The 60,948-nt window shown below is 50.3% G+C and overlaps 1 protein-coding gene across 1 annotated transcript; it reads left to right on the top strand.

Annotated features, from left to right (window-relative positions):
- Positions 1 to 604: 604 nt before the first annotated feature.
- Positions 605 to 55,557, top strand: CCDC180 (coiled-coil domain containing 180; the record flags this gene model as incomplete). Its single annotated transcript, XM_082842330.1, has 37 exons — positions 605 to 673; positions 2,054 to 2,244; positions 5,016 to 5,104; positions 6,154 to 6,263; positions 7,239 to 7,367; positions 7,466 to 7,576; positions 7,696 to 7,791; positions 9,696 to 9,859; positions 11,214 to 11,333; positions 14,881 to 14,960; positions 17,501 to 17,589; positions 19,311 to 19,433; positions 20,553 to 20,726; positions 21,575 to 21,690; positions 22,740 to 22,866; positions 24,504 to 24,543; positions 24,672 to 25,090; positions 26,804 to 27,030; positions 30,120 to 30,295; positions 31,803 to 31,983; positions 32,749 to 32,895; positions 33,566 to 33,710; positions 33,902 to 34,018; positions 35,298 to 35,396; positions 37,405 to 37,497; positions 39,392 to 39,564; positions 39,818 to 39,873; positions 39,984 to 40,062; positions 41,059 to 41,136; positions 43,978 to 44,044; positions 44,817 to 44,958; positions 48,029 to 48,189; positions 48,764 to 48,901; positions 49,396 to 49,507; positions 52,029 to 52,134; positions 54,091 to 54,226; positions 55,426 to 55,557. The coding sequence occupies 37 exons, from the start codon at positions 605 to 607 to the stop codon at positions 55,555 to 55,557; spliced, it is 4,812 nt and encodes a 1,603-aa protein (XP_082698456.1).
- Between the last annotated feature and the right edge of the window lie 5,391 nt (positions 55,558 to 60,948).

The following is a 60,948-nucleotide window of genomic DNA, read 5'->3' as shown; positions in this document are numbered from 1 at the left end:
TCAGCATACAGTAGGTGCCTAATGAGCGTGGCCAGAATCAGGCCGCTCCCTCCCTCCACGTCCTCCTACCCAGGTGTCCTTTGTTAGGGGGGGAGGGGTGCGGGGGAAGTCCTCGAACCGCGTTCTGCGCCAGTTGGGGGTTCAAGGCCGGGTTGAAATCCCAGCTGATACCTTGGGCACGTAGACTTTTCCCGGAAGAGCTTGAAAGAGGGAAGCGCAAGCAATAGCTATTATTCTTTGTCCCCAAAGTCAGCCTCGGATTTGCGCCTGGCGTGGCTGGGAGAGCCGATCTTCTCAGTGAGTTCGAGTTAGGTTCTTGCCTGAGATTTGTTTCCCTTTTGCTTCTTCGCACCCCTCCCCCTCTTCTTCTTTTAAAGTAAGAACCCTGAGGCCTGAGAGGGGCCCTGATGCTTTCTCCCAGGGTAGAGGAGTCTCAGCCCCCGTGGACCCGGCCAGCCTGTCTGCCTGGGGAGCCTTGTCCTCGGGGGAGGACTTGTCCTCGGAGGGGTAGGGGGAGGTTTGTCAGTATCCGTCCGGGTCTAATAGAGACCAAACCCCAGGCAACAGCTTGCTTCCCTGCAGGGGTGTCCAGCCAGAGGCCAAGATGTCCTCAGTGGCGAAGGTGACCCAAATTCCCAGCGGGAATGTCTACCAGCAGATCTTCGAGGCTGAGGTAAGCCTGTCCTTCTGTTCCCCCTTTTCCTGCCCCCCCTTCCCTCCGGCCCCCTGGAAACTTCCCTCCCTCTGAAGACTTCTTTGCCTGGAATCTAATGAAATAAGGGCTTTGAAATTGCTTAGATTAAAAATAATTCTTATTGGCTCCTGAAATGTAAGGATGCAAAATTAGAATGTCTGTTTCTGAAAATTAGAAAATTAAATTAAATTTAATTTAAATTACTCAGAAATAGCCAGAATTAGCCATTGGGTGTCCTGGAGCTTTTACCTAGCATGAAAGCATTTCTTATTTTTCTGTTTAAAAACTGGGTTTGATTCTATAGCAGTGTCTTAAAACCTACTTTTTCCCTGGTTAAATTATCCCAGAGACCTTTCCTTGTCACTGCACATTCACGAACTTCACGATGTTTAGTGGCTGCTTAGTTTTTGACCTAGGACTTCCCATAATTTATTAAGGTAATAATGCCCTCTTGACAGCCATATAGGTTGTTGGCATTGCCTTGTCATCTATAAAAAACTGCACAGATGAAACAATATCTTAAAAGAAACACACAGACTCAAACCCTTCTTTTGAAGTTGTGTACTGCTTATTTAAAAGGGATTTTTATTCCTACTTTGAGCCCTAAATAATGCTCTCTGTGGAAGGCTTGGAAATTATAATAGCATAAAGAAACAAAAGGAACGAATTACTCACATGATCCTGCGCCCTAGAAGCAACGATTCTTAACGTTTGGGTTATTTTCTCCTTGTCATTTCTCCATGCATTTAAAGTTTTGAGATTATAATGTATAATTTTGGTTATAATTTTAATTATACTTTTTTTTTTTTTTTTTTTGCCCTTCCACACTCCTTGTGGGATCTCAGTTCCCTGACCAGGGATTGAACCTGGGCCACGGCAGTGAAAGCCTGGAATCCTAACCACGGGGCCACCAGGGAACTCCCTTAATTTATGCTCTTAATTGATATATTTTATGGTATATCATATCCTGAGCATTTCCTCATGTCATAAAAAATCCTTTGTAAGTCTCATTTTTAATAAATTCCTAACATTCACCTGAAGGGTCATACTGGGTTTACTCAACCAATCTCCTATTGTTGGACAGTTCCATTTTTCCAATTCCTTGTGATTATAAAAATGCGGGGATGAGCATCTTGGTCCTCATTAAAATTTCTTAAAAGATGCCCTCCTAGAAATGGCTGAATGACTGATATGGGGAGGGGAGAGCCCACCTGCATGGAGTGTGCCCTGGGGTTGCAGGCCTTCCTCAAAGTGCCTTCCTGCTGGCCGGCTCCCACTTGACCTAAGACAGTGCAGTCAGCCTGGGTGCTGGGAAGTCTGCAGTTCTGATCCCCCTAACCTGGACCTTCCTGGATTTAGGTACAGCTGGTCCACTCCCTGGCATCCACCAGGAAGCGAACTATGGAGCGTTCCATGGCCCCAAAGGATGGCAGGAAGCTCTTGATGACGAAGATGGATATTCGTGAAGGGGAGATGATGTCTCCTCGGCAGCGGAAGTGGGCGCACAGCCTACCCAATGACTGGGTCACAGAAAACCCTGTTCTCTACAGGTAGGTCCTGCTGTCCAGGCCACATCCCACACACTAGGGGTGGTTAGAATTTTCAAAAACTCAAAAAGAGCTCACACAAGATGAGTACCAGATAGGAATGAAGTCCCAGGTACCTCCCCTGAGAGAGAGCGGTAATAACACCTACTTTGCAGGATTGTTTGCTTCTCCCTCTCTTCCGCCCTCTCCCTCGCCGGGGCACTGGGTATGCAGATCCCAAACTCCTGGAACTTGAGGCTTCAACAGTACATAAATAAGCAGGTCTCCCCAAAGCGGGGAAGGCTCTGACACCGAGGACAGGGTGGTGGGACAGGAGTCAGGAAAGCTGTCTGAGGAGGGGCCTCAGCTGAGATGAGAGGATGAGGAAAGGAAACACGGAGCAGGGCTCTGAGACAGTACCGGCTTATCTGTTCAGAAGGCTGAAGAAGTCAGCGGGCCTGCGGAGAGGGCTGGGAGATGAGGCCAGGAGAGATTTGCAGGCTACAGTCCGTATTTTGGACTGTACTGAAGTGAACAGCTGATTTGCATTTTTAAGGCCTTCAGGTTGTGCGGTGTGTAGAACATGGGGGGCTGTAAGGAAAGGCAGGGAGGCCAGGGAGGAGGCCACCACAGTCCACGCAAGCTCTGTGGGGCTGTGAGAGGGACACAGGGCATTTCAGGTTTATCTTGGAGGCAGAACCCTGAGACTAGGTGACAGATTGGGTGGGAGGAGAGGGCTCTTGAGAGTCCTAGGTCTCTGGCCCGAGTGCTTGGGTGGACAGCAGAGGTGCCATTCCCTGAGATGGGAGCAAGTGGGGTTGGGACAGGGAGATCAGGAGTTCCTTCTGAACCTCCGAGTTCAGAAGTTGAACTTGAATTCCTGAGCATATGCCGTTTCAGCTCCCTGAGCTTAGACTCCTCAAGCAGGGAGAAAGGAACAGAAAGGAAAAGGAAAAGTGCTTCCTCACGGGGCACTTTGGAGAATGTAGCAGGAACTGGGCTTCCCTTAGGCTCGTTAAGCTCTGCACCAGCCATAAACCTTCTCGAGTCTGGGACTCTGGGACAGGAAGCCAGTCCTGCTGTATCTGCCTTTGTGTTCCTTTTAACCCCCATTGGAGCAGGGATTGACCGGGTAAAAGTCTCTGTCCTGCCCTTTGAATTTTCCCAGGAAAAGGTCACCTGAGGCTTCTGACACTCAGCACCCTGAACAGCTGGGCAAACCCACTGGCCACCCAGGCACAGACTGGAGGTCAGCATTCTCCAGCCCTGTCCCTGATGCCCCATGCAGGGATCCAGAGGCACACACAGCTGGAACCTGACCACGCTCCCTCCCACCTCCTGGGAGGATAGTCTTGTGCAGCCTGGCTGTGACTCTGCCTCCTACAGGGGTCCCAGGCCCCTCTCAGCTGACCTGTTTTCTACCAGACTCAGGGACTCCTGACATCTCCCTGTGCTTCCCGAGGGTCCCCTCCTCCCCAGAGTTTAGCCTAGAACCACCTATCCTCCGCATAACTGGGTATAACATCAGTCAGGCACTCTTGGCACCCACAGGACACTGTTTGGGGAAAGGCACTTCTCATGGAGGGCGCTGGCGTTGTGCTGGCTTCCTGGCACAGACAGACAAGGACACAAGAAGGGAGATGTGCTTATAACCTACCAGGCCCTGCCACCCTCAAAGCGACTGGGATCACTGACTCAGCATCGGCACCTCTCTGGGGTGCCTTGTCCCCTCCTTGAAAATTTGGCCAGCCAAACCGGTCAACTTGTGCATTCATTCACACAGGACAGGACCTCTGGTGGGTGGAAGAGAAACTCGGGGTACGGGTCGATCACCACTAGTGTAAACCAAGCCCCCAAGTTCCTGGGACAAGTGGCCAAGAAGCCAGAGCTGTTAGCAGCTCCCATAGTTGGGGCACCCGGGCCCTAGTGGGGCCACCTTAGTCCAGGGGCATTTGGTTGACAAGGCTGAGAGACCCCCCTCTGGAGGGCCAGCCTGGGCCCCATCAGCTGCCACCCAGGCCCTACGGTCTTCCTTGGTGGTAGGTGTGCCATGAGGACTACATAAGAGAAAGTCTGGAAAGTGCTGCACATGTCAGGGCCCCGAGGAATGGCAGGCGTCACTGAGAACTGCTGCATTTCTGTGGCGCTTGCCCTGTGGGCAGCACATTAAGGGATTTTTATTCCAAAGCTGAGGTCGTGCTCACCCACCTGGTCCTCCCTGCTGAGAGAGTTTGTCCTGGGATCCCAGCTCTCTCCTCCCACACCCAGACCCCATGAACCATGGACCTTGGCATCACGTGCAGGGATCTGGGAATCCCAGCGCCATTTTGTCCAGTGACTTCCCTCCCTCATCCCCCATCCTGGACAACAGGGTCACCCTGGCTGCCTCATAGGATGGGTTGTTGAAGAAGCAGATGAGGAGCGTGCTGAATGCTTAGCCCCAGTCTGGCTTTCCCAGGTTGGCCAGGCCCCATGTGGCCCTCAGTTTCCACATGTGGAAAATGGCTCCTGCCCACCACTCACACTTGTTGTGCGGCCAGAATGGAGCAAGATCCCTGAGGGCAGACCCCAGCTTCTCACCTGAGAACTGTGGTGTCTGCTGGCAGCAGATGCCCAGGCAGTGTTTGTTGGGGGCACATCCTCAGGGCATTTTGGAATCAGTGGGCCCGGACTATTACCAATTCCCAGGGTGTCTCTGGAGACCCAGAGCTACCCTGGAGGGGAGCAGTGCGGGGTGGGGAGGGGTGTGTGTGGTAGGGGGTGTTGGTTATTGTTTTCCTCTGCTTGTGCCTCAGGGAAAAGGAAATAGCCAAGAAGGAGAAAGCTCAAGAGAGTGAGAACAGCACTGCTGCCAGAGAAGTGCGGGGCCTCCCAGACGCCCCCGGTGAGCTGATGTTCAGGCGTGAGGGCAGGCATGGCCTGGGCCAGAGAGCGCTCTGTGGGGAAGCGCTAACATAGAAGCATCTGAAGGTCCCGCTGTTCCTCTGTTCAGCATCATAGAGGGCCTTCCCTGGAGCCCACCTCTCCACCCCGCCCCTCTCCCCTGGGCCTTTGCCTCTGAAGCATTTCCCCTGAACCTTCTCCCCAGCGCAGGGAGCTGGGGGGGTGGGGGTGGGGGGAGGTGCTGCCTGCACAGTCAGCATTTCCTGATGAAACCATTTGGTAAAGGATGTAGCTCGCTCTTCTGTGATCTCACAGGAGGGTTTTTCAATCTGTATCACATTACCCTGGTTTGACTTTATCCAGATACGGAGGCTCTTTTTCTTTGTAATTAAAAAAGTAATATATGCTCACTATAGAAAAAGGAAGGAGATAAAGCAGAAGGTGAAAGCTCCACCTCCACAATAGCCCCTTTCTCCGCCCAAGAGTGCCCACCGCCCATGAAACCACATAGTGCCCCGGGTCCCACCTGTATTCAGAGGACAGCAGAGCGCAGGGTGGGACAGCACAGACCCTAGAGCAGAGGGCCCACATGCCAACCCCTGCTGAGCCTCTGACTGCCTTTGGTCTTGGACCCCCATGCCTGAGTGTCCTATTAAGTGGCTGGTAATAGAACCTGCCTCTTGGCTTCATCCTGAGGAGTAACTGATTTAGAACAATACCTCGTGAATGGTAAGTGCTGATAAGTGTTGGTAACTCTTATCTGTGTATGTGTTTTCTTCTATAAAACTTTTTTAAAAAACCCTAAATGTTCCTATTCTATACATACCATTTGGAACTTTTTTTGAGCATTTAACTGTATATGTAAGACTTAATTCCCTACAGCACTTAGGGATCACCTTCTTTTTCCTTAAGTCTCTGACACTGCCGGCCTGCTTTGGGGGGCCATCTCCTGAACCCAGGCACTTGCTGCCTTGCCATCGTTTCCTGGGTACTCTGACCTCACCTTGGAGCTCTGAGGGCAACCTCATCACCTCCGTTGTTCTCCCCCAGTTCCTGAGAGGTTCAGCACCATCACCCTTCAAGGGCGAGAGGATTACAAGAGGAGGAGCTATGAGAGTGCTCTGGCCAGCTTTAAGGAGGAGATCGATCAGATAGGGATGGTGAGAATTCTCCCTCTCGCTTGCCTTCTGTTCCTGGGCCATTCCAAGGGGAGGATGGACTCTGCACAGTGCCCGCCGCCCCACCTCCCAGGTCCTCAGTGGCTCACCAGGTGTAAACAGAATCGTAGTAGCCATGTTTGGATGGCTTGCTACAAGTTCTGATTATGAGCAGACCTCTATATGTCAGGTACTGTTATAACCTCCAGTTTACAGGTGAGGCCCAGAAAGTCCTGCCTGATATGGCACGTAAGGGCCAAGTGGGAACTGGACTCTGGATCTGATGCTAAAGCCCAGTCTTTGATCTCCCTGCTCAGTCCTACTAACAAGGGGCCAAACGGCCTGACCCTTAGGCACTACCCTCAATTGGCTCACTGTTCCTCTCCAGAGACCTCTAACCAGACTAATCCCTGGAATTTTGCCCTTTCGGGTCCTCTCTGGGCCCCGGATCACACTCACCACTTTCTCCCTGAGTTCCCTGGATTCCGGGAGCTGGTCACAGACCCAGAGCACCAAGAAGGTGCTCTCCCTGCCAGCTTATCACTTTCCTGATATATCCCAACTGGACTTGAGCTCTGCTGTCACCGTGAGCTCAGCAGCTTTGGTCACACAACCGAACTGAGCCTCAGTTTCCTCATCTGAAGTACTCTTGGAATTATTTCACTGGCCACTTCTTTAATGAATATTTGTTGAGCTCCAACCATGGGCCAGGCATAAGGTTAGCACGTACTTTGCAGGCTATGATGAGGACCAAGTGAGTCTGAGGACAAGGCCTCACACATGGCGTGTGTCCCGAATAGTGCTGCCCTTGTGCTCTGGCTGTGAACAGTTAGTAAATCTGAACTCTTCAGGTCTAGGTAAGAGTTACTGTTTTTGAGAGAGGACCGCAGCTGGCACTTCCCTACTATAGGGTTGGGGGGGTCCTTCCCGTCCCAGGGGTGTTGATACCATAGCCCTCGCCCTCCTGGCCTGTTTTAGGAAATGGAACCTCTCATCGTGGAGCCAGGAGCCCGTCTTTTAAAAAAGCTGGCTGAGTCTGACGAAGACATCAACAATCTCTTCGAAAAGGTGGAAAACGACAGCAACCTTGAAGACTACACCATCCAAGTAGGGGTCCCTTCGTGGCGGGACCCGCCCTACCTGTGTCCTGCTCCTTTCTTCCCTGCCACCTGTTCTCCCAGCCTGACCCAAACTTCTTGGCACAGACCCTGTTGGAGCTGCGGGATCAGGTGGCCGAGAAGTTCCTGCTCCAGAAGCAGGAGATCAAGGAGCTGGATAAGACGCTGCACTCTCTTGAGTTCTCCCGGGCAGATAAAGTGAGTTGGCCTCCAGATGTGCTCTTGGTGATTTTCACTTGTGGGATTTGTGAGTCATCACCTGTTTTTAGTTCTCCAGGAGAAGGGAGTCACTCACTGTGGTGCCTTGTCATTTCTAGCTAAAAAGTGTGTTGAAGAAATATGTGGAAATCATAGAGAAAACTTCCTACCTCATGCAGCCCGACGTGTACAGGCTGATCAATAAAGAAGCCACGGTGAGTGATTTTCACGTGCAGGGGATGAGCCCGCAGGAGCAGGACTCCAGGATGCCCTAGAGCCTGGGTCTCAGGAATGATGGGCTTCTCATATACAACATTTCCAAGTAACTCAGGTTGGCTACTTGAGTTCAGAACTAGAGTCTCTGTTAAGTATTTTCAATAGAAATCTCTCTAGTACATTTTATGCTTCCCTGCCATGTTCCCTGCCAGTTAACCTAATACTGTGTCATCAGTGTGACCAATGCTAATTTTATGAGCACCTACGGGGCCGTGTCTCAGCTACCATGTGCAATGCTATGTGTGCTACAAGACAGAGGCATGATCTCACAACTGTTGTGGTCTCAGGGTGGTGTGTACACTCATAAGTGACCTCAGCATGCCCTGTATGTCTAATTTTTCTAGTGGTTCTTGTCTTTCCTCCTGCTGTCTGTCTATTGCCGAACCATGCCTGCTCCTCTGGCTCTGTCCCCACTGCTTCTCTGTCCACACCCTCAGCCTCCTCCAAATGCTTCCTTTGCGATTAAAAAAAATACAAGAAAATCAAGGTTGTTCATGAAAGGACACTTCTTTTGGCTACTCAGAGGTACATTCTCTTGCATAGGTTTCTAGGTCCTGTACAGAAAGCTGGGCTTGCCGGTTAATGGGCCTCCTGGCAGCACGCAGGGTAGAAGGAGTACAGTGTTCAGAATCACAGATGGGCTCCAGCCCAGGTCTGTGCCTTGGGGTCCTGGACAAAGCACAGACAGAGAGTGAGCACAGAACCCCCTCTCCACTTCCCAGACATGAAAGTTACTGAAATTACTCAGCCCCAGCACCTGGAACTCCGTGTCCATAAAATGAGGATAGTGTTGCTTAAACACCAGTACTTGGGGGGAGGATGACATAAGAGGACGCAGCAGTGGCCGCTCTCATTTTGAGACAAGCAGGAGTTCCTAACTTTGAGCCATTTGATCGATTAGGGGAGTCAGAGTTAACAGTGTCCCACTTAGTTTCGACATTTGACTTTCCTGTGTTTATTGTATGCATAACAACTGGCACTTTCTACTTGCTCTGTGTGCATCTATCTCACTTAACTTCACCAATTCCTTGTGCTGTAAATGGCATTATCTTTACATTATGGCTACGGAATTGGAGGTTCAGGAGATACTTGCCAATGCCCCCGAGCTGGGAACAGCCGGCATCAAACCTCGGCTTTCAGTGAAAATTGTTACTGAAATTTCTGCCTGCTGAGCTTGGCGGTTCTCACCCTTGCCCCAGGGCAGTGCATAGAGGGCTTGGGGACATGTGTGGGGCATTTTTGGCTGTCCCAGTCCTTGGGGGACTTGGGAGTGGCTGCTCTCATTTAAGGGGGTGGAGAGGCTAAATGGCGGAACAGTGTCACACAGTGAAGAATCGTCCCGACTGCCATGCCAAAGGTGCCCTGGTGAGGTCCGCTGGGAGGACTGCCAAAGAATGTCCTAGCTGTGATCTCATTTGGTAATTGGGTACTGGTTCTCATCACAACCATATGTGGCTGGTCCCTGGTAGCATGAGCACTCTGCTTTTGGAACAAATTTATAAAAAAAACAGTTAAACACTGAAAGCCTGCTGAAGTGCTTAACTCCAGTGAACTTAGAATCACCTTTTTAAACAAACCATCTGAGGTGGCCTTGGAGCTGGGTTGAAACTCACGTGGTCAGGGTTCATGGTTAAGCCTTCAGGAAAGACCCTTGTCATGTCCGTAGCTGCTGAGCCCCAGGCAGCTTCCTTGAGTGCCCAGCGACCCCACAGTAATCCTCAGACGCCGCCACGGCCCTGCTCGGCCCTCGGCCCGCAGCTCACCAGCCCCCTGTCCAACTGAGCCTTGTTCTGACCTTGGAGAGCCCCCGCTCTATCTAGAGCCTGCCCACCTGTGACTGCAGATCATAAACCACGCCCTGCTGGGCAACCGGAGGGCCCTCGCCCAGCTGTTTGTCAACCTGATGGAGGCCGCGCTGCAGCAGGAGCTCGATGGCCACCGCCGCTGGCAGGGCCTGGTGGATGCCTGGAAGGCTCTCAAGAAGGAGGACCTGGTGCAGGGTTTCAGGTCGGTGGCTGCCCACACCACCCGAGGCTCTCCCCCTGCCCCCCTGGGCGGCAGCATAGGCGGGCGAGGGGGGCACATTCTCCCTCCCTTTGTGGTTACTTTACGAGGCTCTTGCTTTTTCTGGTGGTAAAAGTAATAGGTGCTCTTTTTTAAAAGTCAAAATAGATAAAAGTATAAGGAAGAAATTAAAAATCACCATTAATTCCTCACCACAGTGAGAAGCACGGCTGATATTTTGGTATATTTTCTCCCAGGCTGCTTTAGACCCATACTGCGTATGTAGATTTGTATCTTATTTTCTTCGTACACATTTTCTCATAAGCATTTTCTGAGCACTGTACAAACTGTTTGAAAATGTTAGTCTGATTATCTGCCCACTGTCCACTCTTTACTATTACTGGGCTAAGGAGAATGGCCATCCCTCAGGCTTGGGACACTTCCCACCCTGTGGTAGCAGGTTTTACCCATGGGAGGCAGGGTGAAGAGAGGGCCCATCTCCAAGCCCCCTCCACCAGATGGCACTTTTGTTAATGCTGACACAAGGGTCCTGGAGCTTTTGGCCAGTAAGGAAGGCTTTCTTTTGCTAAGAAAGGGACTCTTGGGACCAAGATGTCTGAGGACACCAAAGAGTGTCTGTCTGTGCTGTAGCCGTGGGGGTGGGAGGCCCATCTGTACGCCCGCATTTCTAGATGGAGAGCACCAGAGTCTGACTCTGGGGAGGAAGGAAAAGTGTATTGAGGTCTGGCTGCACCTGTACTTTCCCTGTGACCTTGGTCAAGGGCTTGAACATACAGAGCCTTTTTCTGCAGGTGCCGTGATGAACTGGTGATAGGGTTTCAGTGATGGTCAACAAGATGCTGTATGGAAAGTGCCTGTCTCGGCCTGGGCGTGGGCTTGGGAGGTTAAGATGTCAGTAATCATCATCGGCAGTGATGGCAGGTGCTGACATTTCCTGGGCATTTCCCAGGAGCCAGGCACGGTGCTAAGGGCTTTGCTCACATTATCTTGCTGGGTCCTCACAAGTACTCCTTGAGGAAGGTACTGTCATTAGCTCCATTACAGAAGAGGAAACAGATTCAGCGGGGGCAACTTGCCCAAGGTCACAGAGCTGGAGGCGGCAGTCAGGACCCACACCCGATCTGTGCCTGCTGGTCCCTCTATTCTTCTCTCCCCCGCTCTCCTTCCCTCTCTTTCTTCCCTCCTTTCCTCAGATGCCCGGATGGAGGGGAAGGGGCTGGGAGTGGTGTCCGGGTGCTAGGGTTCTGAACGTTCTTACCGTGGGTCTCATCCCTTCTCTCCCATCCACCTTGCCCCTCCCCTCCTCTGCATGGTGCCGACGTGTCTGGACGCCCAGTGAGTTCATGGCCAGTGAAAGGATCCAGACTCCTCCAGCTGTGCAGATGGAGCTGGAGACCATGTTTAAGAACCAGAGCGCCCTGCAGCAAAAGCAGCTGGACCATCTCTGCACCATCTGGTACAGAAGGAGGGGCCGCTGGGGAGGGGCACCTTTCGGGGGTCCATGGGGGAGGCAGGCACAGTCCTCAGCATTGACCTTTCTTCTGAGGTGTCCTCCAGACCCAGCCATCTCCCAGTTCTCTGATCCTGGGCTGGTTGCCTGGGTCCATGTTCTGGGGTGTCCCAGCCCCAGTGGCAACAGGGCACGTGACACATTTGCTGCAGAAAGAAGTTTAGTGTGGTTCTGCCAAAGAGCTTGGAAGCGGGTAATGGCAGGGGCGAGGGCGGAGGGGAGCGGGGGAAGGAGGGGCCAGGTCAGGGGCTAGACTTTTCCTGAGGGCAGTGGGGAGCAGAGTGACTCCATCAGCTCTGCAGTTCAGAGGGTGGGTAGAGGGGTATGAATGAAGCTGAAGGCTTGGAGGCTGATGAGGAGGCTGCTGCCAGCAGACAGGGACCTGTCAGAGGCTGTGGATGCTCCCCTCACACCTGGGTCCAGCTGATCCCATGATAAGCTCTTTGGCGGGGGCATACTGACTGTTCTAGACCCTGGAAGCCCACCGTCTGGGGAGCCTGTAGCATCCACCCTTAGCAGCAGGATGGAGCCTGTGTGGTCCTGCAAGGCAAAGACATTTCATGTGTTGAGACCCGTGCACCTCCTTGGTCCATTGGACGCTGGGATGGTCCCTCGTTGGACGCTGGGATGCAGGTTCTTCCCGTCTCCCCATCACAGAGCTCAAGTTCTCCTGGGACGTAAATGACTATTAGGACCCCCACAACGTGAGCCAGAAGGACTCCCTCAGGATTGGCATCTCCTGCCCCATGTGCAGCCACATTTTCATGCAGTGTGAAATTAACGTGGATAAAAATCTCAACACAAGGAAAAGTGCTTTTGTTGTTTTCTCTGACTCCACTTAGTCCCTGTTCATAAAGCTGGGCAAAACTTAGCCTTTCTTGGGGATCCTGTCCACTGAGGAAAAGTTACGGAATCCCACCCAAAGCCAGGCCCGGTGGTGGGAGTCTGGTCATCAGAGTTTGGTCCACACACATGCAGCTGGGCAACTGCTGCTGCTTCCAGACTGTTGGACGCAGGAGTCTTGAGGAGGCTGCTCTGAGCCCCCGAGTCCTCACACCCAGGCAACCGTTGCTGTCCAGAGATGTGGGTCTTGCTGCTGCTCCCATGGTGCCACCAGGAGGTAGGCTGGTGGTACTGCCAGGCTGGCACTGCCGGGCACCCGCCATCCTGCTGTGTCTGCACCTCCCCCCAGCCCCTTTCTATTGGGTGAGGAGACAGTCCTGGTCCCCAGCGCCCTCCTCCTCCCCAGGACTCTCAGCCCACTCCCACAAATGCCTTCTCCTCAACAGTGTTCTCGACTCTCCTAAGAACTTAGACTTTTGCAAACAAAATGCAGAAAGATTTTTAGGCCGATGTCTTTTATGCCCCACCACATCCCTCATACAGGCTGTGAATGTGGGGCTGACTGCTGCCTGAGTGGAGGGGAGAGACAGGGCCAAAGACCTGGAGAAAAATGCATTCATTGATGCTTCTGGCCAAAGCTGGGACACACTGTATAATGGCAGTGTCTGCAGGCAGAGCATGGAGCTGGGTGTGTGCTGTGACCTGGCCTGGAGGAAGGTGGGGGCAATTCTAAGAAATCAGAGGCAAGAGCACATTTATAGGACATAGGACCCAGCAGTGGGAATATATAAAAAGGTGAAGTCAGGACATAATCCCACTGTCTGGAAGCATTGCAAACACAATGCTTAAACACACAACTTAAAGTTGCAAAGCCTTGATCACAGAATTCCAGTGAGTGTCGAGCGAAGGTTTGGGTTTGTGGTGTTTGTGCAAAGAGGTCTGGGCAGCTCCCACAAAGCGCACTGTGTAGACACCACCTATGTTTCCTTGACCTGTCAGCGGCTGCTAGGGAGCCTTCTAATCACGCCCGAGGAGCTGTTCCATGGAACTGCCTCATATGGGATCACACGTAGCGCCCACGTCCCATCCCGGCCCAGAGCTCCAGGCCTTCCTCTGTAGACCCAGAGCCCCAGACGCCCGGTGAGGATCCTTGTTTCGGCACATGCCAGGCCCTCTGCAGGCTTGTGGGCAGTGATGGCAGAGGGGTGGGGAGTCTTATTAAGATTCCCAGGGCCCCAAGAGGGAGGTATCTCCCAAAATCCCAGGAGAATTCCCATGGATTTTCCTGGACCCAGTAAGTATATGTACATGTAATTTTAAAATAGTTTTTAAAAATAAAATTTGCATTTTGGAGTAATGTTAGATTTACAGAAAAGTTACAAACGTAGCACACAGAATTCCTGTATACTCCTAATCCAGTTTCCCTAATGTTGTCATCTTACACTGCCTGTGGACACTTGTCAACACTAAGAAATTAACTTTGATGAGTTCCCATTAAGTAAGCACCAGACTTTTTCGGATTTCACCAGTTTTTCCACTAATGTCCTTTTTCTGTTCCAGGACCCAATCTAGGATGCCACATTGCATTTAGTACAATGTTTAGACTTGAGATTATGCCCTGCACACTCTTGTACCTACCTTTTGCTCTTTACTGTCCCACTATGAGGGGGCTGCCCAAGACCATCCTGGGTTACACGTCTTGTCCTGACATAATTGTTAATCTCATCCCCCTTTCACTGGCAAAATGTCCTGGTTTGGACAATAAATAGCATGTCATACGCATTTTTCCACATCAGTAAACACCACCTGTAACTTCCTTAGTGGCCTAAAGCAACAATCATTTTTTGCTTCTCATGATTCTGTGAGCTGGCCGAGCAGTTCCCTGTGGCTGGGCTGGATGGCCTTACTCCCGTGTCTGGAGCCTCCGCTGGGGCAGCTGGGGCCTCTCTGCACTTGCTCCCTCAGCCTCCAGGAGGCTAATCCAGGCTTGTAGGCATGGTGGTGGTGCTGGCAGAAGAGCTCCCTACGGCAAGAGAGGGCAAGCGGAATGCATAAGCCCTTTCCCCAAGCCTTTTCTGTGTCATGTTTGCTAGTGTCCCATTGGCCAAAGCAGATCTCATGGCCAAGCCCAGATCCAGGGGTGGAAGAATAGACTCCACCTGCTGGTGGGAGGACCTAACGATACTGACCATTTTTCAATCTGCTACACTCTTTTTAGTGACTACAGAAGAGAATTCATGTATTTTATTTAGACAAGTCCCTATTGTTGGAATGAAGGTTGTTTTTGATTTTTTGAGTGTTTATAAACAGTACTGTTAAAGAACTGTCTTAATGCATAAACTCTATATGCATTTTATATTGTTATCTCTCATTAGGTTCCTCGAAGTGGCTTCCTGGGTCGTGTGATAACCATTTGGTTTTTTTCCATTAGGAAAATTCAGTTTTATTTTCTAAGTAACATGCTCAATAATGTTATTAGACCTTTTCACGAGGTATGCTTTTGGCACCAGGAAATCCCCAACAGGTCACTCGTTTCATCGGTATTTACGTAGATACTTCCCTAGACCCGTGTTCCTTGAAGATGCTACCAATTTTGGTAAGTGAATGTTTTATTCAAGTATGGCTCACGTGTCACGTCTTCCTTCCCCAGTGACCTCCTGCCCCCCAATTACAGCAAAGCTCAGCTGACTGAATGGCGTTCTACTCTCAACTCCCTGAATAAGCACCTCGGTGAGTGACGTTTGTGGGATCCCACTTGAGTGTCACCAGAACTCTGCTCAAGTAGTAGCTTCGTAGCAGCTTCAGTCTGTCAGCCAGTCATTTATGTGAGAGTCTGTTATAAACTCAGGAGTAGGTGGCAAATCCCTCTTGGGGAAGAAGGGTTGGGGTGTGGAGAGAAGAGTAAGCTCTGAGGGTTTATCTCAGACCCCCAGACCTTGCCTGGCAGAGCCCCTCCTCCTCCCACCACCTCCCAAGTCACTTCCCAACTGGTCCCACACTCTGACCCCTGACCACAGTGTGGAGCCAGAGGGATGGCTCCAAGGACCACCTGTGAGGACGGCTCAGGGGCCAGACCCTGGATGTATGAGGTGCACTGTCCCCACTCTGGGACCTAGGGGAAGTCATGGCCTCTCTTGGCCTCCAATTCCTCCTCCATAAAATAGGAATCTCAAGAGGACTAATAAAGGTACCTACCTTGTGGGCTTGATATAAGAATCACGTGCAATCCTGCAGTCCAGTCATAGTTCAGCGGCTGGCTTACTCAGTGCTCAAGAATAAATAGTAATGTTTAGAAATTCTCTATAACCAGGGTCCTCAAACTCCAGCCCACAGGCCACTGCCCGTTAGTAAATAAGGGTCATTGGGACACAGCTCCACTCATTTGTTTGCATACTGTCTCTGGCTGCTTCTGCTCTATAACAGCAGAAATGAGTGGTTGCAGCAGAGACTGTATGGCTCTCAAAGCTGGAAATATTACTATCTAGCAGAGTTTGCCAAGTCTTGCTCTAGAAGATATATTCAATACAATATTTCAATCTCCTTTGAGGCAACCCAGTGAGGTCAGTGGTGTCATTGGCCCTCTGTGATAGAGAAGGATTCAGAGGCACAGAGAGGTGAAGTGTCCTGCCCAAGGTCACACAGCCAAGGAAGTGTCACAGCCAGACTTGACCTGGGTGCTTTGGTTAGTAGTACCCACCACTGCTCCCAGGGCTCTCGGGTTTATAATTCCAAAGGTATTATAATTATATTATAATACCAAGCATAAGAGTCCCGAGACCCTAAATAATAGCAATGGCTGTCATTCACTGGATGCCTCCTAGGAACAAGTGTGGTGCTGGGCCCTGGTAACCAGCAGGGTGGATCTCTCTTGAGTGCTTCCAGTCCAGAGCAGAAGTCAGACCACGCAGGATGTTACAGCAGGGAGTGGACAGGTGGCCAGCTACATGAATGTGTATTTGGGGGCACAGCCTGGTTAAAGGTTATAAGACACCTTGCCAAGGAAGTGATCATCCAGTTGAGACCTGCAAGGCAAGTACAAAGTAGCCAGGCCCAGGGGTCAGGGGAGCTTTCTAAGCCGGAAGACTAGTACGTGGGGAGGCTGAGAGGTCAGACAGAGCTGGGGCCTTCAGGGAAAGGAGAAGGTGGCAGGCGAGGCTGGAAGATGCCAGAGGGCCAGACTGTGCTCGCCATGTGGCCATGTGCAGAAGGCTGAACTTTATCCTGAAGGCAGTGGGAACCCACTGGAAGGTTCTGAGCTGGGAATGATAAGGTTAGAGGGGGGAACGGATCAGAGGGGTACAGGAACAGAAGCACAGAGACCCGGGGCGGGGCTTCATCATAGTGACTTCATAGGAAGGGTGGAGGTGTGCTAGCCTAGGCAGCGGCCCTGGGGATGGGAGAAACCAGCTTTATGGCCTCTCCTCACCAGTTCCACTACACATCTACCCTCCCCAGTGTTCTTTTTTTTTTTTTTTTCCCGGTACGCGGGTCTCTCACTGTCATGGCCTCTCCTGTTGCGGAGCACAGGCTCTGGACGTGCAGGTTCAGCGGCCATGGCTCACGGGCCCAGCCGCTCCGCGGCATGTGGGATCCTCCCGGACCGGGGCACGAACCCGTGTCCCCTGCATCGGCATGTGGACTCTCAACCACTGCGCCACCAGGGAAGCCCTACCCTCGCCAGTGTTCTAACTGCCATCCAGCCTGCCTTCCTCCCAGCCCTTGTCAAGGAACAACCACCACACAATCTTTGTGTTATCTTTCAGTTTCTAGAACTGCCAGGAACATTAAACTTCAGTTCCTTATCTTAGACACCAAAAGATACACCGAGGTGACTATAAACCAGAAACAGTAGGGCGGAGGAAGAAGAGAAGATCAATCAATCAATTAATCCATCAGCTTTGGAATGTTCCGCTGGTCCATTCGCTTCTTACGGTATTCACCACAGACATGATCTGTAAACGCTCCTTAATTTGCACCTGGTTACTGTTCTGTGACGTGGTGCAACTCCCCCAAAAGAATTTCACCAGCCTCGAAACTGAGTCAAGAATTAGGGTCAGAACAGAAAAAGGTGGCTCCTCATTTGAGGTCCTTATCTTGGGGTGTCAGGAACTTTGAGGCGAGGGAGATAGCAGCCCCTGATCTAAATTATTCCCGCTATTGAGGCACTTGGCTGGGGAGAAGCCTCTGCCCTGAGCGACGGGGAAACTCCTCTTGCCAACCTCCCCTCTTCTTCTGGAAGAGCTGCTGACGTCTTTTTTCCACCTTTGGAGACGCCTACCACGTGGATTGCATGATGCGGATCCGCTTGCAGTATGAGAAGACCTGGCAGGAGTGCCTGGCCCAAGTGCAGAAGTGCAAGGTGGGTGCCCCTCCTGGACCGTCTGAGGAGAGGAGCACAGGGCATGCCCCTGCCCCTCTCCAGCCCACACCCCCTGCTTTCCCTCCACGCTGGCCTCTGGGCATTCTGAAGCTGTTCCCTCAGCCTGGACCCTCTTCTCCCCAGCTGTTCCCACCCACCCCTCAGTGGCCCCCAACCTGACCTCCTCCAGGAAGCCTTCCCTGACCCCACGGACAAAGTTTCCCCATCTGGTCACCTCAGCCTTCACCCTTGACCCTCTGTATCGCTTCACTTTATTTATTCGGTGGAGGTCATGTCATGGGAGTTATTTCCAATGCTTCCCTTTTGTAGATAGTGTTGCCACTGGCATCACACACAACTTCACTCCACCTGCCCACCTCTGTTAGAGGGTGAGACAGCGAGTCCTCTCACAACCCCCTTCAATTACAATGCCTGGTTTTCTGAGGTGCAAGGACATACTGGGTCAGAATGCCCCCTCCGTGCCTCCTTGGGAAAACTGTTTAGATGAAAAACCCCCAACAGCCTAATCATTTTGAAGATGGTGTAACCTGCCGGCTCCAGCGGTAGGAGTTCCCAAGCCATGAGGGTCTCACCTGTGGGCCCCAAGAAGCACCTGTTCCTCCATCCATCCCTCGTGTGTGTGTCTGTCGAGCTTTGGCTCTGCCACCAAGACTCTGAAGTGAGCAGCGTTCAGGGGAGCAGAGCGCTCTCCAGTGTGATGCACGGTGCGGACGCTGTGGTCTCTGGGGGCTGTGCCACACTCTTGCACCCCCTCTCATCAAATCCTACAAGGCCCTGCAGAGTGGGTGTCGCTGGCCCCATCTGGAGGTGAGAAGACCAGTTTGCAAAAGGCCCAGGGGCTGTCCGAGCCCACAGGGCTCTGCCCACTTGCTCTGTGGCCTTAGGGGCAGTCACGTGCCTCTCAGTCAGCCCTTCAGGGGCGTCAGAGTTTAGGAGTAAAGCCTGGAGGGAAACCTTGTGCCCTTGGAGAGCCTCCCCAAGGCCACACCCCCAGCGCTCACCACCTCGTCACTCACGCCCTCCCCAGAGCCCCATGGCCCTGTGGGCCTGAGTGCTGATGCCTTGTACCCATGCTCATGGCCCCTGGTTGGGTGCATGCAGGGGGTGAATGCTGACGTCCTCACGTACCCCAAGAGCACTCTGAGCCTGACAGGGGGTGCCTGGTGTTCCTGGGCAGCGGCATTGGAAGTATACCACTGGAGACACGTTTTTAATTTGGGGGAGGTTGATTTATTCTAGATTTTGTACATAAATCAAGTCTTTATTGATATAGAGAGCTGGCTTTCCAGCTGGCATAATTGCAGACAGGAAATGGGAGCCGTGTCTGGCTTGCAGCAACGCTGAGGCCGTGTAGGATGGCGGCTGATGCCTGTAGGGTGTGCAGTAGGACAGTTCTGAGTTCAGATCCCAGTTCCACCACCTGCCAGGTGTGTGACCTCCAGCAAGTTCCTTCACTTCTGCGAGCTTTGGTTTCCTATCTGCCAAACGGGGCTAATGAGAACACCTCTGGGGGACTCAGTGAACAGGGGCAGCACATAGCACCTGGACACAGTGGGCAGATAAAGCTGGACCGTCTCCACTGCTGTGGGAGTTTCCGCCGAGTTCTCGGGCATGGCTGGGAGGCGATCTCAGGGGCAGCACCAGCCCTGAGGCGAAGCCCCCATCAGCCCTAAGCCAGGCTCTGCCTTGTACCTCTCCAGAAGCAGCTGCTGGACTGGAAGGCCTTCACTGAGGAGGAAGCAGAGAGCCTGGTGAGCCCGTCCTTCTTCCAGATGGTGGGAAATCTCCAGAGCAAGGCGGAGGAGGAGCTGGAGGCCTTGGATGTGCGTAACTGGGGACCTGTGCAGCTGGGGAGCAGGGTGGGGGACACCCGGTGTGCTGGGCTGTGAGAGGAGTGGGAGCCCGGGGACTTACAACTTTGCCGTCACTGGTGCGTGCAGCCCCTCGGAGCAGTGCCCCTGTGCCGGGTGCTCCAGGCTCACCCCTTGATGCCTCAGTCACCCGCGGACTCCGATTGGACAGTCTCGGGCAGTGAGTGCTCCCCGAGCCCTTGCCGGGTCTGGGTGCTGAAGGTCACGAGGAGCAGTAAGCCTGCATCCCATGATGCTTAGAGTCTAGAGCAGGGGTCAGCACACGTTTTCTGTGAAGGGCCAGATAGTAAATATTTTAGGCTCTGTGGGCTGTCAGGTTTCTGGCACAAATTCTCGCTCTGCTGCTGTCACACAGAAGCAGCCCTATGCAATGCAGAAATGAATGGGTATGGCTGTGTTTCAATAAAACTTTATTTATGGACACTGAAATTTGAATTTCATATAATTTTTACATCATTAAATATCTTCTTTAGGTTTTATTCAGCCATTAAAAAAATGTAAAATCTGTGCTTAGCTCCCAAGGTTAAACAGAAATAGGCAGGGGGCTATATTTAGCTCACGGGCCACAGTTTGCCAACCCCAGACCCTAGGAGAGTATAAGAGACACACGTGAAAGAGGGAGAGGTGAGGATTTAACAGTAGACTGTGGTGTTTGGCTCAGGTGCTGAGTCAGGGAATCCAAAGAAGGAGGGATGCCCCAGGCCAAGGTGGGTATGGCCCACCTGATGCCAGGCTGGTGTCCAGGGTGGCATCTTCTTCTTTGTAGGCCCCAAACTCCATCTTCTTCCTGTCAGGGACTTCAGCGGACACGGGGCAGGTCTAGAGATGGGACTTCAGGTCAACCAGTCCGAGGGCACGGCCTTGGACAGACCAGAAATGCTGTCCCAGCAGAGAGGGGACCGTGAGCCACGATGTGGCACAGAAGAAAACCTTGAGGGATGGTGCCCAGGCAGTGACAGCCGGTGACATGGGCCTCCACTGGCCGGCGAGGGAGCCCCGTGAGTGGGGCTCTTCTCCTCAGCCTGGGCCGATTGGCACTTAAGGCCCCTTCTCTGGGTTCTGCCACCACAGAAATCCTTCGAGGCCGTGGCGAAGCAGACAGAGCGGCAGAACTCAGATCTCTTCAGCTATTTCCGGGAGGCTGTGCAGCTGTGGGAGGTACATCGGAGCATGCTGTTGATGCAGGAGCTGGAGCTCGAGAAGAGGATGGAGCAGCAGCGGCAGAAACACAGCCGCGAGAGCCAGGTGTGGGCCCGGCATCCAGGTAGCCCCCACGAGGCATGAGCGCAGGGCCACACCCGGACTGTCCGCTGCCCAGTGGCTCTGCTTGGTGGCCCGTGCACTCAGCCAGCGTTCAGATGCAAAGCAAAGAAGAGTTCAATCCATACTTCACACCATATTTTATGTATTTTATTTTTATGGAAAAATTAACCCCAAATGTATCTTAGACTCAAATGTAAAGCCTCAAGCTATAAAACTTGAGCAGATAGGAAACTGAGGCTCACCTTGGTCACGGGGCTGCATGGGAGCAGAAGAATCCTGCCAGAGTCAGGTCTGGGTTGTGCGATGGGTGCCGGATCCAGACATGTCTGTGAGGGGGTCTGCATGAGAGACAGACAGACTGCGGGGCACGGAGAATCTACCTCTGGCAGTCATCCTGTCCCCACAGGACATGAGCTGGCCCCCACCCACCTACCTTCACACAGTCTAGGGGTGGAGGGGTGCACTCAGCATCTGACGTCGAGCACAACAGGTGAGAAGGAGAGCAGGGAGTAGGTGCCTCCGGAAGGTGTAGCGGGGGCCTGCCCGGGCAGGCTGGGGGTGAGGGACATGTCCCTGAGGAGTCCCGTCTAGGAAGGGTCTCCAGGGCTATAACGTAGACAGAGAAGAACATTCCAGGCAGGGAAAAGAGCCCAAAGGCCCAGAGCAGTGAGAGTAAGGATGGTGGTACATTTGGTGCCCCTTTTGTAGAAAAGAGCCTGCCCGGGGCACCTGGACCTCAGCTCCAGGGGCAGGGTCTCTGCGTGTCACGTACACTCGTCGAGCTCTGGTAACTCACATCTGCTTCCTTCTGTTTGGGGTGTGGCTACCAGGCCCAGGAGGCTCACCTCGATAAGCTCTTGGACCAACTGAGGCAGCAAAGCTGTGAGAATACCCTGAAGTTACACCTGGTAAAGGCCAAAGATTTTCTGAAGAATATGAAATGCAGGTAGGCAGACCAGACGCCAGAAGGGGATGGCCTGGAATTCATATTCAGGATCAGAAGGTGCCTGCCTAGGAGCCCAGCCCAATGATGTCTCCAACATCAGAGATCACTGTGGTTCTTTGCAGCTCTACCCTCAGCCAGCACAAAAGGTTTCAGGGATAACTTGGATCAGAAAAGTTTGTGGAGGGAGGTTTCTATGCCATGGAGTTTAAAGGTCAAGAGCATGGACCCTCCCCCCACCTCCTTAACTTTTAAAACATACATGCTTTGTTAAAGAAAAAAAAAGTTAACAAATGCAAACATGTAGGAAATTCTCCTAACTTCTGCCCAAGTCGTCCTTTTTGTGAACACAGACGTTTATAAATGTGGATATGTATATACACATACGGTGTTTTTAAAATAAGAATTGTTGTATAACTGCAGATTTTTTTCATTTTTAAATGACCATCCGTTCATTAATACGGATGCTTTGTAATGAATTAACCATCCTCCAGTTGATTAGCTTTTTAAGACGGGTGCCAGTCTCTCAATATTAAAAGCAGTTCCCTGTGAACTATCTCGTAGCTTGGGGCCTTTGTAAGGACTGGTCACAGAAATGGAACTGCACTACCAACTGACTGCAGTACTTAGAGTCAGAAGTACGTTTTAAAGCAAATAAGTAACCCCCTGAACCTTGGTCTTAACTAGGGAACAGATAGAAGTCTGGGCCTTGGGGTTTTGGAGTGCTTGATGGGATAATATAGGTAAAGTTCAAGGACAGGGTTAGTACAGTAGACAGGAAGTGGGAACCCATGTTACAACATGCAGAGAACTCTCTCACGTGTGTTTCCTAAATGTTCTACAAAGAGTATGTATTCTTTGTATGATCAGAAAAATAGCAAAACAAAGCAAAGACTGTTATTGTAAAAGGAAACCTACGCAGTAGCTCTGCACAGAGCTAAATGCCAGATACAAGCCCACCTCCATGTGGTCCCAGGCATGGCTTTTGGCTGGGGGTCTCTCACACCCAGCTGACCCCCCTTAGACAGGGGTCTCACCTCCCTGCCTCCCAGGTATGAGAGTTCTCATGGCCTCCTGACAAAGGAAGTGATGGAATACCCAGCGATCATACTGAAGGAACTCAACTCCTACAGCTCTACCCTCAGCCGACACTTCTGTGTTCGTGAAATCTTTGAACAGGTATGGAAAGGGATACAAAAAAATCCCAGCTGCTCACCAAGGAGCAATGGGGAGAGGATGACGTCTAGGTCTTATTTGCCTCAATTTTGAATGCCTCTCTGGACTGTGGGGAGTTAGAATCTATGTCAGGACATCAAGGAGTGAGAAGCTAAAAGCGTCTCCTAAAGAGACCATCTCTTCTCAGATTAAAAGAGGTTGAAGGGCTCAGAATCCAGGCCTCAGGCTTGAATGGAATTACAATTAAAAGGCTAATTTATGTGACTCTTTGAGTTCCATTCACCCAACTCACCACTGCTGCATAACCCTCCTAAAATACAGCTCTGAGGTACCCACTCTCCTGCTCACCAGCTCTGCAGCCCCTACCAAACCCAGCCCACAGTCCCTAGATGACCTCAGAGGCCCCCCGCATCTGGGTCCCGCCCTGACTCTCCCTGCTTCAGCAAACTCCTCACTCTTCCTATATCTGCCACTGCCCCCTGCCCTTCCTCACCCTGCTCCTCTGCTGGGATCCTTCTGTTTCCACACACCCCAAACCCACCCATACTTCCAGCCACTGCCAGTGACAGGATCCCCCCCACTCACTCTGACCCTCATCTCCCTTTCCTCACCCCATCACCTCTCCTTTCCCTGAACGGGCTTGTACGTTGGTCACTGTCAAATGCAGGAGTTCAGGGCATCCTACTGGAAGGGGTTTTCTGAGGGGCAGGTGTGCCCTCCTAACTTTTGTCCAGCTTCCACTGCCCTCAGCAGTGTCCTGCACATAATACAGACACACTGAGTGCTCCCTGGTAAATGCACGAATGCCCGGAGTGTCCTGGTCTGACTCTCCCAGAGTTGGCTCTTTCCCACACACGCATCCAGAGTCCTGCACAGCCAGGGCTGAAGATACTTGTGGCTGACACTGAACTTAGTGAGGGTTTCCCATAGGTGTGGGGTTCCTGACTCCTCAGAGAATCCCTCCCCCAAGCAGGGATCCGTGTCCCAATTGCTCGTGAATGCTTCGTGGGGCACCTGGCTTGAGGTGGAACTCAGGCTGTCGGTGGGGAAGCTCACTATCTTTGAGATCAGTCTGGTTGCCTGGGTTAAAGTGTAGGTGCTACTGTGGTCTCCGTGTCACAGGGAGGACACTGAGCCCGTAGGGTTTAAGGGACTTGCCCAAGGTCATCCAGCTTGTGAGGAGCTGGAATTCGGATCAACGCTTATCCATGGCACACTATATCCACAACTTCACCCACGGCCTGTGAGAGAGGGAATTTGTAGTGTTGACGAGGGGGCTCCCAGATCTTGTAAATCATGTTCATTCTGTATGTTTGCATCCAGCACTGGGTGTAGCAGATTCCTGCCCCTTTGTTTGCATCCCTCCATTTATACTTTCTTGCTTTTTGCTCCAGATCACTACTAAAAATGTGTCAGAATGAGATTTTATTCTGTGATTGCCATTGTGTGATGAAAGCTTTGCTAGCCTGCTTGGGATTAAGGAAAACTGATTGGGAACACCCTGATTACCGCTGTGAAATAAGTGGTCAAGTCCTGCATCAGATGTAGAAGGGGAGGGGCGGGGCCTTTTCCTTAAAAGAAAAGATACACCCTCAGAAGTGGCACTCTGCTCATTCCGTGTCCGTGTTTTTGCCTTGTAGAACCTGGAGGGTGAAGTCATCTTCCGACTGAGGGCACCAGGTAACACTTTTACAATTCAAGTCTGAGTCTCCCCGACTCCACGCTTGTATATCTGGGGTCTGGGGAGGCCCAAGCAGGCTGTATTGGTAACCTGTCTCTTCCTGGGCTTTGGGCTTGGTCATCAACAGAACCACATGAAAAGCAATTCCAGGAGAGAAGGAGAAAACTGAGGGGAAAACAAAGGCCTAAAGCAGACGCGAGCAAAGGTGAGGAAAGCTTAAGTAGGGGAACAAGTTCCCTCAGGCCAGTGGAAGAGATAGAAGAAGTAGAAGATCAAGAAATCGAGTCCGCCACCACTCAAGAGGTGGTAGTAAGCCCACAGGAAAAGTCTATACTGAGTGAAGAGATGGATGAGTCCAGAGGGGACTCTATTCCGGGATTAGAAGAAATGCATGTTGAAAGAGACAGCTCCTTAAAATCACCCCCGAACCAGGCAAACATGATGGTTCATGAAGAAGAAGAGGAGGAGAAAAAGGAAAAGGTGGAGGAGGAGAGGGAGGAAGAGGAGGAAGAAGAGGAAGAGCGTGAGAGTTCATCTGTGGATGAGGTAGGCCAGCAGCGGATTCGCTCTTGGGTGTGGAAGGTGTGCTGTGTTCACTCCGTGTGTCCCTAAGACAAGCTGGGGTCCCCAGTGGCGCAGTCTCCACTGGGGTACATATAGAGAATAACAAATGTCTGCACACCTTTTATTTTTGTCATCAGGGATCCAATTCTTATCTCACAGCAATGCTTTTTTTTTTTTTTTTTTTTTTTGCGGTACGTGGGCGTCTCACTGTTGTGGCCTCTCCCGTTGCGGAGCACAGGCTCCAGACGCGCAGGCTCAGTGGCCATGGCTCACGGGCCCAGCCGCTCTGCGGCATGCGGGATCTTCCCAGACCGGGGCACGAACCCGTGTCCCCTGCATCGGCAGGCGGACTCTCAACCACCGCGCCACCAGGGAAGCCCCCAGCAATGCTTTTTAAAATTCACCTTCCTCTCCTCACATCCCATCTTGCAACCTACTCTGAAGTCACCCCTCGACTTTCCTCATCCCTCCTCGGTCCTCCCTCTTTCCCAGCTCCTCTTTATTGTGTAGACCAACTTAGCCCCTCCATTCCTTCTCTCTTCCCATTCTCTGCTTATGTAAGAAAAAAGATCCATATCCAAGTTGGCAGATAGCTCCCCTTAGAGTGCAGGGAAGTAACTCTCATATTAATAAATCTTGTCGGGCTTCCCTGGTGGCACAGCGGTTGAGAGTCCGCCTGCCGATGCAGGGGACACGGGTTCGTGCCCCGGTCCGGGAAGATCCCACATGCCGCGGAGCAGCTGGGCCCGTGAGCCATGGCCGCTGAGCCTGCGCGTCCAGAGCCTGTGCTCCGCAACGGGAGAGGCCACAGCAGTGAGAGGCCCACATACCACACACACACAAAAATAATAAATAAATAAATAAATCTTGTCCTCAAAACACATTCAAACTCACAGAACAGTAATTTGAATTCCATAATCATGAAATTGCAAACGACTCTTTTCCTATATTGCTGTGGAAGAATTGGCATATGAGGCCTCTTTTTGAACAGGGACCCCAAACTCAAATGCCCACAGGCATGCAATAGAAAAGAGGGCTGGACACCAAGTGTAAAATAGTGACACATGAAAGAGGCTACTGTCTTAGTCCTCTCAGGCTGCGCTAACAGAACACCACGACTGGGTGGCTTGTAAACAACAGACGTTTATTTCTCACGGTGCTGGAGGCTGGGAACTCAAGATCCAAGCACTGGCAGCTTCAGTGTCTGGTGAGGGCCTACTCCTTGGTTCACAAACGGCTGCCTTCTTTCTGTGTCCTTACATGGTGGAAGGGGCAAGAGCTCTCTGAGATCTCTTTTATGAGGGCACTAACCCCATTCATGAGGGACGGCTGTGCCTACATGACCTAATAACCTCCCAATGCCCACCTGCAATTACCAGCACACTGGGGATATGAATTTTGGAGGGACATCAACGTTCAGTCGATGGCAACCATGCAGCCATTATTCAGTTCCAGCCAACAATGCCCTGTGGGAATGTAGGGTCAGAATTTCCAGATTTTCTGATTTTAAAAAGAAATCAGAAATCCAGATTTTTAGGTGGAATTTCCCAATTTTAAAAGGCACTGTATGGGCAAAAAGCAATCATAGGCAAGATTTGTCCCACAGGTTTACAACCTCTGATGTCACGGAACCTGTGGTAGGGATCACCAAGTCTGTTTGATGATGGCAAGTCTAAAGTCTTGTTTTCTGCTTAGGTCAGAACCCAGGAAGAGAGTCTGGGAGCGGTCTCCCATGAGGAAATGGAGTCCTTCACAACGTCCAGTGGGACCACTTACTTTGTCTTCCTGCCCCTGGAACAAGAAGAGAGTAGCAAGAGGCCCCATTCCAACCTTTCTGCCATTCTCTTCAATGACACTTCCAATGCCAAGGTCCTAGAACAAGTGATCATTCCATCCAGACTAGTTTTAGAAATTAAGAAACAGTGAGTAAAAAACCCTTTTATTCTCATTCTCCTTGAGTTTTATTAACAAGGTGAAATAGTATAATGGAAGATTGGACTCGTTTTGGAAAAGAAAACACGTCGGTAACTGAGGGTAGACATGAGAAACACAACACAAAGTAGCAGATGTCCAGGGATTTTTCGCAGTCACAGATATCCTCTGTGAGAGTGAGCCCTCTGCCTGTCCCAGGATGACTTGCTGGCCTGGGCCTTGTATCAATACAGAAGAAACAGGGTTTTCCCTAGAAGGTGTTTCTGGGTTCTAGATCCTGACATGTCTGTTAATATTAGAGTTCCTTTTCTTTTCTTTTTTAGGAAAATTATATAGATATAGACCATAGTTATGAGTATATCAGTATGGTATTTTGCTCTGGTTATGTGACACATTTAATGTAGAAAATTGAAAAAAGTACAATGAAGAATATAGAATAATTTTACCACTGAATATCTACTGCCCCTAACTCCCAAATTTCTTTCTGGTCCTTTATGTTTGAATTTGGAACAAATGTGAAAATTTGCATTTGGCTCTTGGATAGCATTTGCATTGCCCTCCTGATACTACAGTGTCATAGCTAGGACTAACCAGCTAGAGATCACCTGGTTAGTCTACCTCCCATGTTTATACATGGACAGGAGACCAGAGGCAGGGAGTAGAAGGAGTAAAGTCAGGCCTTTGGACTCTATTCTTCTTCACCTCAGCATCATCTCACCTTGAAAATGTCTTCTGACTTGAACCTCATCCTCCTCCTTCCTCTGTCACAGGCCATTGTCTGCCCTCTCCATAGACCAGGGAATGAAGAAAAGCAAGGACCACCATCGGAGCTAATATTTATTGAGAAAGTTTAATACTCTCAATAACTAAGAGAGGGGTACTGTAATTAGCTTATTTTACAGGTGATTCTAGAAACTGAAGCTCAGAATTTATAACTTGGATAAGATCTCTGAGATAGGAAGTAGTTAAATCCAGGATATGAACCTAGACCCTGTAATTCCACAGTCTTGAACCAAACACTATGCCATCTGGCCTTGAGACCAACCAAAAAAATAGTTCTGTGTTCAACGGATTGGATTTGAATGTTGAAGCATAGGATACATACCGAAAAGTATGGAAATTATTAGCATAACTCAATTAATTACCCAAAGGGAACACACCCAGTAATCAGTACCCACAGGAAAGACAGCACTACCAACCTCCTTCATGTACCCATCTCACGTCACTGCCCTCCCTTACCCAAGGATAACAAATATTCTAACTTCTGAATTAGTTTTACTTGTTTTTGAACTTACTTAAATGGAATCCCATGGAATGTACTCTTTTATATCCGGCTTCTTTTGGTGAACATGTGTATACATTTCTGTTAGCTATATAACTAAGAGTGGAATTGTTGGGAAATTGACTTATATGTGTGTCCATCTGTCTCAGAGGAGATACAACCAAAAGATACTGCCAAAGAGGTTTCAAAAGTGGTTTTGTTTTAACAGTTTACAGCAGTGTATGAGAGTTCCAGTTGCTCCACATCCTCACTTGGTTTTGTCAGTAGTTTTTATTTTAACCATTCTGGTGTATGTGTAGTGGTGTTTCTTTGTGGTTTTAATTAGCATTTTCCTGATGAGTAACAATGCTGTGTACCTTGTCATATACTTGTTGGCCATTTAGTCTTCTTTCTGTGAAATGCCTAGCCAAATTTTTTGCCCATTTTTTTTCTGGTGGATTGCCTATCTTATTTCTTATTAATTTATGTGAGTTATTGATCTCAGATATGAGTTTTTTATTAAATACATGACAAATGTTCATCCTGCTCACTGTGCTTGCCTTTTTTGCTCTCTTAAAGGTATCTTTTGATGAACAGAAATCCTTTTAATAAGGTCCTAGTCATCAGTTTTTTTCACTAGGGTTAGGGTAATTTCTGTCTTATCTAAGCTATCTTTGCTTGCCTCAAGGTCATGAAAATATTCTCCTGTGTTATCTACCATAAATGTTATAGTTTTAAACTTTCATAGTTAGATGTACAATTCAACTGGAATTGATTTTTGTTTATGTATGAGGTAGAAGTCAGATTCATTTCTTTCCCACATGGATAACCAGTTGACCCCAGGCCATTTGAGAAGACTCTCCTCTCTCCACAGCTCTGCCAGGCCTCGCATCACCACCTCCCCCTGATTGATTACTGTAGCTTTATATTAAGTCTTATTATCTGGTGGTGTAAGTCCTCCAACCTTGACGTCCTCCAAGATTGTTTTGACTCTCCTTGGCCCTTTGTATTTCTATATAAGTTTGAAATCAGCTCATCAGTTTCCGAAAGAAGACATTTGCCGAGCTTTTAATTGTTATTGTATTGGATGTGTAGATACATTTGGAGAGAACCAACATCTTAACAATATATAGCCAAGAAAATCACTCTACATTTTAACAGGATGAAATAATAAACTGGGAAGAATATTTGCAACTCACATCTCAGTCAAAGGACCTCATGTTCCCAATACATAAAGAGATTCTAGAAATTAATAAGAAAAAAGGCAACTACACACTAGAATGATGGACAAAAGATATTAATGGATAGTACACAGAAAAAGAAATTTAATAGTCTTAAACACATGAAAATATGCTCAATCTCAGTCATAATATGAGAAAATTGTCAAATTCAAGAGTTTGACAGTACATTCTGAAGCTATGGATAAATAGGAACTTTTATTCATTGTTGATGGGAGTTCAAGTTGCCTTGCAACAGAAGCAGTTTGGCTGTATCTACCAGATCCACAAATGTATTTCAGGCTTTGATTCAGTAGTTCCCTTTCAGGGAATTTAATCCTATAGAAATTGTTCTACACTTGACACATGTACGAGGTTATTCATTGCAGTCTTCTTTGTAAGAACAAATGGTTGGAAACCACCCAATGTCCTTCAACAGGGGGTCTGGCTAAATGAATGATGGTCCACCCAAACAAAGAGATACAGTGTAGTGGGAAATAAAATAAGGAAGAAGTAGTAGAAGGGGGAAGCACTTTAAGCATCAGTGTGGAAAGATATCTCCCTGGTCACAATTGCTGACCCTTGCTGGTCTCTCCCTTAGGCTTCGAGCTGGCTTTTTTGAGCACTTAGAGAAGTGGTTTGACCAATGTGCCCTCAATGCCCGGGTCATCGTGGCCACCAAGATTGATGAGCTGGATTCAGAACTGGAGCTGCGTCTGCACCTGCACCAGCCAAGAGCCCAGCTCATTGAAAAGGACATCCACAACGTCAGGGCAGGTACTGCAGACCCCCGGTGTCTGTGCCACTGCAGCCCTACATTCATTAGCAGCTTGTACCACGCAACGCTTAGCATGTTGTCATCACACGTTGGAAGATGTGCGTGAGGGTTCATACCTCCCAGGTTGGCAGAGAAGGTTGTACTCAGAATCCTCATTTAAGGTTTTTTTTAAAGAAGGTGTTAGATGCTGAAATGAAGAGTATTGTCCTATTTTAGCTTTGTGGATCCCAGATATGCTCACACACCTGTCAGACACACACCTGCATGGCAGATACCCTAGAGGCAAGCCTCTAGTTCAGGAATCAGAGCTAACAGGTTCAACCTGTCTAGCTGTGGGATTCTGGGCAGGTTACCTGACCTCTCCGATCCCTTCCTAACCTGCAGAAGGCATGCTGTTGGTGGTAATTAACTCTTCTTGAAATGGTACAGTGAGGAATCATGAGCATCTAGCATAAGCCAGAACCTCCAAAAGTGGTAGCCATTATTTTCAGCTTATAATTTTTAACACTTAAAAAGACGTGCCATTTCTCTCTAAGGCAGAGGGCTCCATTAATTGGAGGGAGGGCACTTTTATTTGGATCCTTCAACGGCTCCTGTCAGGTTTTTACTCGAGTCACACTTCAAGCTCCATTATTGACCCTGAAAGCTTCCAGAGAGCCTCCACGTGACCCCACCCAACCTCCTATTGCCTGGAGCAGCGAAAGAGTGTGGACTCCAGAGGCCCAATGCTTGTGGCCTTGGGAGACCAGCTTCACTTTTGGAACCTCGTTGTCCTCATATGGGAAATGTGTGCATTAATTATAAGTATAAACAAAGATGCTCCCTGAAGGCTGGTTTCCTTCCCCTTCCCTGGCTCCTGGCCCAGTGCATAATGTGAAAAACGAGGCTGGAGAAGCAAAGCCCCAGAATCCCACCATTTGTTTTTGGCAGAGCTGAGACCATAGCACTTCCTCCACTCCAGGCAGTAGGAGGTGAGATGAGGTGAGCTGGGACTCTCTGCTAATTCTAAAGGCCTATGATGGAGCTCTTGAAGTCCATTGTAACTGAGGCTCATTGGAAATGAGAAGCCACTGATATAAAGGGACACATGCCAACTGCCCAGCTTTGTGCTGGCTCTTTTCTCCCAGGCCTTCGCATCGAGATCCCTGCCCTCCCCAACACCCATCCCACCTGCTCCTGGGGTGGGAGGTGCTGTCCGTCTCCCAGGCTTTGTTCCCTTCTGCTGCAGGCAGGGTATCTCCACCGCAGGAACCTCGCTGATCACAGCCGGCCAGATCCTCCTCTCCAGTTAAAGACCCAGGGCTGTCTCATATTGGCCTCCCTGAGATCTGTGTCCATTCCCAGGCCAGGCCCCGGGGAGGGCAGTGGGGACAGGATAAGGGACCTTGGCCTGAAAGGTCCCTGCTCTGTAGCTGGCCCGGGAGAGGCACATCACTGTCCAGGAAAGCGCTGTCCTGAGCTGGCTTGAGATCCTGGAGGGCCTCATCTCCCCTTGTCCTTTTCCAGCCGAACTCTTGCTTCACCAAGAGCGGCTGGACAGCCACTGTGCGGGGGTGATGGAGATGCTGAGGAAGGAGAGGAGGATGTTCTGCCAGTTCCAAGAGGAGCAGAACATGAGGAGCAAAGACTTCCAGCGCAAGATTTGCGACATGGAGCACATCTTCTTGAACGCCACCAAGAGCCAGAAGTAAGGGCACTGGGGGTCTCAGCTGCAGCCTCGTGGCCCTAGAATCCCCGCCAGGTGGCTGTTCTCAGAGGAGTGGTTACCCCACCCCCTGTGGGTAATAGAAGGGTCAGGGTTTCCAGAAGGGTTTTCACCTCTTCGCAAGGGTGCAGCTGTGTGAAGCGTCTGGCTGGGGGCTGGGCGCTGGGGGTGGGGGAGCAGCCAAAGAGAGAAAAGGGTGCCCGTGGTCAGAGTGCCGGGGTGCAGATGATGTGCCCTGAAACGTCCATGGTGGGAAGGACCGCTCCTATCAGGGGAAGTCAGGAAGAGCTTCCTGCAGGAGGCCTTCCGGCCTGGGATGGAGAAAGGTGGGGAGGGGGCAGGGTTCCCCCGTCGGAGAGGAGCACTGGCCCGGCTCGAGGTGGAGATGCCCTGATATCAGGGCAGAGTGAGGGGTCCCAGGAGGCCCCTCAGGGGTTTGAGGTGAGGTGCCTGTGAGTTATAGCGGGTGGAGGGAGGAGGAGGCGGAGCCAGTAGGACCTGGGGATTCTCTTAGCAATCTGGTGGCAGGGGCCGGACAGAGGAGAGGGCTGCCCTCTGGTCCAGCTCACTGAGAGCCCCACATGCACTGGCATCGTGAATTTCCTTCTAAGGCCTCTTTTTCTACCCAGAGAAGACAGGCAGTGGTTCTGGTGACCCCACAGCTGGGCATGGCATGTGGAGCTCAAGCCACCTCCCAGGCTGACCGCCCGTGCCCAGGTCACCACCCTGCCCTCCCGTGTCCCCCAGGCTGGTCACTCTCAGCAGCACTCTGCACCAGGAACTGCTCAGCTACGTCGACGTCGTCCAGGTGTCCCTGCGCAGCTTCCGCCAGTACCTGGAGGAGAGCCTGGGCAAGCTTCGCTACACCAACGTTGAGTTTGTCAGGCACTGCAGGTGAGAGCCAGCATCTGGGGCCTCTGTGGGCCACTGGGCTTCCTCTATTGAGAGGTGGTCTTGTTTGCCTCTCCATTTTTTAATAGGGACAAAATATCCGTAACATAAAATGATCCATTTTAACCATTTTAGGCGTCCAGTCCACTGGCATTAAGTACATCCACACTGTTGTGCTACCATCACCACCATCCATCGCCGGCACATTGTCACCCTCACAAATTGAATCTCTAAACACTAACTTAAACACTAACTGTCCATTTCGCCCTCCCCCAGCCCCTGGGAACCACCATTCTATTTTCGGTCTCTATGAATTTGACTACTCTAGGGACCTCGTAGAAGTGAAATCACACCAGATTTGTTCTTTTGTGTGTCTGTTTTTTTCACTCAGCATGCTGTCTTCAATGCTCATCCATGTCACAGCATCTGTCAGAATTTCATTCCTTCTTAAGGCTCAGTAATATTCCATGGTGTGGATGTACCACATTTTGTTTATTCATTCATCTCTTGATGGACATTTGGGTTGTTTCCCTGCTTCTGTCCTTGAGCTACCTGCATTTGTTTTTCCATGGTCTTGTACTTTTAATCTAAAGCCTTGTCAACCACAGTATTTGGACTGGGTGGAAAGGTTCAGGTCTGATCAGTGGATTTATTTCTCCCAAATTATTTTCAGATTGTTCTCAGAGGGAGGCAACTTTTCTTCTGAAGAAATTGACTCACTGTGTCATCGACTGGAGAAGGAAGCTGCCCGGATAGAGTTTGTTGAAAATTTAATCATGATCAGGATGGAGAAGATGGAGAGCGAGTACCTGGACCAGGTGAGCAGGCCCCACCATGACCTCTAGCCAGGCTCCCGTCATACCCGCTTACAAGGTGGTTGCCTTGCTCACTGCCTGATAGGCTGGTCAAGCCCCCTTTCCAACCATTAGCTGAGCCTGTCCCCCTCTGCTTCTAAAGTCCAAAAGTTCCAAATTAAGCCCCGCTCCTTTACTTTTTCTCTTTCTTTAAGGCTAATGATATCATCAACAAGTTTGAAAGTAAATTCCATAACCTGTCTGTGGACCTTATTTTCATAGAGAAAATCCAGCGGTTGCTGACAAATCTGCAAGTGAAAATCAAGTGCGAGGTAGGATAGATTCATTCTTCCTCTGCCCCATGGGACTTGATGTTTATCACACACACCTGCATGCCAGGCACTGTCCCAGGTGCTGGGGATACTGGTGTGGTCTCTGCCCCATGGGACTTGCACTCCAGCCCGGAAGTCAGAGATTAAATCATAATAGTTTCTAACATCCACTGAGTTATTATGCACCATGCAGCCTGCCAGTGGGCTTATTTTGATTAACTGTGTGAGTCCTCACAAGAGCTGTGTGAGGCAAGTACCGTTCTTATCCCCATTTTAGAGATAAGGAAACTGAGGCAGAGAGTCATTAAGTGACTTAGGGCAAGAACACAGAGTTCTTAAATGGTGGAGCCAAAATGTAAACCCAGGTCTGACTGACACCAGAAATTCAGGCCTTAGACATGCCAGGCCATCTGGGCTACAGAGGCCATGAGGGCTGTGTGAGGTGCGTGGGGATGTAGAGGAGAGGATTTCACCTGGACTAGGAAAGTGGTGTTTCCCAAGGCTTGATGGCGAAGGAAGAGCCAGCCAGGCAGGAGGGTAGGGAGCAGTGTCCTGGAGAGATCGTGAAAAAAATCCTGGGAAGCTGGAGCCAAGGTGAGAGAGAGAGCTCGAGCAGGAAAAAGTGGGGAGCAATGAGGCTGGAGCAGGGGCCGGGTCAGCAGGGCCGTGTGAGCTGGGCTCCTGGTGCTGGAGTGAGGGTCAGGGCAGTGGGGACAAGGGAAGGGTGCTATTTATTACAATTTTTTAAGCTGTATAATCTTGAAAAGTTTCTTCAAAAACATCACTTGATGGTTTCTCTCTCCCTAATGTGTTGCCATTTTTACTTAACCATTCCTTTTTGGAGGAACATCTGGTGGGTTTCACTTATAATATACACAATGGTGTGTTAGACATGCTTGTACTGGAAACTCTGATGGTGTCCATAGGGTGCCTCCCAGAGCTGGAATTACTGGGTTAGAGCATGAATGTTTTAAGGCTCTTTGTACTTTCCAGGTGGCTTGTACAGACATCCCCTCACCAATAGGGCATGAGTGTGTCCCTCCTAACGCCCTCAACCAGTACTGCAGGTCACCAGTTTTATTTTTAAAACTTACTATTTGACAGTAAAAAAAAGTCTTTTAAATTTGCATTGATCGAGTTTCTGATATGACTGTGCATTGTTCCCCCTGAGTTCATTTTTTCAGTACTCAATCCACCTCTCAGATAATGATTTGCGGAACATTTTCTTGATCAAAATAAGTATTCTAGAAACAAATCTCAGAACCTCTGGTTTTTCTAGGTTGCAAAATCCAATTTGCAAACAGATGGATTAAATTCTTCTCTGGAGCAGCTTCAAAGCAAGGTGCAAATGTGCCAAAGCTCAAGGGGAGATGAAAAAGTAAGTGCTCAGTGGATACTAAGTTATGAATAGTAAAGATGCATCAGGCCAGAATCGTAAACTGGAAATAAACTTACATCTGTGGTCAAGATTTCTCCACCACCAGCGGGGCCTCTGAGCCTTCCTACTTAACCCCTGTTTTATTCAATGGAATTAAGGATGAGAAGACAAACCAGCCATTGCCCCCGGCCCCTAGCACCTCCCAGGCAGGCATCTTGAGGCCAGTGAGCACAGGGGCTTGAGTCTGGCCTCCCTCCCCCTCTGATGTCACCAGGCCTCCCTCCCTGTAATTGGAACGCAGCCCTAGATGAATAACAGAGGCAGGACTCTGCCCTCTGAACAACCACCTTTTGTTCGATTTTCCTTTTGTTTTGACCATTGCACATAAATTGGTTACTTCCATTTTCTGTGTATAAGCTGTGAAAAGTCCAAATTGGAGCAAAGTCTGGGAGAAGCGAGGTTCCAGGTGCCTGCCAGGCCCTGACCAGCGTAGCGGGTCTCTGCGTGTTTACATTGTTGACTTGCTTGTTTTTCTGCCTCTAGTGCATGTCTCTGTCCCTTGTGCCACCTGCACCCTGGTCACTCCAAGTAATCTTTTCTCCACAGTTCAGCCAGGCACTCGAGAACCAGGGGTCCTGGCCAGGGGTTCTGTCTTCCATTTCAGTGACTAAGTTGAGGTTTTATTGTTATTAGCACTGAGAGGACATTTATTTTTCTATCTTTACTGCTTTTTCTTGCATAGTTACATGTGCTTGGTGAAAAAAGTTCGAACATCCACAAAGCACAGAGTGGAGGTCCCGTGTACCTCTTGTGTTCTCGTGCAGATGTTTCTACACATACACGGGGGGAGCAGGGGAAAACCAGCTTAATCTGCTGTGACCGCTTCAGCAGGCCCTTTAGGGACAGCTCTCTCTCTCTTCAGAGCAGAAGCATTTGCTCTCCCACATTTCCTCACTTCCTATCTGATGTGTCAGGGCAGTGGGCAGGGTAGCAGGGGGCTTGCACAGACCCTGGCATGGGGTGGGGAGCATTTGCTTGAGCGGGCGGGTGGTCCTGTGTTGGCGGAGGACACTGGTTGGACTCTCCTGCCGGGTGGTCATCAGGAGGCGGAAGCAATGCATCAGATGCTCGGTGAAGGCAGTGGGGACCAGGGAAGGGTGTGCCCAGGGCCGTGTGCTCAGTGCCACGTTAAAGAAGACCTTCTGGCTGCTGGGTGCAGAAAGGCAGGGAGGCAGGTAGGAATGAGGCAGAGTGCCAAGACCGAATGGAGTGCCAAGAACACCACTCGAGACTCCAGCAGGGACATGTTCCAATCCCAGGGTTGAGCGGCGGGGGAATGGGCGGGATTCAGGGTGCATTGGAAATGAAGGGAGTGGGAAGAGGCCAAGGCGCCACCTGGCCTGGGTCATCCATTAGGTCAGTGAGCCATTCAGGGAGCAATGTGTGGGGACCACTGAGCGCTGTGCGTGCTGCTTGGGGAAGGTGAACATCCTCACGGGTGTTTCCCTGCCCCCTGCAAGGTATGGTCTGTGGGATTGTTGCTCTAAGGGGTCATGTATTTGACGTATTCGATCTGATAGCCAGATCACCCTCCAGAAAGGCTGTGGCCATCTCCCGCCTACACGCCCTCGCCATCTTGGGCCGAATATTTCCTTCTACACGTAGAGCATTAGAACTAGAAGAGATCCGAAGGAACATACTGTGTCCCCATCACACTGACGGGGAGACTAAGTAGAACAAGCTTAAATCATTTGCCCAGAGCAAACCCCTAGAACCAGGAATAGAACTCCCGATGCCCCATCAGGGAAGGATCCACTGCTGCAGTGGAGCCACCTGAGAGAGCCAGCCCAGGGCTCCCCACTCCCACAGGGCCCTCCCTGCAAGTGAGGGGCCTCCATGGAGCCAAGAGGTGTCCTTGCCAGCCAGCCGGTTCCTGCAGTTCATATGGAGTCAGCCTGCCTGCCCGCAGCCTGCTTCCTGTGGCTTTTTTCCTCCATGTTCGCACTAGATAGTGACCACAGAAGACCTCCTTGGCCTTGTTCGAACTTGGAAAGAAAAACTGAGCCCGAGGATTCAGTATCTCAACTGCAAGCTGAACATGGTATCTGTGACTCAAGTGGTCCTTACCGTAAGGAACGGGATGGGGTGGCCATGGGGAAGAGCAGCTGAACTGTTGGGTCCGGGCTTCCAGGAAACCCACAGGGCTCAGCACAGCCCAAGGCAAGAAGATCTCCCAGGCCACTGCTGGAAGTCAGGCCTGCTGGGATGCTTTGGAAAGGCCACAGGCTGTGGAGTCAGATCTGGGTTCCAATCCCAGATGGGTCACTTCCCTGCACTGGTCTCTTAGGAGACCCCTCGCCTCCTGGCAGCACCTCCTCCCGCCATCAGGGCCCACCAGCTCTCAGGGCAGCCTCACCTCTCAGCCTCTTCCTTCCCACCCGCTGCCATGAGCAGCCACTGGCTTCTCTCCACCCCACCCCCATGGCCTTGTCCAACCCCCCGTCTCTTGCCCACGTGGCTGCCCTTATCCTCTCACTTCCCCCATGATCCATTCCCAGAGCTGCAGCCAGACCTCATGTTGGACAAGGCCAGTCTTCCCGTGTCACTCTCCTGCCCTTGGGACAAAATCCAGACCTTTTACCTAGACCTGCGCAGCAGCCTCCTCCGAGGTCTGCCCTCCACGGGCACTTTATTTCTCTGGCCCCGTAAGAGGCCTCTTCCCCCAGGCCTTCTCTCACCCCCTGGTTTTGGTGGCATGTCCCACTTCCCCATGAGCCCACAGACCATGCAGTGAGGTCTCCCTTTTAGGAGCCGTCTCCCCTAGACGGTGTGCCCCAAGAGGGCAGAACCTGTCGCCCTCACCCCACCCTCTCTCACCAAGCTTTAAACACCAGAGGTGCTCAACCAGCTGCCAGAAGGGCTGTGACAGAGCCAATGGGAGCATAAGCAGACACCCCTCAAGTTCTGCTCTGGCCACCCTCAGGCCCTGCCTCACACTGCCACGCTCTGAACCAGCCCTTCCTTCTTTGGGGAGGCTCTTCCCGCTGTGCCACTAGCGCTAAGCTTCCATCACGCCATCAGTACTGCACCCCACAAGGTGAAACTTAGGAGTCCAGCTGGAGTCCTTCCCTTACAGTGCTTACAGTCTAGCACTGAGCCAAGATGCAGGATAAAATAGGGAAGAGTTCACCTAAGCACTCGTGGTGGGCCACCACTCCCACCCTTTCTCTAAGGTCCAACTCGAGGTGGAGGTGGCCACTCACTCATCCACGTACTCATTCACTCACTTGTCCGTTGGTCAGAAACACCGCCTGGGCACTTCTACGGGTGGCCTTACAGGTCCATGACCCTCAACCTCAGGGAAGACGCTGGAACTTCCCCTTCATAACACTGGCCCCATTTTTTTTTTTTTTTTTTTTTTTTTGCGGTATGTGGGCCTCTCACTGTTGTGGCCTCTCCCGTTGCGGAGCACAGGCTCCGGACGCGCAGGCTCAACGGCCATGGCTCACGGGCCCGGCCGCTCCGCAGCATGTGGGATCTTCCCGGACTGGGGCACAAACCTGTGTCCCCTGCATCGGCAGGCGGACTCTCAACCACTGCGCCACCAGGGAAGCCCTGGCCCCATTTTTGACCATTTATTTGTGGTCAAATAAATGTCTTGTCTCTCTGACCAGACTGTAAGCTCCATGAGGGTAAGGGTCACATGTGGCCTCTTCATCCTGTGTCCCATACCCAGGTAGAGGCTTGCAGAAAGCAGGCACTCAAGAAACATTTTTGAAGCATGCATGTGTGAATGAATGAATGAATGAATGAATGAATAGTCCTCTAAGGTAGATATGATCACTGCTACTTCACGGAAGGGAAAAGGGAGGCTCAAAGAGGTCAGGCAGCTGGCCTCCAGCCACAGCACCTGGGCAAGGTGGTGCTGGGACGGGAACCCAGCCTGCCTGCCTGCCTGCCACCCACACAATTGGGCCCTGATCTTTGGCCTTCAGGACAACATCTTGACCAACCTGGTGGTAGAGAGTGACATCCTGGTGTCTTCAGAAGCCCATGAAGAAGAGGCCAAGGTAGACATTGTCACCCCCGAGTCCTTCACCCAGCCAAGCCGCATGGGGAAGTCCCTGATTGAAGACCCAGCTGTGGAGGTGGTCAGGAGGATCCTGCAGTGAGTGGCCTGGGTGTGCACAGTGGGGCCCTGAGCCTTCAGGAGCCAGCCCCCATGTGAGCCCACCCTTGACAGCTGTGACCTTATGCGGGGGCTTCTCCTCTCAAAGCCTCAGCTTCCTCTTCTGAAGTGGGGCTCACGATTGGGCAGACTCGCGTGGCATCGTGGGCTAACTGGGATGGTACCCAGTGCCTGGCCTGAGCCGTGCTTGTGGTCACTGGGGAAAAGCTCACATCCTTTCCTTTGGTTTCAGATTTCCTGACTCCAAATGTCCAACCCAGCAGTGTGACAAAGAGCGGTCCCAAACAGGTAGAGGCAAACAGGTCTCAGGGCACCGGTGGTGGGGCAGCTGGTGGTGCCACCCGGCCCCACCTCACCTTGGATTCTCTGTTCTTGTCCTGGGTGCTCGTCACCCAAAGGCTTGAAGCGACTGCGGAGCCGGGTAGACAACTCCGTGAAGAAGGGCTTGTCCACTGCCAGTGCCACCTTGGCAGCGAGGTAGAAAGGCTAGGCTGCCTGCGATCTCCCCGCCTCAGACCCCACCCCGCCACCCTTTACCAGACCATGTCCTCAGAGTGCACCTCCTGTGCTCACAGCCCTGACACTCCAAGGGACCCCACAAGGGGCCGGCTTTGACACCGGCTTTAGACTGGTCTGTGCTCACCCCCGCCCAGTGGCTTGGCTCACATGGCCTCCCACCCTGGGAACCTGTCCGGGAGTTGGGTGGTTTTCCACGGTATTGTTTGGCTTCCTGGATTGCCACTAGAAATAGCGATCTGTCCTCCTGCGAGTCTGACTTCCACAAGCCGGCTTCCTGAGTTATTTATTGTAGCTAAGGGGTTGGTGTCCTAGGCAGGTTGTTGCAGCTTATGGGCCAGAGTTCTCTACTTATATATGGTCCAGCTGTTGTCCATTTGCATATTCAGTCTCTCAGTGGTTACCAATGAAGTACATGTTGCTAGGGCTGCCAGATAAAAATTCAGGATGCCCAGTTAAATTTGAATTTCAGATGAACAACACGTAATATTTTTAATATTATATATGTGTGTCCCAAATATCGCATGGGATGTTCACTAAAAATTTCTCATTGCTTATATGAAATTTGAGTTCTTTTTAAAAATTTATTGTTGTATAGTTGATTTACAGTGTTGTATTAAGAAATTCAAGTTTAACTTGTATTTTTATTTGAAAATTTGGCAACCCTACATGTGGCTCAACCTAGTTTTCTTTGGGTCCTCACCACAGAAAAGGATACAGATTTCTGGGCCCGAGCACCTCTGTCCCTTGACCACTCTCGGCAGCCTTGTGTGGGTTTTAGTGGTCAGGGCTCCAGCCCCGCGATAAGGCTGTCTCCAGAGCTGCCGAGCGGGAGGGAGCATCTCGAAGCGCGGGGCCGCACAGGCAGGCCCGGGGTGGGGGGGGGGCTCACGCGGGCTCAGGTCTGCCTGTGTTCATCTCCAGCTTCCAGAGCACTGACACACCTTTGCCCCACAGCATCACACGGTACGCCAAGCCCAACAGACTAGATAGAAAGTACCAGGTGCTCGGAGACAAGCCACCTCCTCCGGCGGAGTAAGTGTCAATGCCATGTCCTTTAACTCCATTTTAACCTGTCATCTTTGTCAGGGGGCAGCTAAATCTAACTCAGCTAAGGGAAATGGGAAGTAGGGGGCAGAGCAGGAGAGGTCGGCATGGGGATGGGTAAGAGTCAAGATTGGTTTGTCTCAGCCTAACTCACCTAAATTTATTGAGAGATAGTTCCACCAAATTTAGACGTTCACCAAGAAGCCACTCTTCTTTCCTTTGAACAATAAGTTCATTTCTATTCAGTCACCTTTTGTTCCTTAAGGGCCAGCTGAACCGTCTACTGAGACTTGGTAGTAGGGCAACCAGTCAAGGGGCTTTCTAGACGTTGGGCCTGAAGCACCCAGAGGGGCCCACTCGGGAGTAGCTCCTGGCATTCCAGTTGCCCATCACCCCACTCCAGCTGGCAGGGCTTCTTTGGATCCTGGAGGAAAAGCCAGCTACAGAACAACCTCGAGTCCCAACAGGGACCTAGATAGTCAGGTTTCAGCTCTCAGTGGGGAGTTGTAGGCAGATATTGGAGGAGACTAGAAGAATTGAGATTTGGTAAGAACTGACAAAAAGTACATGACAGCGAGATCCGTGCCAGTTTCCAGGGAGGTCACAAAACCTCAAAGCCAATGAATAGGGGATAGACTCCACTAATCACGAGAGAGTGCTATAGTTTCCCACTGAAACATAAAATTTATGTCGCCCTTCTTTTTGATTCTTGTTTACAAAACAAGTCTGGTCTCATTAGCTTTGCCTGATTATTTACATAAGTGCAGCAGGCGTGGTGACTGACCACCTAAACTTTTTACGTTTGCGTCGCTGGAACTTTTCAAAAAGAATCTCAGATTAGACTCTTAAAAGCCTCTTGAAGCCAAAAAGGCGAGTCAGATTTCACCTGCAGTACCTATAGATTTGGGTGAAAGCCTCTCTTCTTGAGGTCCCCACAGTACCTTCAGGTTTTCCTTACTCACCTGTGAGGCTGGGAACCTCATTAGCCAGGTGCCAGGTGGGTTTTCCCAAGAGGGCTCTGAAACACTGGCAGTTGCTTTCAGGAGTTCCTCTGTCCCTTGAGAGCCCTGATGGGGACAGGACGCCTGAATTTAGTTCAAGCGACCGTAGGGAGTTGAGGGCTGGAGTGGGAAAGGAGAGGTCTGGCAGGGTGGACAGACAGACAGGCGAGGTAGGGCTATGAAGGGGTCATATCAAAGGAAACCAGGGAACTGAAGGGAAGGTGGAAGGTGGCAAAAGGAGGAAGAAGGAGCAAAGGCGTGGTGGGGGAGAGAGGTCTTGGGGGGGTCTCCCCTCCAGTTTGGGGAGATCTTGTTTCCCCAAGAAGCCAATGAGGTTCCAAATTATCCTTAGTAAAATCACGCCAGGGTCATGAATCCCACAGTGGAAAAGTATTTGGGAAAGTATAGTGAAAGCATGCAGAGGAGCCTAACGTTTGCTCGAGGGGAGAGTCTTTGTCAAGGTCAACAGACAGCAAATTACTTTTCCAGAAAGCAGTCGGGAAAGGTATAGTGAAGGCCATAAGTTTATGCCTTTTGTGCAGGTCCGTGGGTCCCTCTACCAAGGAAACCATGTATGAAGAAGAAAACGCTTGCATGATAAACCATATGCAATACTTTTTATCCCAGTTAAAAATGGGAAAAAAACCCTAAAGTTCCAAAAATGGGGGATTGTAAACCACGGTGCATACATACTCGATGGTGTCACACAGCCATTTAAAATGATATCATCATGTAGGGGGAACACTTTTAAGTGTGCAGAATGTAAAATGCCCATGAACCTAGCTCCAGACCAATTTAAAAATCAGCAGAAGGAAATACAGTAAAATGTTAGCATTTATTTTTTTCTTCTTGCTTTTCAGTTTATTTCGAATTTTCTTTAATTATGATGAATGAATTTTTAAATGAAAGATCACATGACTAATATACATGTATTTTAGAAAATGCCAAAACTGATGTGTGTGTAAAGCAGTCACTGCCTCACTTTATAGAAACTGTGAAAAAATAGCTGTCCTACAGGTACATGCAGTTCTAACACATCTGTCCCTTATTTCAGTCTTAACTGTTGAGACAGTTGACCTAACCGACAGGAATATTCACTGGATCTGTGCAGGTTTGTTCAGTAAAGACCTCGTGTGCGCACAGTCAACCCAAAGGCCAGAGGTACCAGAAAGAGGATGTTTGGTGCTACAGGCAGTCTTGCTCGTTCGACTAATATTTATAAGAAATCATTCTTTCTTCCCTCAACCAAGACTGAGGCACTGATAGGTGCAGGCACTGCGATGGGACAGGGGATTCCATGGTGAACAAAAACAGACACACAGTGTGTGTCCTGGTGGACTTCACCAGGTGCTGGGAGAGATGGGGCTAATGTCCAGTCACACAGATCAGTCCCCAGTCCCCCTGTGGGGAGTGCTGTAAAGCTGAGGGCCACGAGAGCATTGGAACAAGGCAGTCAGGCATCACCGCTGAGCCAGGGTCTATGGAAGAGCAGGAACAAACGTGACCAAGAGGAAAATTGGTGTTCCCTGGAGAGGAATCAGTGTGAGCAATGGCCCTGGGGCAGGAATGAGTAATTACAAGAAGTGATGAAGACAAAAGAGAACAGAGACACTTGGAAGCTGCCAAGCTCAGCTTGTCACATGCAAGAGGCATTCAACTAGATGAACAGAAATATTAGGCGGGGACATGCTTGGGCATCCCGAGCTGTCCAACTCCAGTTCTGGCCGGGCTGCTGAGTACTCAGAATGTTCAGTCCCTTTGGCTTTGTCCACACCGTTTAGTGTGATTAGACAAGGCCTCTCAGGGATCTGTCTCCTGTGTGTTGCAGGGATTTTAAAGGCATCATCCTGAGCCTCCTCTGGGAGAGCAACGAGCACCTGCTGACCATGGTGGAGGTGAGGCTCTACCTGCCCCTTTGCCATCCGCTGGTCACACGTCCCCAGTGGGCTCTGCCTCCTGCCTTCTGCTGATAATGGCCTTTGGGTGAAACTGAACAAAGGGGACTGCAGCCCCCATGACCACGCTACCCAGCTTCTGTCACCTCATGTGCTGTCTTTCATCCTAGAAATTCAAGCTCATCCATTCATTTACCCATTTGTTCAGCCACCAACCGTTTCTTGGCTACTGTGTGTCAGATACCGGGTGTGCCAAGAGGAACAAGCCCCGTCTCTGTCCCTGAGAGGCCGGCACCCAGCAGAGGATGACAGACACGGTGGCACTACAGAGGGATGGGTGGGGCCGTGGGAGCAGGGGGCCTCTAGTAGGAGCGACCCAGGGCTCCGGTCCAGTGCACCCCACACAGGGGTGTCTGTGTGCTTCCTGTCTGCCTCCCCCTGGGCTGTGAGTCTTCAGAGAAGAGCTCTGGGTCATCCGTATTAGTGGCCCAGCTTGGCGCTTCAGAGAAAGCTCTCGGCCTGGTGGGTGGAAGACCCATTTTAGTCTTGAAAGATACCTAGAATTATACCACTGGCTCGCTTATGCCTCGCACAGCCCTGGGATACTGACAGTGGTGACAAGGACAGACAGGGAGGAGGAGCAACCCTGGCGGAGAGGACAGCAGTAGAGAAGGCCAGGGGGTGAGGAGAGCACAGTGGAGGATGCCAAGATGCTAAGCCAGAGCCCCCTGGGGAGGGGCCTGGCACCCACACTTTCAACCCTTTCCTGCAGGAGTTTTACCACAAAGACAAGCACTCAATCACCAGGCCCGACTGCATGTACGGAACCTTTGACCAGTGCGCAGAGAACATCTGCAGGAAGATCCTGGTGTACCACAGCCAGGCTGACGAGTACCACAACTCCTGCCTCATAGGTGGGTGTGGCCAGCAGACAGGCTGCAGGCCAGTGGGGTTGGGGGCACAGAGCCTCTCACGGCCTGAATGCTGCCTTCCTGACCTGGAGGTCACTGGGGAGGCAAAGGAGCCTCCCTGTGAAAAGCTGACATCTTACAATTAGGTAAAAACCTTGATCAGATTTAACTGGGGAGAAACAACAATGCCAAAAAAAATACACTTTTCTTGAGAAATATGGTGATTTGTATCACTAAGAATGTTTCATTCATTGAATAGATATTTTTTACAGCTTTACTGAAACATTCACTTAATGAATTTAATACATTTAATTTTATTTACTTTTAATGTATTAAAATACATTGAATTGTACACTTTACACCCATTCAGTGGCTTTTAATATAGTCATAGAGTTGTGCAACCATCACTGTGAATTTTAGAACCCACTGTCCCTCCATCACATCCCCAGCCGTAAACAACCGCTAATCTACTTCCTGTCTCTCTAGATGTTCCTATCTGGGCTTTCACATGAATGGAGTCATGCAGTATTATTTGTTCATTCGGTGATAGACATTTGGTTGTTTCCACCTTTTGGCAATTGTGGATGCTGCTGCTGCAAACGTTCACGTGCATGTTGTGTGTGGATGTGTGATTTCATTTCTCTTGGGTTTATAACTAGGAGGAGAATTGCTGGGTCATATGGTGCCTCTGTGTTTAATCATTTGAAAAATCCTTCCACAGTGCCTACTGTATGCCTGGCCTGTGCTGGGTTTGGGCTATGATGAACTTGATAGACATAGCCTCCTAGAGAATAGGGACATGAAAAGAGGCAGGCAGGATACATCTTGCCATTTATGTTTATTATAACGACCTAAAGGGAGCTGTGAAAACACACCCATAGGTCCCGCCCCCGTTCCTGTTTCTCCATGTCCACAGCTATGTGTGTTTTATGCAGTCATAAGTCCTGATTATTTCTGCTTGTAAGGCAGGGAACCTGAGGGCCCATCACAGACCTTCTGTGTTGGTTGAGGGGCAGCACAGGTAGAAGAGGGAGAGGATTAGGGGACGGCCAGACCTGGGGTCAAGACCCAGCACCGCCATCTCCCAGCCATATGACCTTGACCGAGTCACCTTCTCTTGCCTGTAAATGGAGACAAGGATAATACCCACCATGCAAGGCTTTTTTGAGGATTAAGCCCCTCACAGCCCTGCCATATGCAGGGGAAATCATCAGCAGTGGCTCTCATTACTGTAGCTGTAGAATGACGAACGGAAACTACGGGCAGCATTTTGTTTCTCTAGCTCAGAGTTTCCCCATGTGAACTCTGTGGGATCCCATCCTATGTGATCTTCCTCAAAAGAGAGGTTCCCTGGTCAAATGGGTTTGAGAAATGCTGCAGATTATGTCCCTCTCGGGCAGATTGACAGTTCACATTAAATGAAGACTTCCATTTCCTTCAGGGAGTCCAGTATCCTGACCAACTCTCCCACTGAAAACATGTAAAAATCCTGGATATAAAACTTTTGCGGTAAACTTTTAAATGCATGGATGAGCTAGCTATAAAGTAAGAAACATACAGGGCTCCAAGATTAAGTGAGAATAGGAAATCAGAGATAAATTGAGCAGTGACTCTGGCTAGTGCCACGAGGGCTTTGCTGACTCCCAGGTCCACTTGAGCCTCTGTTTTCATGGCCTCCAGGACACTGGGAACAGAGACCAAGCACCAGACGACCCAAGGTGGGCAGTCTGAAAGGGCACAAGCCACAGAAAACTGGGTCTCCACAGGGCTCCCTCTGCATAGTAAGGAGAATGAGACAGAAACCATATCCCCTCCTCCCCCAGTGACTAGAAGGAAACTGTCTTGTTATAAGCCGTGGCACTGGATAAAGAAGAAGAAAAACTCCAATGAAAATCCGTAACTATAAGCCAGCTCTTATGTGGTGTTTAAACCTGAAGTCACACTTAGATAAACCTAAATTCAACTTTTTTTGTGGATCATCCATAAGACCTGTAGCTGATACCTTAGCTTAAAATGATTTTGAGTCAGTCATGCCCAGATGCTTGTTTAGTAGAGATACTACAAATCCTCTCCAGAAAAGCCCACCTTCCGTTCAGGCCTCCAGGGATTCCCACAAATAAAATGCCCAGAATAAGAGTTCACCGCAGGGCTTCCCTGGTGGCGCAGTGGTTGAGAGTCCGCCTGCCGATACAGGGGACACGGGTTCGTGCCCTGGTCCGGGAAGATCCCACATGCTGCGGAGTGGCTGGGCCCGTGAGCCATGGTCGCTGAGCCTGTGCGTCCGGAGCCTGTGCTCCGCAACGGGAGAGGCCACAACAGTGAGAGGCCCGCGTACCGCAAAAGAAAAAAGAGTTCACCGTAAAACACACACACACACTCACACACACACACACAGAAAAAGGCACCTTGAGCACGAGGCAGCAGAATGAGACCAGTAAAGACTTCAGATATTGAATGTATCAGACACAGAATATAAAATAATGTATTTATTTAGAGTTAAATAAAAGAGGAAATTGGAAACATGAGTGAGGAGCAAAAGACTATTAAAATGGCCAAGTAAATATGAAAGAGAACCAAATCAAACTTCTATATTGGAAAAATAAATCATTGAAATTTTAAACTTATGAATGGCTTTAATACCAAAGAAAATAACCAAAATGCAGCACAGAAAAACAAAGAAATGGAAATACGGGAGGGAGGCGGAGAGAGATGGAAGAAAGGGTAGGTCTGGCATGCAGCTATTTAGACGTCTAGAGGGAGAGGAGGAGACTTAGGGTCAAGGCAATATTTGAAGAGAGAATGGATGAGACAGAACTGCTGAAAGATGCAGTGCATTTTAAAAGCACTGGAAAGTCCTGCAGAGAGTAGAAAAGAAGTCCTTTGAACTTGTTTAGTCCAGTACTTTTAATGCTGGTTTGACCACAGGACCCCTTTTGATGGAATAACTATTACCACATTGTAGACCAAGCCTTTGTCTTTGGGAAGCCGCTTTGAGCCTTTGTTGGAGAGATTGCTGCAGCAACTTGGCTCTGCTCTGTGCTCACCCCTGGTCCCCCACCCCCAATTCCTACAGAATTACGGGCCCAGATGAGGAGATTTGAGGAGCTATTGCCCCAGGTGTGTTGGCTGGTGATGGAAAATTTCAAGGAGCACCACTGGAAAAAATATTGCACCTCCACCAAAGAGATCCGGGGACAGTTCTCGAATTATCACGAACAGCTGGAGAGAAGGAAGGTGGGGCCCCCCGGACCAGCCCCCTCCTCTCCAGGACCAGAGGCCCTGGGAGTTCAGAAACGGAGGTGGGGTGTCGGCAGAACTGAGTCCCAGGGAAGGACGTGGGCCAGGCTTGGGATTGTTGGATGGGGGTGAGGGACACTAGGCACTGGAGAGACGAGAGCTGAGCCAACAGCTCCTTCATAGAAGGCCTTCAGCACGCTCCTTGTTGGATGTAACCTTTAGGTCAGCTGGTTCTATGGGGCTGTGGCCATTGAGATCAACAGTAATTGTCCACATGGTCCTTCGAGCCATGGGACGTGGATGCTATTGATTTTATTGGACTGAAACCCTGACTGTTCTGGGGCAGATGCTCAGCTCTCCCACTTCTTAACCCTTGGAGTCAGCTCCAGCCATGCCCCTGTCTTTCCTCCTCAGCCGCTCCTCTGCCACTCCTCAGCCCTTCACACACCCAGGTCAGTGCACACATCAGTCTGGCCGTGGCCATAATTGGCAGAGGACATAGGCCAGTGACTTTTTGGTCCTGACCTCAAGACCAGGTCAAAAAACCTACTGATTTCTGGATTTTCTGAAGGATGAAAATGCCCAGAAGCTCCACCCAAATCTTGGACACCCCGCACATCTCCAAGAAATGGAGTCTCTGTGTCAAGTGGAAGAGAAAAGGCAGGAAGATTTGGACACCTTGATTGCGGTGACCAGGGAGCAGCTGGAGGTCAGTAGTGCCATCCACTCCGTGTCTAGATGCTGAGGGCTACACTGCCCTCCGGAGGTCACCCCCACTGACAGCCCAGCAACAGCACTGAGCACGGCCCTTTGCTGACACCCTGGCCAAAGCAGGGTATGAAAGCAGGCGGGTGTCATAGGTGGAGATGGTCTTTATTGGCCGTTGTAACTTGCATTTTTTAATTTCTAACTTAATTAATTACTAATGAGAACTTCTTTTCCAAGATCCATGTCAAGTTTTATTTCCTCTTTAGTAAAGTGTCTATGTCTGTCCCTTGGCCATTTCAGAATCATTGCCTATCTTCAAACCAAGTCCCCTCTAGGGAGAGGCCTCCTGGGGAAGACCAGATGCCTGTTAACTTGGACACAGTTGACACGTGGCCCTGGTCTTGTCTCACATGCTGCTCCCCAAATCCTCCCTCAGCCTGTCTTAGGAGACAAGTTCCTCTCCCTGCAGCACCGTGTTCCCCATGTTTCCTCCAGGAGTTCATCCGGAAGTACAGCCGGTTTTTCATAGCCAGCTTGGCCACCTTCACTGAGAAGTTCCTGCTGCAGTTGGATGAGGTGGTCACCATTGACGATGTCCAGGTTGCAAGTATGTGCGCCACCGGCCTTGTGCCCTGGCCCCAGGGGGTGTGACACAGGGTGATGGGCCTGGGGTGGGGTGGGGGGGCCGTCCGCTTTCCCCCAACTCCCCCAGAATGAAAATACATTCTCTATGGAGGGGACTGATGAATTTTTGTTTGTTTTAATTAAAACTCTCTTGAGTTTTTAAACTCCTTGAAAGCAAATCCCAAATGAATCAAAGATTATATATAAAAAATGAAATCCTAATGCTAAATATTTTCATAATCTTGGGGTAGGGACAGCTTTCCTAACTGTGAGAGCCAGAAGCCATAAAGGAATGGCTGGTACTTCTCTGTGGCCAAAACAAAAACAAGGAAAAATGTCAAAATATGGAAAGACGAACCAGAAACTGCAAAAATATTCCTAATAACTAATAGGCCAGAGAATGGCCTAATATCCCTGTGGTATAAAGAACTCTAACAGGCCAAATTTGTAAAAAGAGATAGAGAACAAACATGCAATTCAAAAGGCCAATAAATTTAAAAGATGCTTGACTTCACCAATGATGAAAAATGTGAATATAAACATTATTAAGATATCATTTCTTGCCAATAACCTGGCAAGGCTTTTAAGTTCAGTGACAGCCAGCACTGGTGAGGCTGTCAGGAAGCCTGAGCACCATAGAGCCTCTCAGAGAAGTGTACGTCCACCCCACTCTCTTGGAGAACACTCTGTTGTCGGTGCCTTCAAAGTCCTGAGTGTGTGTGCATTTGACCTAGCCGTTCTAACCCTGGGAATTTATCCAACAGAAATACGTGCATACTTTTTCAAAGATATATTTTCAAGCAGATTCTTCACAACACTGCTTGAAATTGCAAAGAACTGGAAACAATGTTAATATCCACATATAGAGGATTGGGTAAATAAATTATGGTCCAGATGTAGGAGGGAGTACTGTGCAGCTAGCTGTTCAAGTGGGTGTGGTAGGTCTCTATGTGCCAACCAGAAAGTCCTGAAGGAACACTGTCACAGGAAAAAGCAAGGTGACCATTATACCTACCTATGATACTATTAAAAAACACATATGTGATATAAACATGCACCCCACATATATGTAAATGAGTCTGTGTGAGATACAGACAGAGACAGAGAATGAGAGCAACAGAGCCTGAGAGACAGGTACCAGACTGTTGATGACCATCTCTGGTAAGTGGGGCTGTGAGAGATTTCTAAAATCTTTTCTTTTTCCCCGTTAGGTGATGTTTAAATTTTTTATAATGTGCACCAATTACTTTTATAACTACACAAAGATTCAAATCATATATTAAATATTATCCATTTATCACTAATCTATTAAGTAAATAAATATATTATTTTTATATTTTTAAGTTTTCATTAGACAGACAATGAATATTTCTTACAGTAAAATGAGAAATTCAATATGAGTTACAAAGAAAGAGACGAACATAGTCATTCTACCCAGAAATAAGTGTCCTTAACACTGGCTGTCCTCCTCGTTATTTCCCTTCGGGCACAGGCCTGTGTGGATATCAGCGGGGGGATGGGAGGATGGATCACAAGTGTGTGCTCTTTTGTAAGCTAATTTCCCCTTGGGCGGCCGCTGGGCAGGCCAGTCACCACCTCCTTGAGCACTTTCAGTTGCTGTGCATCATATGTTACTGATTAGTTCCCTGCTGGTGCACATCGGGCCACGTCCAGCTTTTCACTCCTGTAATCGTGCTGAAGGGAACGTCTGCATCCATATTTCTCTGTTTCGGGGCAGCAGATTCCTAGAAGTGGACTTTCTAGGTCAAAATGTATATGAATTTCGAGGCGTTGGTCACTTTCCAGTGTTGGGGCTCTCTTTGGCAAATGTGAGCCTGGTTTGGGAGAGCAGAGCCCGCAGAAACCCTGGGGTTCAGACTTGAAGGAGAACAGGCGAGAGGAACCGGCAGGGAGGCAGCCTCGGTAACTTGGAGGGAACCGCCAGGCCGGGGAGACCCCCTGCACCAGGTCTACAGGAGCCTCTCCTGCTCTGAGCCAAGCAGCCTGGCCCTGCCATCCATGCAGACCAGGGTGCAGAGGGCTGCTCACCGCGTGGACGGAGCCCCTTTCTCTTCACGTCAAAGGGCAGGTCAGTGAGCCGGACGTGAGAGGGACAACATTGAATGTATGCATTCCAGGAGAAATTCTTAGTTCAGGACCCATCTGAGCTAGTATAAGCCAAAGAAGGCTCTACAAAGCATATTCGGGGGCTCACAGGAGCTGCAAGAAAGTCAGAGCATCATTCTGAGGGCTTTGGAGCTGGGAACCATGCCCAAACCATACCTCTCATCCTCCAGCTTTGACCCCCTTGCCATCTCCTCGGCCCCCACCTATGAACCTGGTGCATTTGGCTTCTGTTTGGGAGGGGCCTCTGCCTCCTGCCTGAGACTCCAAGTGGGGAAGAGGGGAGCGAGCCCTCACTTCTCTAAATGTAAGGTCGGGGGTCCCCTTGATCTCAGGCTGTGGGTGAGGCCGCTGTCAGTAACCTGTCTCTTGCCTGCCAGAGATGGAGCCCCCGAAACAGAAAACATCAATCCTAATACGGAGGAAACTCAACGGGCTCTCCCTGGAGGAAGAGAGTGAGAAGCCCCTGATTGAACGAGGGAGCAGGTGAGAGCCGAGAGCAGGGAGTAATACCACAAATGGCTGTATGTGCTGGGGGTGGTGCAGTGGAATGGTTAGGGCCACGAGCTCTGACGTCAAACAAACCTGGTAATCTTGGGAAGGCATTGTGTCCTAAGCCTGTTTCCTCATCTGTGAAATGGGCATGGCAGCCTACCTTACATGATATTATGAAGAGAAAGTTCAATGAGATTGTACTTGAAGTGCCCCGGCACATGCTAAGAGCTCAGCAGGTATTAGTTCATGTGATAAGGACCCACAAAGGGGCCCCCCCAAAAAATAGAGGCCTGTCCCAATGTGGGGCACATTCTCAGATTGCTGGTGGCACTGTGATCCACTACGGCTGTCCATCCTGTATGACAAGAGCTACCAAAATGCTTGTCCCCTGTGACCCAAGAATGTTACTCTGGAAGAAGTAAGGCAGCGATTTGCCCAGCTAAGTTGTCAGCAGTGGTTTTATAGCAGAATAGGAAAAGCAGGCCAGGAACTGATGACTGCCACCTCGCTGGCCAATTGATGAGGAAACTGAGACCCAGAAAAGGGAAACATCTAGAGGTGTGGGATTCCCCTTCCCCATGCAGAACCCAACTGTGTATACACATGGATTTAAACTGTATGAAAATGCAAAAAAGCACTTGACGAAGCTTAATGTTAAATGCTCAGTAAGGTTTTTCTTTTTCTTTTTTTAACATGTTTATTGGAGTATAATTGCTTTACAATGGTGTGTTAGTTTCTGCTGTATAACAAAGTGAATCAGCTATACATATACCTATATCCCCATATCTCCTCCCTCTTGCGTCCCCCTCCCACCCTCCCTATCCCACCCCTCTAGGTGGTCACAAATCACCGAGCTGATCTCCCTGTACTATGCGGCTGCTTCCCACTAGCTATCTATTTTACATTTGGTAGTGTGTATATGTCCACGCCACTCTCTCACTTCTATTCTCTACGTCTGTGTCTTTATTCCTGTCTTGCCCCTAGGTTCTTTAGAACCTTTTTTTTTTTTAGATTCCATATATATGTGTTAACATACAGTATTTGTTTTTCTCTTTCTGACTTACTTCACTCTGTATGACAGACTCTAGGTCCATCCACCTCACTACAAATAACTCAATTTCGTTTCTTTTTATGGCTGAGTAATATTCCATTATATATATGTGCCGCATCTTCTTTATCCATTCATCTGTCATGGACACTTAGGTTGCTTCCATGTCCTGGCTATTGTAAATAGAGCTGCAATGAACATTGTGGTACATGACTCTTTTTGAATTATGGTTTTCTCAGGGTATATGCCCAGTAGTGGGATTTCTGGGTCGTATGGTAGTTCTATTTTTAGTTTTTTAAGGAACCTCCATACTGTTCTCCATAGTGGCTGTATCAATTTACATTCCCACCAACAGTTCAAGAGGATTCCCTTTTCTCCACACCCTCTCCAGCATTTATTGTTTCTAGATTTTTTGATGATGGCCATTCTGACCGGTGTGAGATGATACCTCATTGTAGTTTTGATTTGCATTTCTCTAATGATTAGTGATGTTGAGCATCCTTTCATGTGTTTGTTGACAATCTGTATATCTTCTTTGTAGAAATGTCTATTTAGGTCTTCTGCCCGTTTTTGGATTGGGTTGTTTGTTTTTTGATATTGAGCTGCATGAGTTGCTTGTAAATTTTGAAGATTAGTCCTTTGTCAGTTGCTTCGTTTGCAAATATCTTCTCCCATTCTGAGGGTTGGCTTTTCCTCTTGTTTATGGTTTCCTTTGCTGTGCAAAAGCTTTTAAGTTTCATTAGGTCCCATTTGTTTATTATCAGGGTTTTTCTTTTAATTAGACGTTTAAAGCATGATAATTTTTTTTTTAAATGCTAACCTTTTTCACCAGGGATGAAGGGTGCACTGTGAATGATGAAGATAAGCCTGTAGGACTTTTCATGCATGTTTGTTTGTAGGAAGTGGCCAGGAATCAAACCCACCGAAGTCACCATCCAACACAAGATTCTCCTCCAGAAAACACCATCAATCACCACCACCAAAACGACCCTGGGCCACCTGGCATCCGTGGAAGCTCGAGATGCTATCTATTTGGTGAGTGGAGAGACAGGGTGGGGTGGGTGCACCCCAGGGAACGCAGGGCAGCTCGGTGTGGCTGCCTTGGGAAGGAGGGAGCTTGCTATCACCAGGTGCCCTGTCATTTGGTCCATGGAGCAGATGACACACCTCAGGGTGCCCCAGGGCACATTGTCAGCACTGGGAACAGCCAATGTTCTTAAGCACCAGCGCGTGAGCCACAGGTCGTGTCCAGTCCCAATGATAGCTCGGGTCTGATGGTGTGATCCCCAGTGCCGTAGGAGCCCAGCCGAGAGATACCACACCCAGACTTGGGTGGGGGTGTGTGTGTGAAGGAAGGCTTTCCGAGGAACAGTTGAGACAGAGTGAGGGGACAAAGTAGTCAGAGGCATGGAGGCCATGGGAGCAGCGGGTGACAATGGGTGGAATAAGGGACAGTTCCTGAGCACCTGCTGCAGTTTCTGTTCTCGACGTGAGCCTTCTCATTGGATCCTTGTAACAAGCCCATGAAGAAGGTAGAATTGTCCCCATGTTGCTGCTGAGGACACTGAGACTTAAAGAAGTGTGTCCCCTCTATGGCACTGCAGAGTGGCAGAGCGAGGATTTGAACCCAGTGCCTGTTAGACCCCATGGGGCCTGCCCGAAGAGGAGGCTGCACCCAGAGGCCTCCTGCGGGACCTCTCGGCTCTGAAGATGTGTGGACCTTTGTTCCTGGTGCCCCAGAGAGAAACGTCGTCCTGAGATATGCTGACCCCAGTATTTGGAGAGCCCTCAGTTCCCAGGCCACCGTGCTAAGACCCAGGCAGAGGGGGCAGCTCTGCTGCCAAGTTCAGTGAGGGCTCAGGCCTAGTGGGCTCAGCCTCTCGAGGAAGCCAGGACCCCTGAGCTCCAAGGAGGCTACAGTGTGGGATGGTGATTAAGAAGGAGGGCAGAGTGCAGAATCAGATAGAGCAGGGTCCTAGTCCCTGCTCAGCCTCTTTCTAGCTAAATAATCCCAGGCAAGGTTGTGAGCCTCAGTTTCCCAATCTGTAAAATGGGGGAAATAACCGGGCCTGCCTGATGGGTTATTGGGCAAAGTAATGAGAAATGACCTGTGGAACTCTTGCCGGTGCCTGGAGTGGGTTCAAAGCTAACTGGCAGCAGGTTACAGTGTTCGTCTAGGGCACAGAGCCCAGAAGCCCTTCCTCACGTGGCTTCCTCCCACTGCTTGCTCCCAGAAATATTTAGCATCATTGGAAGAGGAGTTGAAGAAGATCCAGGATGACAGCACACTGCAGGTGAAGGAGGCTCAGCGCTGGAAGGACAGCTGGAAGCGCTCTGTGCACACCATCCAGGACCTGTACTTGTGACACCCTCAACCCACTCCCAATAAAGGCTTATTTTGTGTGGACTCCTCATCCATCCACCCACCCTTCTTCCTTCCATCCATCCATCCTTCCATCCATCCATCCATCCATCTCTGCTCTATGCCCAGCGCTGTACCTTCACAGTGACCAGGACACGTTGTGGTCCCTGCCCACATGGAGATCACTTCCAGTGAGGAACACAGAGGTGAAAGGGGGAATTCCACACGGTCAGCTAGGACGGCGGATAACAGGAATGGTTAACTTAAAATAGAGATCGATACTTCAGAGGAAATAACTTCCAAAAGGCATGCTGGGCACTTCATCTTGGAAAATTAAAACTTATGGGAAAGAGTATATTGCGCATTTAACAAAACGTGAGTTTTAACGGCAGCTATGCGCTGATTCCCGGACCCAATAAAGACTCCATCCAGTGTTGGCTGGGTGTCTGGCAATTGTCTGGCCAATTATAAGATTTTGGCAGAAATCTTCTAGGCCTCTTTAACTTTACTAAGGGTCTCTTTAGTCCTGTAAGACTCAGATCACTGTCTTTGGAAACCTGCATCCTGCTGTCTTCCTTGTCCTCTTTCTCTTCTTCTTTGATTGCAACACGGCCTCACTGTGCCAGCAGCTCTCTGTGCCCTATGGACACAGGCGGCTCAGGCTCCTTCCTCCACTTCCTGAGCTTCTGCTGCTCCTACACAGTTTGAATGTTAGCGTTGCCTCAGTCTGAGTTTCCACGTGCTTTATCTCTTAACGACTTGATGAGGTAGGTATTGCCCGCATTTTACAGTTGTAGAAGCTCAAGTCCAGGAGGTCAAGGCAACCCACTCAAAGTGACACAGGCAATGCAGAACCTCAGCAGAGTTCAGGTTCCCCAGAAGTGGACAAGGACTTGGAGGCAAGTCGTTTGTTTTGGAGATGATTCCAAGAAGCATGAGTGAGGACATAGGGAAAGGGAGCCTGGAAGGAGAAAAGCCACTGAGGGGGCTTTGAGGAGTGGCCCCTGCTATGGGTGAGCAGGCTCCACCTCGCTGGAAAACAGCCTCCCACCTGACCTGACTGTCAGCGCAGGTAGAGAATTGCCCGGCATTAGTGCTGCCACACTGCCCCTTGTGCCAGTTTTTGGGACAGGAACCTCCCATGGTGCCAGACACGCCCTCAGGCAGGGGGTCTCAAGGGATGCTGGCTGGAGACCAGCTCCCCAGCTGCAGGTGAATCAGGTGGGCCAAGGGGATATGAGCGCAGCAGCAGCAGCGTCACTGCCGCAGGTTTCCTAAACCTAAAGCCAGGCCCCTTTGCACCACTCTGCCACAGCACCCTCTCTCCCCAAAGCAGCACATCACGTCGGCATAGCCCCTTCCAGTTTGCGGCATGCTCTGCAGGTACATGATCTAATTCAGCCCTGCCAGGGACAGGTGGCAGTCACCACGTAACCCCTATTTTGTAAATAAAAAACTGAAACTCAGAGAAATGAAGATACCTCCGAAGTCACTCCGCGGGAGAGTGCTGCAGCCGGGGTTCCAGCCCAGCCCTGACTGCCCCTGAAACTCAGCCTGCAGTGAATGCACCCGGGTGCTGTGTACGTAGGAAAGCTACCTCTCTCCTCTGCCAGCCTCAGAGTCTCTGCGCCTGCCACCCGCTCCTCCTGGACACCGGGCCGCGTGCACGGAGAACAGGACGCAGACCTGGGCACAGGACAGCCTGTGGTCACTGACTCTCCTTCATCTGGGTGATGTCCCAGTGGGCAGGGAAGGCTGGAGGAAGCATGCCTGCTGCGGCAGGACAGCTGGGAGAGGGATGTAAGGACTGGGGCAGGTATTGGGGGCCCACCGCAGCCCAGACAGAGCCTACAAACAGTGGCAGTACCAGGGAGCTGAAGGAGTGCAGAACCGGGAGGCCTGGGCTGATCCTTCAGTGCTGTGTGGCCCTCTGAGTCCAATTCTGTCACCTGTCCAGTGGGGACACAGACTCCACTCTCCTGACCCGCTGCACCCAGTGAGGCCCAGCTTGCTCAGCTGGGCCAGCCTTTGTGCACTGAGGCCACAAGGTTGAAGGGTCAAGGCAAAAGCAAGTTCCCATTCTTTTCTTATTTCCCCCACAGTATGCTGCCTTTCATTGTTTTCCGTATTATTCCAAAAGGAATATTCATTGTAGACAAAAAAAAAAAAAAGGACCAAATAAGCAAAACAAAGACTATAAAAATCCTGGCATCACGGCTTCCCTGGTGGCGCAGTGGTTGAGAGTCCGCCTGCTGATGCAGGGGACACGGGTTCGTGCCCCGGTCCGGGAAGATCCCACATTGCCACGGAGTGGCTGGGCCCGTGAGCCGTGGCCGCTGAGCCTGCGCGTCCGGAACCTGTGCTCCGCAACGGGAGAGGCCGCAACAGTGAGAGGCCCGCGAACCGCAAAAAAAAAAAAAATCCTGGCATCCAGAGACAGCCGTTCCCTACACCATGTTCCTTGTGTGTGCATTATATTTGCAAAACGGAATCATAATATGCATTCTGTTTTTAAATTCCAGCTGGGTATACCCTCTCCATATCCTTAAATATCCACTTAACACCATCAGTCTTCATACTTTGCTGCCGCCTCCCACCGTGTGGAATGGACTTCACGTGCTGGCAGTGCCCTCACACATCCACAACTGAGACCAAGTCACGAAACAACACTCACCCTTACGGGGAAGGCTGCTCTCTAATATTTTCCTTTTTTGGTTTGTTTGTGTTTTGTTTTGGTTTTGACCCTAACATAATCCACTAGCTCAGTTCACGGCCCACTAAGGGGTCTTGTCTGCAGTGTCCCACTGCCAGAGGAGCCGGATGCCCTCTGTCAGACAAGGGGTGTGTCCTGGGCAGGGCTCTTAGAAACAAGGTATCCCCCAACATGGACTCTGTGCACATCTCTAGTCATCGCCTCTGGTTTCTAGAAGTAGATTCCCTGAGTCAAAAGAGAGGGCATCTGGGGACACGGCACAAGTCACCCTCCAGGAGAAGAGTCAATGAGGATTCAGTGCCCATTTCCCTCATCCACACCAAGTGTTCTAGTTTCAGGAGCTTTGGGGGAAATTTTTTTGCTGGTTCAGCAGATGAGGAATGACATCTAATCCATTTTCTTATTTTTACTTTTCTAATGATGAGAGGGAGGCTACACTTTTCATCATTGAGTCATTTCCAAAATGTGGCCACTTTTCCCAGTCCTGGGGTGAGCCTGCTGAACACGCCTCCCGGGGCATCCCCAGGGGCACAGCCCGTGTTCCACGTCCAGCCAGGAAGCTCCACTCTCTGTGCAACTACTAAGTGGTTAGTGACTGGCTTGTGACCCACAGGATACAGCAAGAGTGACGGGAGGTCACTTCCAAGATGTAATGACAGACAGTCTGTCCGTCCCCTCTTACCTGCTGTCGCCTGTGTTCCCTCCCCCTCCCTTCCCTCCCTCCTGCTCACTGCCTCTTCCCAGCCCCACAGCTCTCTACTGCTCTCGCGCTCTCTCTCTCTCTCTGTCTCTCTCTCTCTCTTTCTCTTTCTCTCTCTGTTATATCTCTGGATCTGGGAAAGCAAGCACCCATGTTATGAGCTGCGCTGAGTAGTCGTCCACCCAAGAGCGAACTGAGGGAGTGCCCAGGCCAACAGACAGAAAGGAACTCAGACTCTCGGTCCGAACAGAATCCTGCAGCCTGTGAATGAACTTGGGAGCAAGTCCTCCCCAAGTTGAGCCCAGATGAAGCCACAGCACCTGCCTGTGAGACACCTTGAAGCAGAGCAACCCAGCTAAGCCGTGAACAGATTCCCAGTCCACACAAATGGTGAGATATTAAATATTTGTAGTTTTAAGGTGCTAAATTTTGGAGCAATGTTGTCAGAGAGGAATACACAGCTAACATAGGCTGCGGGCCCCATGACCCAGTCCCTCCCTCCTCCCCTTGCCCTGCTCCCCGCTCCAACCCCCGCAGCCGCCTCCCTACACCCTCTGGCCAAACTCACTTCTGCCTGCCAGTCTCTGCCCCAGTGGTGCCTTCTCCCTCTTGTCATCCGGTCCCAGAAAATGTCACCCCAGGGAGGCCTTTCAGGGTCTCCTACCCAGTGACTCCCTCGTCCTCCCTCACGGCACCCTGCTTCATTTCAGGCAGAGCACTTGCTCTCCCCTTTCACATGTCCCTGGTGTCATGCTTTTGTCCATCTCCCCTCCAGACTATGAGTTCCTTGCAGGCAGAGACCACTCAGTCATCTTCTGCACTGCACCTGGCCTCCCAGGGCACCTGGAACAGGCTGAGTGCTTGGCTGCTCAGTGATTAAAGGGGAGAATTTGGGAGCACCTCCCTTCTTGATTTTTACCAGCTCAGTCTGTGGAGATGAACACTAGTAACAGGAGGTCGAGTTGCCTCTGAGGCCGGGGGACAGCCAGAATGACCTCTGTGTAACTCTTTCTGCTCCAGTTGCTCCCCCGAAGCTTGGTGGACACCGTAGACCCAGGAGGCTGCCTGCCCCCTGGCGTCCAGCACTAGAACTGCAGCCCCAGGCCGGGATACGGCAAAACTAAACAGGCACCTTTATTTGCGTGACCTTTCAAGGCAGTTGCTCTCCAAAGTCCCAGATGAGCAAAGAAGCAGGACCTGCAGGCTTCAAGGGCAGTGCCAAGGACCTCGGAAGCCTCCCTTGCCCCCTCTCTCTGTCCACCCCAGGTGTCCTCTTCATGCGTGAGGCGTCCTCATCTCGGCCAAGACAGTGATTCTACCCCCTGCTTCCAAATGAGAACCCTGAGGGTCCAACAAGAACTAGTCCTGCCCCTGGACATTGGACTTGGTTTGTGGTGCCTCTGCCACTATGACAAGGAGATACATGCCAGAGGAGAGACCTGTCTTGTCCAAGGTCACATAGTGATTCAATGGCAAAGCTCATACTTTGGTTAGGATTAGATCCGGCTGCATATATCAAGAAATCCCAAATAATGGTGGTATAAACAGGGGAGAGAGATTTATATCCTTCTCATATTAAAGAACCCTAGAGGCAGGCAGTCCATACTAATCCTGGGCTGTCCATCACGGAAGATGATAGATCATCTGTCCTGCTCCAGCATCTTAGTATATAATTTCCATCATCAAAATGGTCCAAAATGCCTGCTGGGGCTCCAGCCTGGACCAGCCATCATGGCTGCCTTTCAGATGGCAGGAAGGAGAAAAGAATGAGGGCACAGGGGACCCCCTCGGCTCTGTCAGTTCCATCTGACCATCTGACCTCCTCAAAATCTCACACCATACCTCTGGTCACATGGTATTGGCCTGAACTTCGTCTGGTCACTCTTATAGCTGCAGGAGAGATTAGGAACTCTAGTCTTTTAGTTTGGTGAATTGCTGCCTGTATTCAAACTGTCTCTGTTTCTAAGCAAAGGGAGAATGAA

This window comes from Leucopleurus acutus, assembly GCF_964270905.1.
Source record: "Leucopleurus acutus genome assembly, chromosome: 7".
Taxonomy (NCBI): Eukaryota; Metazoa; Chordata; class Mammalia; order Artiodactyla; family Delphinidae; genus Leucopleurus; species Leucopleurus acutus.
This window is presented reverse-complemented; position numbering and strand designations above follow the sequence as displayed.